Genomic DNA, 59108 nt, shown 5'->3' with positions numbered 1-59108 from the left:
AAATGCTAAAATGAACAAGATAAAATCTATTACTTCCATAACAAAAATAAAAGTATCACAAGAAAATAATTTAAAAATAAAGTGTCACGAAAAAGCCCTCGCAGATCCCTAGTAACTATCGACGACGTACATCGAAAAGAAGTTGGAAGGTAGGGGCAAAATGGTCAAAATCACCGTATTTATGCAATACAACTGCAAAGCTGAGAAAAGTTGAAGAAAAAACGAAAGGGTTGAAACGAAGCAGAGCAGTTGCCGTTATCCACATTCTCTCTCTATATCTTGCGTTCTCTCTCTCCACCCGTTTCTCTGATCAATCTGTTTAGGGGTTTTCAGATTCTTCAACGAGCTGACTTAGCCATGGTTTCCGATTCGATCCCCAACGCCTCCATCGCCACATCGAACCTTAGGGATTTCGCCAAGAAGAAGAGGGTGCGCGTTGCTTTTTATCTGTTTTGATTCGCTAGGGAATGTTTGTACCCGCATTTCTATAGCTGCGTGATTAATTGGATTGGATATTTGGATTTCTGTTTTTTTAATGATTTTTTTGGGGGAAATTCTTTGAATTGTTGTATTTTTTTTTACATTTTATCGTTTCAATTGATTTTTCTCTCGTTTTCAATTTCCGATTAATAATTTTTTAAGGAATCCGGCAGTTTCTAATCTTAATAGACATTGAGCTAGAGATTCTTTTTTCTCAAATTTTAGAAATTTGTGGTGAATATTTGTTTCTGCAATTTCTAAGATCGGCTATTTTGTTGATTGGAAACTGTAGGCAAACCGCTCGGCGAAATTGAAGCAGTGCAAGCTCGATGCTCGCCGTGAGCAGTGGCTTTCTCACGGTTTGTGGATTTTCTATTTATTTGATTTTCTTTTCCTTTTTCCGAATGCACAAAATGGATCTTGTATTTGAGGATGATATTTCTCCACTGTTAAAAAGCTCCTGCTTTTTCATTAATTGTTGCATTTCTTGTGTATTATTTCAATAATTGTAGCTGTAATTGTGATTTGCATTTTCTGTGAATTATTAGCTGCATTTGTACTGGATATATTTGGTGATTTAGGGTTTTTATGGAACCAGTGAAAAATAAGGGTGAAAATAAGGCGGAGGCCAATGGTGGGGTGGCTGCATCCATTGGGGCATCTGTGCATTTGGAAAATCCAAGTAGCCAACCGATGGGGAAGCTAGAGATTAAGATGAGAAGTGAGGAGGGGATGTATGGAGATGGTTCGCCGATGCATCATTACAGTGACTCGGACTCCGTTCAGTCCAACAGCCCGACCAGCCACACCAGTAGTGTTTCGGGCAGCAACGATTCTGGGGCCAATTTCACTGGAAGTAGCGGAAGCAGCAGCAGCAGCAGTAGTACTAATGGTTTCTGTTCAGGGAACATGAGCGATGAAGATGTAGGGGATGCTGGTGATGATGATTGCTTGGAGGATTGGGAGGCCATTGCTGATGCATTGGCTGCCACTGACGACACGCAGAAAGATTCGCTTCCGTCAAAGAATCATGACAATTCTACAGAGTCTGGTTCTCAGGTGGATGCAAGTGACCAGATCCATACAGCCAGTGCTGATCCGGAGAGGGGAAGAACTGCTAATCGTAGGTCCTTGGTAAATTGCTGTGCTTGGAGGCCGGATGATGCTTTTCGTCCCCAGACCTTACCCAATTTGGCCAAGCAGCATAGTTTTCCAATGAAGTCTGAGCGCCATTTAGACCAAGGATCAGTATGGGTCTGTAAAAATGTCGGACCAATCCCCACAGCATGTCCGATATGCTTTGAGGATTTAGACTACACCGATTCAAGCTTTTGCCCCTGTGTGTGTGGTTTCAGGCTCTGCCTTTTCTGTCACAAGAGAATACTTGAGGAGGATTCCCGTTGCCCAGGCTGCAGAAAGCAGTACGAGGTTGAACCTGTTGATGGAGAGGCAACGCTGGACGGAGGCAGCTTAACCTATCGATTGGCTCGTTCTTGTAGCATGGTTGCAAGGTCTTGAAAGTCTATGTTCCTTAAACTTGTATGTCGGGTCTCTCTTTCTGCGTGCGTTCTTACTATTAGACTGTTTTTTTAACAGCCTTTAGATGTTGGTATATAATATCTTTTGAAGCTCAGGGAATTAATCTTTTGATCATGAGTTTTCTTGGTATGTCTTTTAGTTGTACTGTGGTTATGTGATGTAGCACACCTATTATGTGAATAGATAAAAGGGCAGAGAAATGAAATCCATTGAGTTCTTATCTTGGTATCTTGTTCCATTTTGAAATGATTAATCTCTCTTGATTGTGATTATTGAATGTGTACAGCAAGCACTCTAGTTTGAACAAAATTGTCAAGATTGTTGACAATTTTTAGTTTCTTTCTTGTGCAAATATTCTGATGGTTGATTCTTTAAGTTCCAAAACTCCAGTTGGCTTGATTTTGTGAATTTAGAAGGCTTGGTGATCACTGTGATGGCTGTGGTGGTGACTTGGAATTGCAGAAAAGGAACCTATGCTTGAAGAGGACATCTCTGCAATTTATTATTCTGAATCATGCTAAGTTTAAATGCAAAAAAAGCACTTGTCCATTTTGATCGATTCATACAACCAACTTTTGTTGAAGAACAAGACTACTTTATGAATAACATTAATATAGAGCTTTCTTTGATAGTTATAGAGCTTGTTTTTCTAATATCATTCTACAAATTCTACAATAACATGGAGAAGAGAACACGGGATAAAACACATGAGTGCATATGGTTCAACATTATCAAATTTTAGGGCATGTGTTTCTTATAGTTAGAAGATGGTAACAAGGATATAAATTGGTTGGCGTGTTCCTCACAATCACTAATCAAGTACTCCCTCCGTCCCGGGCTACTCGTCCCTTTCCTTTTCGGCACGGAGATTAAGGAATGAGTGTATAGGAAAGTCAAAAATGACGGCTGTAGGTGAAAATTTTTACTAAAAATGGAAAGAGTGCAAGTAGCTTGGGACGCTCAAAAAGGAAATAAGTGCGAGTAGTGCGGGACGGAGGGAGGACTAATTAACTACCTCAGTCACTTTACTTGGCATACACTTAGATTCTATATTGTGTAGCTGACAACTAATGATAGCATTAGGGTAACTACGTGAGGCACGTAGAAAGAAAAAAGTGATGGTTGAGACATTCGTGTCCATGCATATGAAATAGTAATATAGTACTCCCACGGTCCCCTAAATTTTGTCATAATTTGAGCGGGTAAGCTGTGGATCCTACTTTTAAAGTATTAGTTTTATAATAAAATGTGAGTGAGAATAAGTTAGTGGAATGTGAGGTTCATTACCAAAAATAGTAAAAAGTGAAATGTGACAAATTTTATGGGATAGACGGAAATGAAAAATATGACAAAAAGCTTTGGACTCTTTATCCATTGGGTAAATCCGTCTGTATAAATAAAAATTAAAATACACACTTAATTAACACTTACTACGGATACTATGTTAGGCTTTGGGCTCTATTAAGCTATTTATTTTATCTTTATTAATTGCTATGGTTAGGGTTTAGCTATTCTGCAATCTCTCTACGAATAATTTCATTTTCTTGCTTTTGTATGTGTTATTTGTGGGCTAGAATATTTAGGGAACTCTTGAAACTAAAATTGGTTGGGACTTGGGAGTCGATTATAGTTAAATATGATAGTATATAATTATTAATACTCCTTTCATCCCAAAAAAATAGACAATATTTGAAACAATACGAATTTTAATGCATAGTTGGTAAAGTAATACTCCCTCCATCCCACAAAAATATACACTCTTTTCTTTTTAGTCATTCTCACAAGAATATGATCTTTATAATTTTAGAAACTTTTTTCTCTCTAAGGCCATCCACAATAGGAATAGCCCAGCCATAGCCCAGCCACTGCCACATCATCAGCACTAAAAATCCTCCTGCCACATCATAAATAGCCCAGCCATAGCCTAGCCACATCATAAATAGCCCAGCCACATCAATAGTCATATCACTAATAACAATTATATAAAATGACATAATTAACAATCACACAATATACGAAATTTAATTTACGAGACATATACGGGAAAAGTTTAATAATACTATTAAAATTTTAAAAAGTACAATAATTTAAAAAAAGTACATTAATTTAAAAAAAATACATTAATAAAAAAGAGTGACAATTCACTCCTCGTCTCCGTCGTCTCCCCCCCATTGGGGCCCCGGGCATCATCTGCTGCCATGGGTACATGTTGTAGTACCCGGGCACCTGACCCCATCCACTTCCCACAGGGATCGACGGAGTTTGTGACCCGCTACTCCCGGAACTAGGCTCGTTGTTGAGATCCATTTCCCGTTGTTGATCTTGAACAGAAAGAAAGATAGAGAGAGTACTCGTTAAAACAAGTGGTGCGAATGAAAATGACGAGCAAAGCGCGTATATATAGTGTTTCGGAAAAAAAAAATTAATTTTCGCGCTGGGCGGTGCGCTGGGCGATCCGGGAGCTGCAATAGCGCCGAAAGGACCGCCCAGCCGACCGCCCAGCGCCACGCCACCGCCCAGCGCTGCGCGGTTTCTCTCTCCAGTCAGCGGCTGGGCGGCTGCAATAGACCGCCCAGCGAACCGCCCAGCGCCGGCGCTCGGCTGGGCGGTCGCTGGGCGGTTATTGTGGATGGTCTAATGAGGTGTGACTCATTCTTTACTAACAATACTTTATTTACTTTTTCTCTCTACCTCTTTCTTACTTTACAAATTTTGCATTAAAACCGTGCCGATCACAAAGTACATATTCTTTCGGGACGGAGGGAGAAAGAGATAGAATGAAAAAGTGATTGGAGTATTGTTAATGGATAATAGGACTTATCTCATTAGAGAGGGAGAAAAAAAAGTTTACTTCAATAAATATGATCTATTTTTAAGGGACGTCCCAAAATGACAAATATAATCTATTTATAAATGGAGAAAGTATTATTCTCTATCCCTTAAATTTTGTCACATTTCTCCTTTTTTTATCCAACCCATAAAATTTGTTACATTTCACTTTTTTTATCATTTTTTTATAGTGATCTCATATTTCACACTTTTTCAATTCAATTTCCATTATATTAAACTCGTGCTCAATCAATGCGTATTTAAGGGATAGAGGGAGTATTTAATAAGCTTTGATCAATATATTACTAGGCTAGGAAAAACAACCAATAAAAAAACAATTGGACAAAAAAGGGTTAAAATTAAGACATGAGAGTTAAGAGTATCTAGTTTTCGACTGTTTTAACCTTAGCTTACAGACAAGAAAATCACTACACTATAAAGACACTATCAACGGCAGATTTCACATAAAAAGGAAGAAAACAAGAACAATGAAACAAAATACAAATGATTTGCATGTTAAATAGATGGTCCAGAAACAACAATGGCTGTCACCTCCGTTTTTCTAGCTCGACATCATGGCATTATCGATCGACTGGAGCGCTTGGTTCGCGAAGAAACGGACATCGACGTCAGGGTCCTCGGAGAGCTCTACCAAACTGGGACGGATCGTCTTCTCCACCACCTACAAAGCAAGAATGGCGTTTTCAGAGAGATGGGAGAATGTTAAAAATTGAAGCCGTGAAGGGGGTTTGTTTTACTCACGGATTGATCAACAATGGGGATCATCGACTGCAGCACCTTGGCCACGTTGAATTTGATGTTGGGCACCCTGCCAAAGTTACGGGAGGCTCAGATTATCAGAGCTTGTTCAGCTAAGCTTATAAGATGCAACGTCTAGCTTATAAGTTGACAAAGTGTTCAGATAATTGAGTATGTTACCTGTCCTTGGTCGCGTTGACAATGACGGGCAATAATTTAGAGCATGTTATGTCGGAGCCCATGACCGGAGCAAGTAGCGAGATTGCCTGTAGCACGGTCATACGGTACAAATAGTGCGGGTTCGTCACCATTTCCAAGACCTGCATAGGAAACCAGGGAAATGCTCGAGTTTCGACATATACGGCGAAAAAGGGAAAAATGGGAATACGTCGATATCTAAGAAGCAACAGACCTGAGGAACTATATGCTGCATTGCCCATTCGGGACCGAATTCCTCGGCCAGACGCTTCAAATTATTAGCAGCAGCTTCTCGGATCGAGTAAACCTGCAGAAAGTAGTACGCAAACTCTTAGAATATGATTGAGGGAGTCTTGTATAAGAGGGCAGTTGGGAAGAATCACGAACCTTATCCTGCAGCCACTGCATGCAAAGGGCACCGAGCTTGTCGTCGAAAAATCCAACACCCAACTGACTAGCCAACAGAGGAATATACTCTATGATGGCAAGTCTGACTCTCCAATGTCTATCTTCTGCCAGCTCGACAATGGCTGGTAGTAAAGATTGGGAAAGTAGGTCGATTCCTATAACCTGCGCGGGCAGGAAGAAGATATTGAGTATGGTGTGAATAAGGTGAAACAAGAAGAAGAACCGAATCGTGGAGGCACAGACCTGATTGACTTGGTCCAGCTTGCTAATGATATTGAGGCGAACATCAGGGAATTCGTCTTTCAAGAGGGAGAGGAATATGGGAAGAAGTTGTTCGATCGTTGCGTCCTGCATAAATTTGTAGAATAGAACCAAATTTAAAATAAATAAATCAAGACGTTAGAGGAGATATAATTCTTCTGTATCAAGCTGGCAAATTTTACCTTTCCTAAGACTGGAGCCATTCCCATAATGACAGATGCCAAAGCAGATCTTACATGTTGCGACGAATCAGATGACAATTCCTGCAAACGATGATATGGGAAAACGATGATATGGGAAAACGATTAGGGCTGATTCTGTAACAAGTGAATAAGTCGAGCTAGAATTCAGGCCTAGAAGGTTACCTTTACGCAGGGGAGAATGTGCTGGATAGCAAGTTCTGGATCAAGAATCCTACAGAATTTGGTAACTTTTCCAGCAGCTGCTATTCGCACTTCAGCTTCATTATCTCGAAGCAGGCGCACATATGCAGGAACTAAATCCGTCCTGAAACATATGAAAATTACATTTAATCATGAAAACAACTCATTTTCACAAGGGAAAAGCATATCAGTTTAAACAACAGACAAGATATAAACACTTACTTAGTAGGTTCAGGCCCGACGGCCTCACAAAGCTCATACAATTGATTGGCGACCATGTAACGAACACGCCAAGACTTATCCTGATGAGGACAAACGTGTATCAAAAAGGTTTCCGGGAAGGAGAGAGGAAAAAAATGGCAACGTAATCAACAAGGACAAAAGAACTCAAGTATTCGTATTCCCAGAACTTATCATGAGATACGCATACTAAAAAGTATAAAAAGTAGTAGCTTCGAGCTCACCCAAATTCATAATGGTGCAGACAACATAATTAGAACTCAAGCGCAAACAATGTCATCGAGGTTATATATACACTTAAACTACTTATTACCAACATTACCAAGGAAAATCTTCAAGCAAGTCACTATAATAAATTCAAAAGAATGGATATAATGCTGCATAGCAATAGTTCGAATGTACCTGCGAGAAGTTGACAATCACAGGGAGAATGTGGGCAACACAATCTTGAGACTCCAACAACTTCCCAAGAGCAGCGCAGCTCTCAACAGCTAGTAAGCGAACAGAATCTTGATCTGGAAAGAATAATTGAAACGAGTCACTTTCAGTATACCAACAGTAACATCTACAATCTTAACTTCCCATCATCTGTAGCTACTCATGATTTAAGACAACAGAAGTAACAATTCAACCACTTTAACTCTTTCTTGCACTTTTTTTTGCATATGGTATATTCCAAATTCCAATGATATCTCAACAATGATTTCGAAGACTCAAGACTCAATTTACCATCTTGTGTGAGGTCCTCGAACATAGACATGATATCAGTCTTGAGATGAGCAGCTTCGACAGTGGCAGCAAACTTTCCCAAATTTGTTGCAGCCGCTCTTCTCACCATAGGCATATCATCTTGACACAATTGGCTGTACATTGACCTTAATTCTGTCTTTAGCATATCCGGGGCACTTGGATATGCAATATGAAATAGGCCACAAGCAGAGACACGAGCTGTAAACCACTCGCCTGCTGCCAGTCTCTGTATTTTGAAATAGAAACAAGTCGAGTCAAGAAATACACATAACTGATTTGGTGGCTAACTAGCTATCTCAACTCTACAGTAGCATAAGAAATGAAGTAACACGAACAAACCAAATCCAACCTTCACAAGAGGAATAAACGAGTCGACCAAATCACTCTCCCTCATTTGTGATCCAATTCTGCACAGCGACTCCACAGCTTTGTCCCTCACACATGTCTCCTCCACAGTGCACAGTGTTTCTAGCGGCTGGAGCAGCACGTGAGCGTGTTCCGCTCCTCCAACGTATGGAATAAAGACGCCCAACTCTTCAGCCATGGCAAGCAGCACCTCATCATCGTCATCATTGTTCTCGCTCAAGAATGGAATCAACTCCTTCCTAGTCCTCTCCTCCCCAAGTGCGCGTGCAATGGTGGATAGTCTACGAATGGAGTTCAATCGTAGCTGAATGTCTTCGTTCTTCAACTCATCTATCAGGACTGCTATTGGATACAGTGGCTCATCCACCATCGACATTGTGGCACAAAACAACGGTATAACAATCTGTAACGCCACGAATAATAACAAATCAATAACAACATTAGCATACCAAACACACAGAGACAACCGAACCTTGATTTACACAACCAACCAGAAAAATGAAACTCAATTCGTTCGAAAATTACTCTGAAACAAAATCAAAGCCACATGAAAACTTCTCAAAACTTCATTACCCAATCAATTTAGACAAATCAAAGAGCTGCAAAACAGATCAGAATTTTCATATGAAAGAAGAATGTATGAGAACTATAATCTAACCACGAGATCCGATTACTAATCATGCCAAAATCACTAACTCGAATGAAAAGGGCTAAGCTCAGGTCAAAAACAAGAAAGAAAGGCACGAAAACATTATCCTCTCTCACTTAAAATAGGGGAAGCGAATTGAAATTACAGAAAAAAGGAAGATCAAAATCAATGGGGAGAAATCCAAGATCTGGGCTTTGAATCCCCAACCAATTAGGGCAGATGGAGAAAATCGCAGCTCGATAGATGCATAGAACTATAGTGTAAATTAAAATCACGGAAATAGAAAGAAGGGGAAGAGATTTACCTAGGGCACCGGCTCCCTCAGATTCGAGGCGTTTTGGGAGAGAGATTCAGAGAGGGGTAGAGAAAGGGAGATATTTAAGAATTTTGTATTTGTGTTTTCAGACCGATGATTTTCATGTAAATTATACAAGAAGAAATGCTACCAAAATACAGTCTCATCCAAAAGAAGAGATAAAAATTGGATCTTTTTTTACTCTAATCAACAAGGCTGTGTGAAGACTAGGTTGAGTATAAAGAGAGACATCGGAAAAAAGGATTAAATTCGCTAACCTTTCGAAATTTGGCATTCAATTCGCAGACCTTTCGAAATATGGAATCGAGGCATGTGAATTTTTCAAAATAAGGGATTTTTGCTTTTTTATTTCCTTTCTCTTCTTTATTTTTATTATTCATCTCCCAACATTTATAAATGACTATATTATCCTCTCAAAACTAAACCCAAATTTTGAAAAACAGACTAGACAATTCGATTGAAATTTCTTTGACTTCGCTGTTGCAGTAGATCCACCAGAAAATGAAGTAAACTATATTCAATTGTTCAAGCTAATCATATTCACAAAATAAAGTATACAGTATATGTTGACGTAGAACGATTTCTTATTTGAAATTGGAATTGCACTGTAGTAGTCATGGTATGTTTTCCGGGGCAAGATTGATGATTTTGCAACATGCTTGCATATAAAGAATTGTAATGGGAAGATCATACAAGTAATGGGATCTGCAAAAGGTTTATATACTTCGTGAATAACATTAGCAGAACCATTCTCTGGTGGATAATTTGGTCAATTGATAAAAGTTTGGGGATGGATAATAAGAGAAAAAGATAAAAAAAAGCAAAAATCTTTTATTCTGAAAAATTCGCATGCCTCGATCCCATATTTCGAAAGGTTTGCGAATTGAATGTCAAATTTCAAAAGGTCAGCAAAATTAATCCATTTTTCTGAAATCTCTCGAGTATAAATTATTTCATTTGATAAAAATCTATTTATCGAATAAAAATTTTAATCAAATAAAATCTCCTTATCCAATAAAAACATTTTCAAATTTTTTTGGGTGATAAAAGCGGCTTTAACAAACCAAACCAACGGGAATATGAAATATCTAATCTATCATGAAGCAACCAACTATTAAAATCTAAAGGTAGTGTCACGAGAACATAAATTCCTCTCCGAAAACTAAAAAAATCTTTAGTTAGACAATTACTAAATTTTTGAAAGTGAAATTGACCCAATTTGATTTTGGCCTAGAAATTAGAAATTGGTATTTATAAGAGAAATAGACACATAAATTTCTAATTTTCTCTTGCCTGTCTAAGATCATTAAGCATGTTGTTTAATGTTTATTAAGTAAAAAGAGTTGATGCATGTTTAAAAGGTAGGACTAATCACAATATAACTGTATTTCCATAAGTTAAAAATACCATAAAATTGGGTTTATATTGTAACAAGACAAATGCACATCTTTGTGGCAACCCAAAAACAATAGAAGCTATACTGACTGAAATATGTTGTTCTTGAAATTTAATTATTCAAATATCATCATAATTTTATTTACTTCAGAAGCCCAACTCCCACACAACTGATTGTTTAAAGATCAAACCAAACTTTTGCAGCCAAAATGAACAAAGAAATCACCTCTTCAATCTCACCTCTTCACTAACCTTTTTCTTGAATTTTATTGATTCATTTTAAAACATAAGTACATCATATTTCAGAAAGCCCAACTCCCATACAACAATTGACTGATTAAAGATCAAATCTTTGAAACCTTTTGCAGCCAAACTATACAATAAAAATCACTTCTTAAACCTTAAACTCCTCACTAGCCTTGTCCAAAGGCCTCCACATTCTGTTAGAACAACAATATCAGGATCTATAAACCCTGCCTCCTCACTAAGCTCCTCAAAGCAGTCCACCACAATCTGCAGCCTCGCCACAAACTCAATCAGGAGGGAGGCAAACGTGGCAAGTGACAAGGCGCTCGCACTCTCATAAGTCTTGGCCTCGTCGTCCCTCACCAACACCCCATCACTTTCCACCAGACAGAATGAGGATGGCCATGGCACAAGCCTCCTCACATTCTCCTTAGGTGGGAAATCTTTGTCTGGCAGCCGCGTTAGAGGCTTTTGCACGTAAATGGAAGTCTCACTCAAACACTTTAGCCCAAGATGTTGCAGTGGTGGGTCATCTAGTTCTTCTAGATCCTTCCTGCGGCTGCCAACCTCCCAGCTCTCGGAGTTCACAAGGAGGAATGATCTATGGTCTATCTTCTTCTGCAGCTGCTCAGCCGCCTCGTGCACTTGCTCTAGAATGTTCTTGAATCGTCCCAGCTGCTCCATCTTGTCTATCTTGCTTCCCAACTCGCGCAGAACCCTTGCTCCCTCAGCGCTCACCTGCTGGAGCTCTTCACGGAACACCCTCCTTTTCTCTGGTGGCGCCTGAGATCTTGATAAGTTAAACCCGAGTTCTCGGGCTAACAATATTTAAGCATGACAAAAACAAAAAAGGTACCTGAATTTCAGACATAATGCATCCATGAAGTGCCATCACAGTGTAAGCACAGTGCCTAACAGCGTTGCTCGCCTTCACATACGTCCTCCACGGATAATGAAGCTTTCTGTAGCGCCCGTGAGGCGGCTCCCATAGCGCAAAGCCTAACTGCATACGGTTTAGAGTTATGGTACCATCTTGAGACACTAATTCATGAAGAAAGTTCATTTTTTTGTTAAATTTTACCAAGGTTTGCTCTCTGCTTGCAGATTCTATGACTGATTTGTAGCCAAGATACATCTGATCGCTGGATGCTGGATCCATGAACCGGCTGCTCATTCTTTCGTAGTTAGCACTCATCAAGTAGCCATTGACACAGCCTGATCAAGAGTTGAAGAAACAAAAAGGTGAACTTTTTGGGAAAGAATTTGCATTTGTTGTGTTTTTTGTATGAACTAGATTTAGACCTTCCAAAGATGTAGCAAGCTCTTTGAAATTATTCACAACGAGGCGGTGCAGATCGTCTCCGGACCAGATAGGGTACACACATATGTTGACGATGAAGCAGGTGCAAGCACCAAGAGCAATCAGCACAAGTCTAGTAAGAATTGCCAATACATAGCCCCCATTTCTGTTCCCAGCCACCATTAGTATGCAGAATGTGAGCACAAAAACACGAAATCCGTAGTCGTATGGCGCCATTGTCGGGTATAGCCTCAAGTACGATGCACAATAGCCTACAAACCATGATAAAACAGAGTAAAAATATGTCTCATAAAACTATTCAACTTAATTTAGCAGACAAAATGAAATCTTGACTAGTCCTATTTCTTGAAACTTATTAAAAACCAGCCACAGAAGTTTATTCAACTTCACTAAGCAGAAAAAACTGAAATCTTGATTAATCCCATTTCTTGAAATCGATTAAAAACCAGTCTCATAAACCTATTCAGCTTCATTTCGCTGAAACTGAAAAAAAAAAGATAACTTGATCACTCCCATTTCTTGAAACAGAGTAAAAACCAGACACATAAATTTATTCAACTTCATTTAGCAGATAAAATGAAATCTTGATTAGTCTCATTTCTTGATACTGAGTGAAGATCAGTTACACAAGTTATTTTCCGCTTCACTTCGTAGAAAAAAAAACTGAAATCATGTAATATCCCATTTCTTGAAATAGAGTAAAAATCAGTCTCATAAACCTATTCGACTTCATTTAACAAAAAAACAGAAAAAAGAAATACTACTATTGATTAGTCCCATTTCTTGAAACAGAATAAAAACCAGTCACAAAAACTTATTCAACTTCATTTACCAGAAAAAACTGAAATCTTGATTTACCCCATTTCAAGATACAAAGTAAAAAAGCAGTCTCATAAACCTATTCAACTTCATTTAGCAGAAAAAATTGAAATCTTGATTAGTCCCATTCCTTGAAAAATAGTTCAAACCAGTCACATCAACTTCATTTACCAGAAAAAAATGGAATCTTGATTAGTCCCATTTATTGAAACAGTGTAAAACCAGTCACACAAACCTATTCAACTTTATTTACCTGGAAAAAAACTGAAATCTTGATTAATCCCATTTCTTTAAGAATAGTAAAAACAGTCACATAAACCTACTCAACTTCATTTTGCATAAAGAAAAAATGAAATCTTGATTAGTCCCATTTCTAGAAACATACCAGTGATGAAGAAACTTATAACAATCACAATCTTCTCCCATGGTCCGGCCAAGATCGATAGCCCTGCAAATAAAAAGGCCAGTATTCCAGCCGAAAAGGTGCCTAAGCCACGGTTGAACCCCTTGATGAACGTCGCCCCTACACAAGATCACACAATTAGTCCTCTCTCTTCCAAGCAAGAAACACGCTGTGATCAACGCCCACGCCTACCTATACTGAACTCGAACATCACAATGACAGTAAGGATAGCCCAGATCGAATACTGGGACGCATCTTCAATAGGCATTTCCCATAATATGAGCAGTGAAACAAGGGCTAATGCAAAGCCCATTTTGAGTGCATACACCACTTTTCTCGGATCCTTTCGCCCCATCTCCAACGCCTTTCTCGCGAAATCACAAGAGTCGCGCCACCGCTGCTTGAATCCGTTGCACGCTGAGGCCAGACACGAGCAGCTGCTCGTGTCTTCCTCAATGCTTCCCATGCTACCCAGAGAAAGCAAGCTAGTTTTGCTCATTTTTTCTCTTTGCTTTGGATCATTATTGTGATTGATCAAAACATATATAGGGAGTTAGCTAGACATCACATGTGAATGATTTATTTCACAGTTAGTTACAAGTTCCAGCTTACCAATTGTAGTAAAATAATTGTTGAGTCAAAATCAATCACAAATGCTGACGGTTTTAATTGGACCTTCCTCAAACTTAGCTGTCACTAGATTTTCCAAATCTTAATTCTTTTGTTTAATATGTGCAGGAACGTGCCCAAAGACTTGAACTTTATGCATTATTTTTCCCCTAAAACTGATTATGGTGTCACAATTTGCTTAAATCCGAAAAACCAAAAGTTCGTGTTGGCATAGCGGTAAAGTAGTAAACACTTAGAACCTTCACTACTCGAGGCCAAAGGTCTTGGGTCTCGAGTTTCGTATTAGAATTGACTCTATAAAGGCCAAAAGTTGTTGATGGTTCATTCAAGAAGACATAACATCATGAATGATGATGGAAGTGATGAAATTAATTATTAGACCTTGTCTGGAAAAAATCAACTAATCAACACAGGTGTAAGAGTTTTCATTGGCTCTCTCAACTGTGAATCGAACATCAGTCTCTTGAAAAATTATTAAATGATAAATTGTCGCATTCCACTTTTAATTACAGGTATTTTCAAGTCATCCAATTAGGTGCTTTCACGTATGGTGCTATTATTGAATATAATTCATTTTCATGAATTATTCACATATGGTGCTATTATTACAATTTTCTTGTAGCTTTCCATTGATGAGGAAAAAGATAACGTTTTTTATTCAGCACTTTTGTCATTTCCTTACAAATGAGTAAATCACACGTGTCTTTAACAAAATCATTCAATTTCTAATTACATAAACTATTACTCTCGGTATATAAACTTATACATTAGTCGTTTGTTGGGAACGCGACTAATTAACACGTTTACGTCGGTTTCTTCTTTTTCTAGACTTATGCCTATGTAGAGCTACAGACATACGGTGTGTTGTGTCGAATTATTATGCAAGTTAATAATTAAATGATTTTTTTTACGATTTTATATATGGATGCAGTCGTGTGTAATTTAGTGATTTGTGGTGCATGATTTTTTTGACTTTTTGGACTCTGCTGCAGATTTTCATCTGACAACCTCCATTATATTTATTTGATGACCTTACCTACAATTGGGGATGTCAATCGGGCCGGCCCATCAAGTTTTGGACCAGCCCTACTTGGGTTGCGGGTCAGTTGGGTCGGGTTGTGAATTCTTTCGTGTCGTAAAAGTTCAATTCTAACCCTAAAAGCTCGGGTTTCGGGCTAGCCTAACGGGTTAATCGGGTTACTACCGATAAAAATTAGTTATATTCATTAAACGTAAAATATTTAATTATGATAAATTTGAGATATATGGTCAAACTCAATCATAAACATGATCAAATACTAATATTTGAGATATATTTCGTGAAATTATAATGCATGTTTTAGAAATTTAAATATTTTTAAGTGAATTTGAAGTTTTTAATTTATTTATCAATTATTATATTAATAAAAAATCAATATAAATTTTGTATATTTAATATAAATTTGAAATTTATTTTTTTAGTTATCTATATTATAAAATTAATCAATGAAGTGTCGAATTAGGAGTAAAAAATAGAATAATAGAAATTTTATCGGGTTTTCGGGCCAGCCCATCGGGTTTTCGGGTCTAGCCCTAACGGGTCGCGGGTTAATCGGGTGCGGGCTAATCGGGTTTTAATTTTATCGGGCTAGAAATTTCCAGCTCTAACCATATAAATTTGGCGGGTTATTCGGGCCCGCCCATGGGTTGTGGGCTACATTGACATCCCTAACTGCAGTTAATAAATTAACCAATTTTAATTATTAATTAGCCAATGATTAAAATCTGGCCTTTCCGCAAAAGACGTTTGAAATCTTGATAACGCACTCAAAGTTTTTCAAAATAAATTAAAGATAAAATTGTTGGAAAAAAAACATTTGTCAAATTCACCTTCGTCTCCCAATTTAATAAACCAGACATAAAACCTACGAATTTTAATATTTTGATGACGAAATATTTTGGATTCATATTTGTTCAAATTCATTATTTGTATCAACTATTCAAAGTTATGGAGACCTAGTCAAAATATAATCAATATTATGTGAGGTACCACGATTTAACAAAAAAAATAGTCTACTACTATGATTTTTCTTAGTACTCCTACAATTTATCTTTAAAATCTCAAGTATCTTATTGGTGTGGCCCTAATTCAATCACAAATCTTATTGAAAGCCAAATTAAGTTTGAGGCCTTCCCTCTTTTCAAGATTCATACACAATTCTCTCATTTTCTTTTGACAAATAAACATAAATTTAAAAGTCGCGTAACAGTAAACTCAAACCTTGTCAGTACAACCAAGCATAAAAGGGAGTATGTTTGAGATGAGATTGATTAAATAATTAAAGATCAAATCTTTGAAACTTTTTGCATCCAAACTATACAATATAAAATCACTTCTTAAACCTCAAACTCCTCACTAGCCTTGTCCAAATCCCTCCACGTTTTGTTAGAACAACAACATCAGGATCTATAAACTCTGCCTCCTCACTGAGCTCCTCAAAGCAGTCCACCACAATCTGCAGCCTCGCCACGAACTCAATCAAGAGCGAGGCGAACGTGGCAAGTGACAAGGAGCTCGCGCTCTCATAAGTCTTGGCCTCGTCTTCTCTCACCAACACTCCATCACTTTCCACCAAACAAAATGAGGAAGGCCATGGCACAAGCCTCCTCAGGTTCTGCATGGGCGGGAAATCTTCGTCTGGCAGCTGCGTTTGAGTCTTATGCGCGTAAATAGAGGTTTCACTCAAACACTTAAGGCCAAGATGCTGCTGTGGAGGATCATCTAGCTCTTCTACATCCTTCCTGGGGCTCCCAACTTCCCAGCTCTCTGAGTTCACAAGGAGGAATGATTTGTGGTCTATCTTCTTCTGCAGGTGCTCAGCCGCAACGTGCACTTGGCCTAGAATGTTCTTGAATCCTCCCAGCTTCTCCATCTTGTCTATCTTGCTTCCCAGCTCGCGCAGAACCCTTGCTCCCTCACTGCTCACCTCCTGAAGCTCTTCATAGAACACCCTCCGTTTCTCTGGTGGCGCCTGAGATCTTGAAAAGTTAAACCCGAGTCATCGAGCTAACAACGTTGAAACATGACAGAAACTAAAAGGTTTTAAGTGTCACACCTGAATTTCAGACATAATGCATCCATGGAGTGCCATCACAGTGTAAGCACAGTGCCTAACAGCGTTGCTCGCCTTCACATATGTCTTCCACGGATAGTGAAGCTTTCTGTAGCGGCCGTGAGGCGGCTCCCATAGAGCGAAACCTAACTGTACATGGTTTAGAGTTATGTTACAATCTTGAGGAACTAATTCATGAACAAAGTTCAATTTTTTCTTTTACCAAGGTTTGCTCTTTGCTTGCAGATTCTATGACTGATTTGTAGCCGAGATACATCTGATCACTCGATGCTTGAGTCATGAACCGGCTGCTCGTTCTTTCGTAGTTAACACTTTCCAAGTAGCCATTGACACAACCTGATCAACAGTTCAAGAAACCAAAAAAAAAGTGAACTTTTTGGAAGGAACATGCATGTGTTTTTTGGTATGAATCAGATTTAGACCTTCCAAAGATGTAGCAAGCTCTTTGAAATTATTCACGACGAGGCAGTGCAGATCGTCTCCGGACCAGATAGGGTACACACAGATGTTGATGACGAAGCACATGCAAGCACCAAGAGCAATCAGCACCAATCTAGTAAGAATTGCCAATACATATCCCCCATTTCTGTTCCCAGCCACCATTAATATGCAGAATGTGAGCACAAAAACACGGAATCCATAGTCGTATGGCGCCATTGTCGGGTAAAGCCTCAAGTACGAGGCACAATAGCCTGCAAACCATGATAAAACAGAGTAAAAACCTGTCTCATAAACCTATTTAACTTCATTTAGCAGAAAAAAATGAAATCTTGATTAGTCCAGTCCCATTTATTGCAACAGAGTGAAAACCAGTCACATAAAAATTATTCAACTTCACTTAGCAGAAAAAAATGAAATCATGATCAATCCCTTTTCTTGAAAATATTAACAAAACCAATCTCATAAACCTATAACACAAAAAGAATAAACTTTGATTAGTCCCATTTCTTGAAATAGTGTAAAAACCAGTCACATAACTAGTTCTACTTCATTAGCTGAAAAAAATGAAATCTTGATTAGTCGCATTTCATGAAACAAAGTAAAAAACAGTCACATGAACTTATTCAACTTCATTTACCAGCAAAAAAATGAAATCTTGATTAGTCCCATTTGAAACAAAATAAGAAACAGTCACATAAACTTATTCCACTTCATTCAGCAGAAAAACTGAAATCTTGATTAGTCCCATTTCTTGAAACAAAGTAAAAACCAGTCTCATAAACCTATCCAACTTCAATTAGCAGAAGAAAAAAAGGAAATCTTGATTAGTCCCATTTCTATTAACAGACCAGTGATGAAGAAACTTATAACAATCACAATCTTATCCCATGGTCCAGCCAATATAGACAGCCCTGCAAACAAAAAAGCCAGTATTCCAGCCGAAAAGGTGCCTAATCCGCGGTTGAATCCCTTGATGAACATCGCCCCTACACAATATCACACAAAAACACAATTACTGCTCTATCATTCAAGCAAGAAATGCAGTATGATCAACGGCCCGTGCCTACCTATACTGAACTCAAACATCACAATGACAGTCAGGATAGCCCAGATTGAATACTGGGACACATCTTCAATAGGCATGTCCCAGAATATGAGCAGTGAAACAAGGGCTAATGCAAAGCCCATTTTGAGTGCATACACCGCCTTTCTTGGATCCTTCCGCCCCATCTCCAACGCCTTTCTCGCGAAATCACAAGAGTCGCACCACAGCTGCTTTAACCCGTTGCGCTCTGAGGCCAGACACGAGGCGTCTTCCTCAATGCTTTCCTTGCTAGCTACAGAGAGCAAGCTATTTTTACTCATTTTTTTCTTTGCTTTCGAGATTGATTGATTGATTGAATGAAGGAAGGAATGAATGCAGAGCTCTTCAGTTAGTTAACTGAAGCTATTGCAGCATTATTGTGAGTGATCATAATTAAATAGGGATTTAGACACCACTTCTAATTGACTTCTTACACAGTTAGTTACAACCTACTCATTGTAGTAAGTATTTACTTGAGTCAAAATCATATACAAATGCTGACAATTTTGGTTTTATAGCTTCATTACCAAACCTTAATTCATTTTTAATATATACAATCAAGAACGTGTTGAAAAAAGACTTGAACTTTATAGTACATTATTTTTTCACTACAACTGATTTCAAACGTGTTAATTAATTGTGTCATGATCTACTTAATTTCGAAAAAGAAAAAAGCTCTAGTGTATTCGCATAGCGGTAAAGTAATGTATATGTCTGAAGCTAAAGGTCTCGTATTCGACTTTCTATCTTTAAATTTAATGCTTAAATTGGAAAAAGGGAAAAAGGAAATGTTGTTAATTGGTTTATGAAAAGAAGACAAAAAAAACACCATGACTAATGCTGGTACATCATGGCAGTGATAAAATGAAATAATTAATACTCCTATAATACTAGAATATTGTCTGAAATAATTAATCAACTATGAACACAGGTGTAAGAATTTCCATTGGCTCTCTCAGCTGTGAATAATATCACTTTTTTTTTAATAATTAATAAATGATAAAACTGTCGCATTCAACATTCTGCTTATCTATATTTCATGCCATGCCACCCAATTAAGAGCTTTCACGCTTGAAGATATTTTTGAATAATTCATTTTCATGAACTATTCACATGGCCATTCAGCTCAGAAATGAAAACTTTTATCAAATATCTCAATTTTATTGTAGCTTTCCATTGATGTGGAAAGGGATAATGCTCTTTTTTCAGCACTTTTGGTTGTTTTCATTACAAATAAGTAAATTGCACATGGCAATAACCATATATTTCTATCTATCATATACCATATTATCCATATATCAAGTTATTTATCTATAAAAAGCATAAACCACAACTTTTCTCCACACAATCACTTTTGTAAGTTTGTTAATAAGCAACACTGAAATATGGGATGGGGAGAAAATACAGTGAGAAAGAGAGTAATCGATAGATAGATAGAGAGAGTTTAAGAAAATAATATACTATGAAATATATTCAAAAAATATCCAGAAGTAAGCAAAATAAATAATATAAATAAATCAAAATTTTAACAACCATAGAAATAAATCATAAAGATAATGCAAAATAATAGTAATATACTCCCTTTGTTCCCTCATAGTTTAGTCATTTTTCCATTTCGTGAAATTTCCTTATAGTTGAGTCATTTCCATATATAGTAACTTTTTTCTCTTTCTTACTTTATTCTCTCTTAATTTTGTATATATTTATTTAACACACTCAACATTTCTTTATTAAACTATGTGCCGAAACGTTTTGCTTCAACTATGAGGGAACGAAGGGAGGACAAATTATCAACTAAATTCACGCATAAGCATATAAAGATATATGTATAAGTCGTTGTCAAGAAAAAAGTGTTTCTTCACTCGTAAATTACAATACACTAACCAATTTAGGAACGAAGAACGTATATACTTTATCCATCACAAAAAAATATTTTATTTTGGTTAGTCTCTCAAAATTGGTTTGCCTTTTTTTTCAAAAAAAAAATCACCACACATCACACTACTAATTTGGTGAATCTACTGACTTTTATGTGTCTTATTATCCACTAATAGTACTTTAACTAATTTTCTCGTTCTCTCATATTTTATCAATTTCGTACTAAAACTGATATCGTCGCCGTAAACATATTTTCAATGAATTTTGTTCTCTTTCGAAACTCCTAGAGCCATTCGTCTGTTGGGAACGCGACTAACATGTAAACGTCGAGACTTCTACTTTTGAAGATATTTCATTGTCAAATCATTATGCAAGATATTTATTAATATAAACATGCTTTGTTTTATGATTTTATTTATTTATGGTGTCAGTCGTTTGTAAGTTAGTGATTAATTATGCATAATTATTGTTGACTAGTTTGATTCTCTAGATTTTCGCGTGACATCCTCCAATAGTATGTAACTATTAAGTTGATGGCTTACACTATTAAGTTGATGGCTTACTATTTGCTTAGTCAATGTTTAATCTATTTTTTCTATTGAACCAGTCAAGTAGAATATAACCCGTTCATCCTTAATCAAATGGTAGTCAATGTTTAATCTATTTTTTCTATTGAACCAGTCAAGTAGAATATAACCCGTTCATCCTTAATCAAATGACCAGAGGTTCGACTCCTACCTTTGTTATGGAGTTATTTTAAATATATGTCACATCTTTCGATGTACCTATAATTGAGAACAAAGCCGTCTTAAATCCATGGCATGTTGTCACATTCTTCGAAATATCTATAAATCAGCATGACAACATGTGAAATAGTCATTGGATCCGCCGATGCAATACCCATGATCTTTTAAATTCTATTAATATGATCAAAAAAATTTAGATAAGAAAACCAAGCCCATTTTTCAGTTGTGGGCTTAAATCGATCCTTAGTTTTATTAAAAGCCCAATTAAGAGGCCCATGGCCCCTCCCTTCTCTTCTAGATTGGTTACCTTATCACCATCAATCCTCTCTATCTCTCCTTCTCCTCTCCTCTCTCCATTTTGGGAAAAGCAGAAGATGTTATCCATGTTAGTGCAACCAAGCATAAAGGGCCCTATTACAAGCCGCCCTTCCTCTGTTTTCAAGAACATCTCCTCCCCACCCTCAAAAACCTCATTTTCTGTGAACCCAAGAGTTCCCCAATTGCGCTCTACTCACCTCAAATTCAAGCCCGCCGCGGCCGCCGCCACCGAAGTAGCTCCGGCAGAAACAGCCGTCGAAGTCGTCCCACAACCTCAGGTTCACCTACACTGCTCAATTAGCTTTTCACCATCTCCTGCATAAAAAAAGATTTAATTTTTATAAGCATTGCTCTATCACAATTTATATACTGTTATACATTACCAATCATGAAATGCACATAGTGAGTGTGTGTTTTCGATATATTATTACCAGTCAGCTGTGAAGCAGCCTGTGGGGCGGCCGCGGCTGGTGCTGAAGTTCATATGGATGGAGAAGAACATCGGTCTCGGGCTGGATCAGAGCATACCGGGGCATGGCTCCGTGCCGCTGAGCCCTTACTTCTTCTGGCCGAGGAAGGATGCATGGGAAGAGCTCAAGGCGACTCTCGAGAGCAAGCCGTGGATCTCGCAGAAGAAGATGATCATTCTTCTCAATCAGGCCACAGACATCATCAATCTCTGGCAACAGAGTGGTGGCAATCTGTCTTGAATTCGACACTTCATTTTGTAATATTTTGACTTTGTGATGTAATTTTACCTGCTTGACTCTCAATAGAAAGGGCCCTTTTCATTGCAAACTTATCAAGATATAACACACATTCAAGAATGAAGTTTTAGAATCCGTTAAATAATCAAAGCATTAGTAACAAATCTAGTATACAAGGCTATGTCTCTTTGCCGGTGTCTAAACAGAGGCAATAGGCGACTAGGCCGACTACTGGGACGAATCTGAGAAGATTAACCGAAGCAACTTTGTCTTGTCGGATGTTTTGGAGGTTGTCGCCAATCAGCCATGGCTGGAAAACTAGGTACAGGCAGATATCCCAGATGAAGGCATAGGCGAGTCTCTCAGATCCGAGATAGCTTTGCAGAAACTCGAGTCTTTCTCCCAAATCACCAAAATTACCATCTCCTCGACCGTAAAAGGCCCAAACTATTGACAGCACGCTTACAAGCCCACCAGTGAGTCCAACAATGGCTGCTCCGTTTGTCATGACTGAACCAAGTTGAGAAGTCTTTCTTGGAGTGTCGTCCTCTTGAGCTACATTCAGACGTATTGCCATGTAAGGAATCAAGAACGCTGCAGCCAATAAAAGTAACAATTGAGGACACAATCTGAATCATTAAAACTATAGAATTTGCAAATGAGATGAGCATGTAAAGGGTAATACATCAAAGCAATATCAAATGACTGTGTGTGTGTGGGGCAAGCACAAACAAGTTGAGAAGCATACTGTTTGTGAGAAACATCTGAAAGCCCCATAATACATCAATTGATCCCTTGAATCTGTCTCTCAGTTTATCAGTGTAAAGCAGAGGAGCAAACATCAACGTCCACGCAATAACAAGGTTGAATAATCCTTCAGACATCTAAGCAAAACAAGATACCAGTATACAAAATCAGCCTAAAACAGAACGAGGCTCTAAAAGTTTGCTATACCTGTAAAACTTACTGGATGGAGAACTGGTGCCTCGATGAGATGAATACCGACTGCTCTGCCAAAGTACAATCTCACACATGATCAAGATACTTGCAATAAGGCATAAAACAGCAGCACACTGATAACACGTAGCATTAAATTCGAGAGTAAGTAGCATATCCGTATAAAATACGACGATGCAACTGGAAGAAAGCACAAGCATTACCTAAGTTTGTCAAAGGCAGAATAAAGAAGAAATTGAGTGAAAGGCCTATCAGAGAACTGATTGTGTCTGAACTAATGGCCCAGACAGGATCCCCCTACAAGCAAATATGAAACAAATAAATCAGCAGTAAAATTCTAATTCATTTCGAAGTTGCATTATGATTTATGCCTAAAGAGCAACAGCTGCAATCACACTCTCCTCAGAATCTCAAACATTAATGAAATTTCACAGATACAATCAAACTGAACTATGAATGAATTGATCCATAAACAGAGGCAATGCGGAAATAAAAATAGTAGTAATACCTAAAAAAGAAGAGAAAAATAGAAATCAAGCTAAATTATCGATTAAATAAAGGAGCTATACTTACAGGAGCATAGGGAAGTAAGAAGAGCCAAACGATATAAACAGCCTCAGCTATCCACAGAATAACCTGCAGTAGTTTCCTAGCGCCGTCGTTCAGCTCCGAAACGGAACCACCGCCGCCGCCGCCAGCTGCGGCAGTGGTACTAGAAATGAAATTTCGATTCAAACGCAACCGCCGCGCGCATCTACTAGAAATAGACAGACTACGTCGTTTACTCCGGTCATCGCCGATAAAATCGACACTAGAAATCAAAGCAGGAGTTCTAAAATTGACGATTCTCAACGGTCTGAATGAAGCGCAATTTATCGCCAGAGGAGAAACGGCGGTGCATAATGTCACCGTGGAGGATTGCATCTCCGAATGTCTTTACTCCGCCGGTTTTTCTATTCGACGCCGGAAAATAACGATTTCACGAGCTAAGAGTGGGCGGAAACAGCACTGGGCTTGTTTACAGAATAATGCCGAGGTGGAATGATACTAGTCATTAAAGATTTATTTTGCCTCCAGTTACTTACCCCCGCTGTTCGTGCAATTTCAACTGAAATTGATGTATCACATTTCATATACTCTCTCTTCCGTCCACGAAAAATAGAACGCATTATGAATGTTACATGCTTTAATGTGGAATTGATAAAGTAAAATAGAAGGGAAAAAAAAGTAAGAGAGAAGTAGTGTTAGTGGAATGTATGATCCATATTATTAATAAGAGAGTAGGAAAAAAAGTAAGAGAGAAGTTGTTAAAAACTTTCCTTTATTAAATATGCTCTATTTTTTTATGGACAATTAAAAATGGCAAATATATTCTATTTTTTATGGACAGAGGGAGTATATTCGAACTGAAAAACACAAAAAAATAGTAGTATCATTTTTTTGTATATCGAAAGATTTTAAAGTTTCATACAATAACAATATGCATTTGTGTATAGCAATATTTCATAACATTAGAGTCCCAATATACTGAAAATTGATACTCCTTCCGTCCTATCTCAAGTGATTGCCTGTTTTTCGGCCCGATTTTTAAAAAAATAATAATAATAAATAGTTAATGTGGAGATAAAGTAAAGTAAGTAAGAGAATAATATAAATACGATTCTTTTCTATATTATTCTCTCACTTACTTTACTTTCTCTGCACTTTAACAATGTATTATCATACTCACAAAACAACGGCAAAAAAAATTAATCACTTGAGCTGGGACGGAGAGAGTACACTATAAATGTACTATATATCGGATTTCAACATACCCAAAAATCAGTTCGGTAACAATATGAAAAATTGGCATACCACAAATTTAGCATTTTCCAAAAAAATCGTTAAAATTAAATGTATGGCATTTGCTCATACTGACATTTTCGTTAAAGCGTACAATATGGTGTGCTACTTTTCCGTAAAAATTCGATCAAAATCATTTCTAGTGTTCTGTAATAATCATTCGAATAGTTAGTTTGTTTAATTTTTTCAATACCAGAAATCGTCGTCAACTTGTTCAATCCCTTGACAAATTCAAGGCATTTCTATAGTTGGATTACTTTCCATTTTCGGTCCGGCTATTACAACAACATTCAATTCTTATTTCTAAAGGAGGAACTCGGTCCAGAATCTGATGAGGATCGGCAGCTTGCAGTCGTTCAACGACACGGGGCAGGGCAGAAGCAAGGCAATCCAGACGCAAATAAGCAATTTAGACGAGAAATTCAACAGTTTGTACATGGTGTGTATGTGTAATTGCTCTAAATTATGATAGCAAAAGTATTATTGTAACAATTTCTAATGAGGAAAATAGAAGAAATAAATATGCGCGCTTTATTGGGCAAAGCAAAGGGACTGTAAATTAAAAAGAACAAAGCTGAGAACTCTGCCAAATACCATCTCACACAATTTGCATATCAAAAAAATCACTTACCATTCAAGAAAGCCTAATGAAGGTGACCCAGGGTTTGTCAATCAAAAAAATGGAAACGAACTGGGCAGTCATTTGAATCAAAATCGAATAAATAGATGGACATGATGCCAAGGACGTCTTAGCATCAGAAACCTGATTAGCAGCAAAAAAAGAAAGAGACCGAAAACAATAGGCAACACATACATAATCACTTACCACTGTGAAGGGATGCTCAACCTACAAACACAACAGATGCCGGTCATGATTTAGTTTTGGAACAACTTAATGAGTGGTACATTACCAAAACAACCTCCTCCCAACAACAGAGAAAGATAAAGATGAAAGGAAAAATGGAATAGAAATATCAAAAGCGAAACTTACATGAGTTATTTCATACTCCAGAGCAGCATCCAAACATCTTCAGGGTATACAGTCCTCCAGAACAACCAAACCATGGATCAGATATATGTCAACATCAATGTACGTAATATGAAAGTTCTAAGGCAGAAGCAAGAAAACAAAACCCATGCGAAGGCACATATGGTGCAACAAAAAGCACAGTAGACCAACAATGAATTTACTAGCAAGTATTCATTCGAACATTCATATGCTAATAGACGAGTCACAGAGAAGGGCAAATATTGCTGTCAAATTTACCATTCATGAGCTTGACTATCCAAACCAATGTGAACAATAAAAATCATTAGAATAATTCGCGTTCAAATTGGTTAGGTCTTAAAGGTACCACATAAACTCCTAAAAGACAAACTAAGGTACCTTCTCCAGAATGCCTTTAATCATCTAAACCATTGAACAGTTTCCTCATAGCATATGAAGGGTCCTGAATGAAAGATTAGATTAGACTCTCCAGAACCAAATGTCCTACAATAGAGTATAGGAATAAATTCCCGAAAAAGAACCAGATTAAAAAAGCATGTCTTGTATACATATATATATATATAGATGGAGGCAATGTTATTCAGATCTCTATGCTGAGGAAACTAGAGCCACCAATGTAACTATTAATACCAGATAGAGAGTAGAAGTAAACCCGAATGACTGAAAAACAATGATTTCTAAAGCACTCTTGATTGTCATCATTAAGAATTAGTACAAGCAAAGGAAACGCCTTCAGTGAGTTTCTTACAATAGAAACAGAAAACAATCCATGGATAGAACTCCATAACTGCCTTCCCCAAGATCATCTCAAAGAACTCCAACCATGCCCCATTCAATGTCCCCTGAATTCTCGCTCCCAGACAGAAGACAAAGACAGATAAATGTCCAATTAGATAATTCAGTATTGAGACGAGACCAAATGCATGAGTATCTAATGCAACAGCAGTTCTGTAGTCAGAAATCATCATCATGGTTCACTTGCCCGTGATGAAAGGATGGCCCAAGGCCTGTGATACATTCATCCTCTTATCTGGATCCAAGACAAATATCTTTTCCATAAGATCTCTAAAATTAGCAACCATTTTTGGATCCTCGCCCGGAGATCCTGAAATTAATGTGCTAAAGTCTTTTGGCTTGATATTCACAATCAACCTCCTTATTAGCTGCCAAAACAGAGTGAAAATTCAACAAAAGCAAAGATCCACTATAACTGACATGAAAGTGGAGTATCATCTATAGTGATAGCTAAGCAATCTAAACGTAGCATACCAACCTTTTTGGAGACTGGATCCTCATCTGTTGCAAGAAAATTCAGATCCTGGTCAAAGTGCTGATCAGTAAATGCTCCCTGAACAAAGTAGCAAGTACCCATGACCATCAAATAACAAAACAAACAAAATAGGGGCATAATGCCCAGCACAAACAACAGAACTTCATACTTACCTTACGCAGCATCTTTTTTGGGAAAGGACCTTTCAGTTCCATGTGAAGACGAAGCATGTCATTGTTAGTAGCACCAGGAAATAGGACCTTCCCGGTGTAAAGCTCAAACAAACAGCAACCAACTGACCAAATATCCATAGGATGGTCATATGATAGTCCTAGAACTGAAGACAGAAATAAACCCAATTAATCATGAGACAAAAGGATTAAAAAGAAAGCAATATTAAATAGCAAATAATGTCACACTTACTTATCTCAGGGGCACGATAAAAACGGCTAACAAGATATGGTGTGATTTCATTTTTACCAGCAAACATGGCATTACCGAAGTCGCAAAGCTTCAACACATTTTTTGCATCATTCACCTAGAGAAAGAAATCAAACTTATCAATTCAAAATGGTATACAGGAAAGCTAAAACATGATTAGAAAATAAAAGAAGAGGAAGCTGCCGGCATACCAGCATATTATCTGGTTTGATATCACAATGAAGAACACCACAATTTTTCAGGTGTTTCAATGCTATGAATAGTTGCTTAGCATATGCCCTCACAGCTGTAAGCTTCAGACCAATATTACGACCAAATTTCTTCAGAACTTCACGTAAATTCATATGAAGAGATTCAAAAACTAAACATAGATGATTCCTGTACTTGAAGGTAGAAAGAAAACGAACACAGTGGCGCTTTCTCTCAGAGTCAGCACCGACTAACTTCTTTAAAATGACCAACTCTTCCATACCAGCCTTATACCTGTATTTGAAGACAAAACACGAACATTAAGATGGTCAGCACAGGGCTTCCAATGATCACAACCATTTAAAGCTAAATAGAAGGAAAAAGAAAGGTAGTCACATTGTTTCATTGTTACGTATGATTTTGATTGCTACTTCTTCAGCGTCATCAGATTTTGCCTTTAGATCCTTTGCTCGAACAACAGTTGAAAATACACCCTTTCCGTGGGCAGCTATTATCTCATAACGGCCATCAAGTACTTCCCCAAAACGGTAGCCTGGTTGTCGAAAACATAATAAGACTACAATTAGACCCAACAGAAAATTTACATTTTCAGAAATAGTGCAGATACACGAATACAAATAGGCACATAGATCTTGGGGGTTTGGCAATAATCCAAATCATTTTGAAAATGAGACTTCACCAAGCCCAACTCCACCAGAAACTCCAATTTTTACCAAGTGTGATATGTTTTGAGTTATAAAAGAAACATCTTTTACCAGGAAATAGGAATTTAACCAAGCCAAAAGCATCACAAAGATGATATCAGGATCATTATAAAAACAGGTATACAGACATAATGAACCAGAGATATTAATGGTCAGGCACATACCATAGTAACCTTCAGCGTCATCCCAATTATCATTAAGTCCACTCTTTTCAGCAGCTAAACCATCCCCTTTACCCTGAAGAAGTGTATGATTCAAATAAGAAGAGAAGCAGCAAATGGCTCCTAAAAGAGCACATAAAAGAACTACAACATGGGAAAGATTCAACAGACTCCGTGGGCTAATAATAATCAACATGACTTCAATTAAAAATTTAGTTTAGTAAAAAAGAACCAAGACTAACCGTTTTACGAACTCCAGCAGGTGATTCCCCAAAAATATCATCACAGAACATATCATTGGATCTCTCGCTCTGCAACAATTCCACAAGGAAACACATCATTCTTTGACAATTGACATGATATTACAATATAAAGATCACACATACAACCAACAAAAGGTGTCATTCATGATTGCTGATAATACACAAAATATTTTAAATCAAGGGCAACAACAATACCTTGGGGGTACCCTCTCCTAGCCCACCAGTTCCAGTGGCCATTTCAACAGTTGAAAGATCATTTTGTGAAGGTGATTTCCCCACCGCAAAGGATGGTTCAGGAACATAATCATCTGCTCCTTCAGCCTGATTGTCAGAGTTTTCCGGTAGAACTTCAGCAGATATCACTTGTGCTGAAGATTCTCCCACTGTATCCACTACTGACACGTAAGATGCAAGAATTAACGAAACATAAAAATACCATAAGAAAAAAGCAAACATTAGACAATATATTAACATCCAATATCCATATAGGAGAAGTGACTATGTTGTCATAAAATCAGGTAAAATTTCAAATTTTAAAGAGAAAATAATTTAGGATAGTTCAATTATAATCCAGCATAGACATCCTGTTATTTCACAAATCCATCTCTATCTTGAATGCAAAAATACGACGAACTTGTGAATACCAGGTAACTTAATAAAATGCCATAAAATTGCACATAAAAGTAACATAATATTGAGAAAGTGTTGCTCCCAGTGAAGCTCAAGCTTAACTATTTGCCAAACAGCTAGAGAAACACTCATGTTAGCAAATACCAAAGAGTTAGCGCATATTATCTTTTCTGATACCTTGTAAACGGGTTTCAGGTTTTTGCTGTTTGTTTTTGTACTTTTCAAGGATAGCTTGCCTTCGCCTCCTACTTTCCTCCTTGATTTTCTCAAGATCATCCTCTTCCTGTTCAGCAAGTTGCACTGCAATCTTTTCTTGATAGTCCTCTTGCCTATCATCTTCTCTGTGACCACCAAAAGCACGAAATGAACAATTTAAGGTGGGTGATGGAGAAAAAAAAACATAAATCAAGTAATTTCTTTAAAATAAATATATACCTCTCCAACTTCTCATTACCCAGTTTATCTTTAGACCTCTCATTTTCAAAATCACTTCTCCTAGTATTCTCTGTATGGTAATCTTCATAGTGTCTTCTGTGCCTGGATTCATTAACCCTATCTCTATCAGCATCTTCACACTTGTCATATTTCTGGCGTCTGCTTAATCGATCGATATCATTATCCCTGCTTCTAGCTCTTCTGCCATCTCTAACCCCTTGTCGGTCTCTCTCCCGATCCCTGGTCTGATCTTCTCTTACTCGATCCCTCTCCCTGTCTCTGTCTCTCTCCCTTTCCCTGTCTCTGACCCTCTCCCTCTCCCTATCTCTGCCTCTCTCCCTTTCCCAGTCATTCTCCCGCATATCTTGCTCCCTCTCTCCTAGATATCTATCTTGAAGTCTGTTTCTTTCTCTTTCCCTTCTAATATCCTCTTCCTTCCTTTCGTTGTCTCTAATTCTATCTCTATCCCTCTCCCTGCTGCCCTCCCTGTATGTGTCCCGAGCCTCCCTGCTATAATGTCTTTCTACTCTCTCCGTATATCTGCTGCTAGAACTACGCTCCCGTTCTTTGTCACTGATGTCCCTACTGCTGTGTCTGTATGCTTTGGCATCTCTAGCAGTCCGTTCATCATTAGATCCACTCCGACGTTTCTTCTCCCTACGATAGGGGTCCTCCACGGAAGCTTCACGTACAATACTTCGGGACCGGGACCTTCCCCTAGACAAATCAGGTGACCTCAATAGGTTACTATATGATCTCTCTTTCTCGGAAGATGAGGATTTCCTCAAACTTGTTCGGTCAACTTCATCAACAGAATTTCGAGTTTTCTTATCATCTCTGGAGAGATGCGTGCTATCCACTTCCTGATATTTATGATCATCACCCCCATTTGCAAGACCAACGGAATTAGATATTCTCTCCTGATCTATCTCACCACTTTCTTTGCTGTCCGTTTTGTCCTTCCCCGGTTTCTGAAATCTTTTACCAACTGTTTTGGGACTATCTTCATTAACTCCCTGAAAAGAAAAAATATGACAGAAACATTACTCAACAAGCCAAAAATATACATAACTAACTGTGCTTGCAAATTAAGTTCCGAACACGTAACCAAGTCTTACAATCAATTCAAGGCCATCATTTCAGTCTTCTGGAAAGTGGAAACACCTAAAGGAACTTTGCCTGACACCAGATTGTAAATACGGGGTGCAAGGCTCTCTTTTCATAAAATTTTCCGGATCCATGTAATGCAGCAAGAATATTTGCATGAAAGCATAACATATTCCTATCACTACAAATATGATCAGAAACTCGACGCAATAAACATAAAAGGAAGTCATGGGAGCTCATGATATCCGGGTCCCAAAGAACTGACTTTGGGTCACTTTGCCAGTTGCAACACGTCATATACAGACTGGGAGACAACATCGTTATAAGAAAACACAAAAACCAAGTCCATGAAACAAACTCCAGTGAAAAAACTTAAGCTATAGACATTCAAAGAACCTATAAAACACCACGAAGCAATGAATACCAAACTGGGTGAAAAAAATGTAGATATAAGCAAGGGGATCTGAACACACCATGTTAAAATCAACACATCCGTTTGTCTTAATTTCCCCAAATTCAACATCAGATTGCGAATTCTTCTTATTTCCCTCAAATTCAACATCCGATTGAGAATTCTTCTTAATTCCCCCAAACTCAGCATCCGATTGCGAATTCTTCTGCAACTTATCAGAATCCTTGTTAACCAAATCAGCTAAACCATCATCCTCCACTATCTCTCCTTCCTCCATCTCATAATCCAATCCGGCGAGATCAGATTTATGCTTCACCAAAGAAGCTCCACCGTCCTCCGCAGTACTTTCTAATTTGATTTCTTCAACCTCAGCATCATCGATTCTATCACCTTCCAACGATTGCAGCTCTGTCGTTTCTTCCTTCTCTTTGCTGCTCCGATGGCGGTGGTGATGGCGATGCCGGTGGTGGTGGCGATGTTTGCGGCGCTTCGATAGCTCCTCCGCGCCGTCGGTGGAGGATCGGTGGTGCTTGCGGCGCGTCGCTTCAATCGAATCGCCGGCCATATTAGCTGGAATTAGGGTTGAGGTAAAACGATTGCAGATTTAGGGTGAAGGCTTAAGGGTAAAAGTTCGCCGAATCTAATTGAATCAAATTTCGCAAACAAATAGCCAAAGAATTTGTGATTTTTAGAGATCGAGTGATAATATAATGAGGGAGAATGTGGGATTTCCAATTTGCCCCTAAATGTTTGAATAGTTTGCATTTGAACCCTTATTAATGTGCATTTTGATCCTCAAGAAACTGATATTACTTTTTCATGCACCAATTACTCATTAATTGTTAATCTTTGCATCTAATAACGGCTGCATTTTTGTGCAGATGTATGCGTTGCGTTGCTCTTTCTTTCAAAATCTTCGATATGATGTGGTTTTAAATATTCTTTTGGCATATGTTTTCATTTCTGCTAACAATTCAAACTAATTGAAATATTGAAATCTTTTTATCGTCGATGAGAAATAATGTATTTTTGCATGTGTTAATGGTCACATTCTTGTGTGATCTAGGTGATGATGCTCTTTCTTTGAAAATCTTCGATATAATATGGTCTCTAAGATTTAGTTGGTTGTTTCGGAATATTAAATTTCCTTATGGAAGTATTCAATTTCGATCATTTTATTCACGATAGGCCTATTGGGAAACTATGTAAATATTAAATTTCGTCCAAGCAAAAAGTATTTATTTTCATGTAGTACAAAAATAAATTACACGGTCATTTATCTTTATATTTAAAAAAAAACACTAATAAACTGGTTGTGCTAGTACAGGAGGCATTTGTTCTATATGTCCATTAACATTGTTACCAAGTTCTTCAATTTCAAGAATCTCAACTCTTCGGTTCATCTTCTTCCTTATCTTTATGGCTAGATCGGCGGGGACGAATCTTCCACTCACTGTCACCTTGTTATGTTGCTTCTCTATCAAATGCGTCTCGATTTCTATCCAAAAAACATGTTTTATTATTATGTTACATTTCGTATATGACTATTGTTACTATAGTACGGGCGATACCTTTCATCCGAAGGAGAATTCGCCTCATTTTCCGGCAACAAGCATTGCAATCGAGGTTTATCCTCATCACCATGCAATGAACCTATGCTTAACAAGAAAAAATTATTGAAATTATTTGTAAAAATAGTTAAAAACAAAAACACAAACGCATAGGGAAAATACTTGCCTCTGCTAGCATAGAACTTTGATGAGATCCCAGTTTTAATGGGTGTTGAATTGCCCTAAAAAGTTGTGGAGAAAAGGAGAGGGGAATTTGGTACTACTTTTTCTTTGTTGAAAAATCATGAATCTTTACATGTCTTGTTATTTTTCGATGGCAATATATATATATGTTTGTTTCTTTGAACAAGGAATCTAATTCTGTGTGTCCAAGTTTTGGAAACCTTAGTTAACGTAGATTTCATTATTCCTTTCCTAGTGAATAACATGATGCTGTCGTGTTCTTGGCTTATTATCATTTCTTGAATTCTTGTTTCTCCTCCACAAAGGGGAACCTCAAAAAAGTAGTTTATGGATACGGTATCATTATTTAATATATATACATTCAATAAGTCGAGAATTCGAGTCATCACAATTAGTAAATGGGGAACAACTATTACCTTTTTCCCTACGAAGTAATTGGGGGAATCATAATATAATACCTTTTCTTCTTCTCTCATGGTCTCATTTATTGTGTCACATATGTTCATCCGAACAACATTCGTAAAACTCAATCTTGTGTAATAAACAGTGTACTAAAAGCCTAAAAGGATAGAAGCTATTGAAATCATGTTTCATCGATCATGGTAGTCATCAATGTTCCAAACATTATTTAACTATAACGGTAATTATATACACATCTACAAATTGGTAATAATACGTGTACGTGTAAATGTTTAATATGCATCATATTCTTTTTTCCTTTTCTGATCTCTTTTTTGTGACGTCAAATGTTCTCAGTTTAAGATTTAATTACAAGAATAGCGAAAGACACGCAAAAATAGAGAAGTCTTGCTCCATGAACTCCGGTGAGCAAGTTGTCGGCCAGCCGGCTTTTCATCGGTCGGAAACGAATATGTCAGCGTCACCTTCTTCTCCAAAACACTAACCACCACGGATTGAGTCTCCCCTGCACAACCAAAACGAGCACTAAAAATTCTGTAGCTTCTCCACCAAAACTCACTTGATAAAATGTTTTCCTCATACACTTTGCAAGGGGCCACCCATGTAATTATTAATACTGGTAATATCTAATTTAGTTAATTACTCAATAAAACAAAAAATATATATAACTCTCTCTATCCGCCATTAATTGTCCCAGTTTGATAGTATTTTTTTCATATGTGAATAATTGTCTCATTTGTTTTTATTAATGTTGATAATAGAGTCCATCTTTGACTAACCTTTTCTATTACATTTTTTAAAATCCGAGTTAGTCAAAACTAAGTTTATTATTGCCGAACGGAGGGAGTATAATTTTATCAGAAAAGAAAATTGGGACTATGTAAAGCCCTATCCAAAAAATAAAGAACAAAAGAAATTTACACTGACTAGAAAGGGCCACCATTATCATGAAAAATAGTATCCTATGATGACATCCACAAGCTACGCCCCAAATCAAGGTTGTCATGAAAGCCACCCCCAATGGACCACCACCTCCGCTGGCGCCTGCGGCGGCGCCGCCGCAACAAGCAAAAAAGAAGCATTAGAATTGAATTGCGTTACATACCATTTATTTTGGCCATAATCTGAGCCACTCTCCGCTGGCATTTCGGGCACCGGAAGTCAGCCAAGAACACGACCTCCTGCACCCGAGGCAAGGCCAGCGATTCCACGGCCGCGAGGCTTTTGCCGCCGTGGAAACCCGCCACAGAGGTCTCCTCCCTCTTCCATCTCCCCAAAGACATACCTTTGCACCTTTTCACTAGTGCTAATTCTTTGGAAAATAAATAAATAAATAAATAAAAAGATGATCACGAAAAAAGGGGAGTGGAAATGGTCATTTTCATGTTGGTGGAAAAAGTGGTCGAAAAGATTTATGTTGGTGGTCGGAAAATGATTTTGCAACACTAACTACAACGATGCTATGTATGTAGGCAAAGAAATGAGGCAACTTTTCACATAAAAAACACACAAACACACACTGAGATATATAGGTATATGTGCGTGTGAAGAGGTGAAAGTGATATATAGATTGAATTCTTGACACATAATCATAGGGGTAAGGTTGGTTTAAAGACTTTACAATCTTAATTACTACTCATTATTAGTTGTAATAAACCAATCAGCTCCAATTTGGATTAGGTAATAAATACGATCTCCGTCCGCGAGTAAGAGTTCATTTTAGTCCTCGGCGATTAGGAGTCTCGGTATTTTTTTTACTATAAATGATAATAGGGTCTCATATCCTACTAACTCATCTACTCACATTCCATTTAAAACAAGTGGGAACCCTTATTCTACAACTTTTTTCACCCTTTTTCTTAACATTTCTTAAAATACGTACCGGAATAAAGTGAGACTCCTAATAGCGGACGGAATGAGTAATATTCTACCATGTCCACCTATAAAAGTCTCATTTTATTTGTCCACCAATATAAGTCTTCTATTATAAATAGTAGGTAGGTCTTATATTACATTAACTCATTTCATAATAAGGTATTTCACATTTCAATAACTTTAAGTACTATTTATATTTCTTTTATGTTTCTTATAACTTGTATCGGAAAAAGTAAAGACTCTTATCATGTTCGCCTTTCTTCTACTTGTATCGAAAATAAGTACGGGTCTTATCTTAATATTCATCACATTTTTTCAAACCCGTGCCGTAGAGAGTAAAAACTCTTAAAACAATCCCCGAAAAAAAGGTTAGGCTCTTATTAGTGGACGGAGGGAGTATTAAGGGTAACAAGATTATAAGTATTTGGGTGGACGGTCTTGTGTTGGCTTAAGTTTGGTACTTACAGTACAAATAGATTATCATTTTATGGATAAATGAAGCCTCTGTCTGAATTGACTTATTTTGGCTTAAGTTTGGTAGTTACAATACAAATAGATTGTCATTGTTTGGATTAAGACTGTCTGAATTCACTTATTTTGGCTTAAGTATGGTGGTTACAATACAAATAGATTATCAGATTCATTAACTGTGGAACAACCCATCTAATGACTGTGAAGACTTATTTTGGCATAAGTTTGGTAATTACAATACATTCTTGAAATAGAAAGACTTGGAAAACACAAGGAGCTTTTGACTTGGACAACCCATCTAATGCCAAAGGTCGTGTCTTTTTTTATATCTAAAATTGGGTTCACCAAAAAATGATCAGCACATACAAATTTGGGCTCCCACAAAAAAGAATAGCTAATGATTCATTAGAAGCTAAAGTGAACAAACCTAGATTTGAAAAGAATAATTACAGTCTACAAAAGGATTTCCAGTAGAAATCAAGATCCTACTTCCTATCACTGATCAGCTACACCTTTCTTGCTATATCAAAACTGCCTGGGACCAACATGGCACACCCAGGCCACCTAATTTATACAAGGGGCGAGCTCGTCACCCATCGCAATTTGTTAGCCATCTCTCTAAACAAACTACAACACCAGCTACAAATGTACACCACAACCTATGAGGAGCAGCATCACCTTGACATAACCAGGTTTGACATAGGTGACACTACTGACGAACTGAAGCGAGAATCTCTCAAAGATTTGCAGTGGTCCGGATCTAACTTCACGGATGAGTTAACAAAGACGCCCTTGAATGTAGACAGCCCTGCCTCAGAGCAGGACTTGACAGGGCTCCAACCGCGACTTCTTTTCCCTGATGATCGCCATCGCAACTTAGCAAGCAGATAATCTTTTGTCAGGTCTCTGACCGCTGGTGGCTCAACTACCATTTTTTCGTCTCGGGCTGGTGTCTTGATCATCTTTTGATTCAAAGCATCATTGTCCAAGGATACAGCAAGTTTTATTTTAACCGAGGAAGGTGGCTCATATTTCTTGGTTTCAGATATTTTCTCACTGCCACTGAGTTTTGAGACAATATCAGGCTTTGGCTTGATATTCTGCCACCCATTGTCGAACCATTCCTTCGAATACCTCAAATCACCAGCACTGAAAGTATGTTCTTGCTTTTCATCTGGTTAGAAAATGGTGACGGTATTAGTATTAGCATATACAGTTATATCAGATAAAACTATAAACAAAGTTAAAGAGTCAACAACAAGGAAGCTAATAACAAGCACCTGGAAAGTACACATTAAACCGATCATCAGATTCTTTCTTCACAACAATCCCTTCCCACCATCCATCATGCATCCAAGCATCAACAACAGTGCCGACAGTTGCTGTACAAGATACGTTTTCCTTTTCCGATGACAGGCTTGGTCTGACAGTGGTCCTTCCAGACAAACGAATACTAGATGTATCTTGTCTAGCTAGTCGAGAGGCCAATATCCATTCCTGCAGAGTTGAAGAGCAAATTAGTAACTCCATCAACAAGGAATCCTACTTTTTGATTAACTACCAAAGCACAAAAACTAACATCATTCTTACCTCCAGATTTTTTGAATCGTCAACTGCATCCTTGAGATCCTTGTACTGCACTTTGACCTTATCTTTGTGTTTCTTGATGATCAAAGCCCTGAACCAGCAACCCCTGAGGCCACTATCTTGAGAGAGCACCTCAATTTGGGAGCCAACAGCCAAATATTGCTCAGACTTGCATGTTGCAGCATTATCTCGACGAGGTAAAGATACAGAGGAGCCATGTTCCTTCCTACTACCTTTCTTCAACCTTCCTTTACAGTCTAGATGAGCGTCACTGCTGACTTGCGAACTGGTCACAGCAGACTCTCCATTGTCAGGGGACTTCGAATATAGCTCACTCTCTTTAGACCAGTGAATCCTCTTGTTGGGCCTTAATCCAACAGACTCGCCTACAGTTTTGTTTGACTTCCTGAATATTTCCTGCTTCCAATAACCTTTAACTCGGGTAATGTCAAAAGGCTTGACATCATCGTTATCAAAGAGTTTACAGCACACAAAAGGCATCAACGTTGTATTTGCTGCTTCACTTATGTATTTCTCATAATGCTCCGGACTGAGAATAGTTGCTAGTCCATCAATGCATTCTATGCTGAGATCTTGAAGACACAGAGAAAAGAAAATCTCTCTGTCATTATAATCATGAGGTAAAATAAAACCAACCTCATCAATTTTGTGAAACCATCGTACCACAACCATCTTGTTGCCTCTGGTATCTTCATACATATCATCTAAGTAAGCAACAAGTCTTTTGCCTTCTTCAGCCAATACATACACAAATTCTTGAGCCTGAAAGTCAAAGGGACGTTTTTAAGAAAAAATCATAAGATGAGTTAACAACTTAAAAAGCAACAAATCGGGAAATTAAGCTTACAGATATCACAGCTCCATTGCGACAGAATGACTGGTAATGTGTGCGACTTTTCCGGCAGGTCCAGGAAGAACCTACCCATGTAGATTTAGTCTCACACGGACCCAACTTCTGTTTCATGACATCCTAGAAAGATCAAGCAAAGAGGAGACAATGAGATGGATGAATTAATCACTGACGATAAATGGTTCAACCATAAGACACAAACAAAAACAATGTCATTAACTAACCTCAATTACGTCATCATCTAATTTCCTATCCATCCCACCTCCAAATTGTCTAGATCCATTAAGATGCTTACCTGAAACATCAGTACAAGAAACAATAAGTACAACAGTAAAAAAACAAATGATATAAGTTTCACCAAATTCAACAAACTAGCATGTTAATTTACAGTATAGGCTCAATTAAAAAATGGACTAAAGCAAAAATAAAACCGTTAAAAATACACATTGATATTATAGATATATCTATCTTCAACGTCCAAATTATGGCCAACATAACCCAAATGGGAAAAAGAAGGCAAACAAGTAACAAAACAATACTGGCCGTGAGAGAACATTCAGATGTTAACCTAGACAGAGAATTTGAATTCCTGAGTATCTCGACCAGCTTTTAGAAATTAGCTTAATATTCCAGCACCCCAGATAAGTGTCAGTATTTGCAAGCCTCAAGGAAGCCAAGGCGATAAATTCAAGATGAACAAGAGAAAGGTGAAACGGGGAAATCTAATAAGAATGATTTCTCATAAACAGTGCAACACATCCTACCATATGCAACATATTTTTAAGCACTACAAAGAAAAGGCTATAATTATAGGGGGGAAGCAATATCCATCATCAAATCTGAGAAGCCGGGCTACACTAAATGATATGGCAAAGAAACTCATTTTGCTGGTCAAGTATATTTGGCTTATGCTCAACACAAAGGATGGAGCAATAAAAAAATTATTTTCATTTCTCACAGCAATATTATCAAGGATCGGCTAAAAGATGAAAATTGCACGTAGGACAAAAAGGTGAATGCCCAAAATGAAATTGAATTCCTAAAAATAGCATTTTAACCTAAAACATGAATCTGCCGTATACGACTTAATTGGACGCCTCGGCAATACAGTTCCATCCGTTACATCCATCGATACAGCAATTTTAGGATTAAACATAAAAAAGACTTCATTTTTTTCCTTTTTTCTCGCAGATCCAGCTGAAAAAAGAGGGAGGTGAGAAATTGATTCTTTCCCTTGAATAGCATACCGAGAAAAAAAGAGAGGAAAACCTTATAAGCTCAAATATTCAAACAGACAACAGCTAAGGGCGATGATCTATATCCACATAACACAAAACAAAAAAAAACAAAAAAAAACAAAAAAAAAACGAAACTCAATTCGGTAAACATATCAAAAAAGGGAAAAGGAGGAATTTTTCTATAGAAGTAGAAACTAGGTTAAAAATTTGTGAGGCCAATACCTCAAATTTAAGAGAGAAAATCAAATCACCCAATACTCAACAAAGGAGGAAACGAACATCACCTGAAATTATCGATTCCAGCCAGTCAACAACCTCTCTTCTCGACCTCAGCTTCACCCTCGAAGCGCAGCTCAAAATCGAGGGCAACAATTTGCCATCTCCAATCCTGTAACGATACGACATATGCCTAGCGGTCTTCTCCTTCCCCACAACCACCAGATCTCTTCCGCCGCCGCCGCAGCGTCTGAGGTAATAGTGCACCTCCCGCCGCCCCTTCTCCGTCGACACCGCCACCTCCTCCCAAGCAGCATACGTCGCCGTTGAATTGCCCGTCGCCCTTGCACCCATCAATCGAATTAATCTCGGAATTATTGGATAAAGTTTTAGGGGAGAGGATGGGAATCGAGAGGAGGATGAATTGGTTTCCGAATTTTCGATATTTTTTTTTAATTGTGGATTTCAAAGTTGAATTTGTTTTGAAATTTGTTTATATAGTTGGCGGCCTAGGGTTACGCGATTGAAATGGACGGCTGAGATTGAGATTGAGATTGAGATTGAGATTGAGATTGAGATTGAGATTGAGATTGAGATTGTACAGAGGAAACTCGCACGAAGCTACGTGCGTTATTTTTCGGTTGCAGAAAGGTCCCTGAGCTATTTCTTATTTCCTAATGTAGCATTTTCCAAATTTTCCTTCGTTTTTGTTTCTCTTTTTTATTTTTTTCGAATAAGCATAATTTTTAGTTTAAAATATATGCGAAGCAATCGAAAATAATTAAAACTCATAAAAAATAGTTTCATAGCATAAATTTTCTTAAATAATAAATCACAAAGAAATAAAGTAATGATGTTCATATAACTAAAATCCCACACACAAAAAAAAAAATCAATAATATATAATCAATTGAGCGTGACCCAATATTTAGAGTTTATGGGAATGAGGGGATACGCAAAAACTGCTGCACTTTGTTGGACATATAGGTGTTGTGTTATGGCATGGTTAAATTAAAATAAGCTTATTATAGCCATCAACTATTTAATTCTATAGACAAATGTTGAGTATCATCTGTTAGCCTCGGTTCATTTGATCTATGTTGGTATTAAATAAGAATGAAAATATTAAAAAAAAAGTAGAGAAAAGGAAATGGGGCTGCGTTTCATGCCTATATTTGTGCGTTTTGTCCACAGCACCATATGTTGTGCTTTCATGGACAACAGGGGATACTCCCCAGGAAAATATGCAATATAAATCTTAATTATATTATATATTAATGAATCAAATTACCAAAATCCATGTTATACCATAATTACGCATGAATAAATATTCAAACCAAATATATCACGTTTTAATTATTTTTCATTCTGCATCAAACAAGTTTATTAAGAGGATTTAGGAGTATTAATAGTAATTTACAAGCATAAAAAAATTGTTGAATATAAGGCCCAGCCTCAACAAAATGTTGGGACGATAATGTAAATATACAAAAATAGAGTGACTAGTAAGAAATAAAGGCGTAGATTCCAATAGAGGGATTGTATAAAGAGATGTATGGATAAAGAATACAAAAAATAAAAATAAAAAAATAATAAGTAGAATATTAAAAGGTTCGAAACTTCGAATAAAGGCAAAATAGCTGTCGTAAGTCAAAAGGTTACAACCAGATGACAGCTAAGCTGTTTCTTTCTAAACTTCTCATTTTCTGTTCAAATTATTATACTATTGCTCAAAATTAAAATATTTAAATTTAAAAAAATTGATTATGATTTAAAATTGTTTCAGATTAATTTTGATAAAAGAAAATACCAATAATCATAAGTTATAATTAATACTACTATGTAACATTATCTGATACGTATTAAATACGAGATTGTATTTACAAATCAAATACTAGTGTTCATATGACTCACTTTCATTCAAAATTCATTAAATTGACTTAATGGTAAAACATAGTATTCATAATTCGAATAAATGAATAAAAGTATACAAAAATGTTAAATTAGATATTATTTCTAAAAGTTATACTATAAAATATTATTATACTCATGAAAATTTAGAATATTTAAAAATTTTCCACTCATTTCAAAGTATGTTATCTTTTGCTTTGAATTCTCACATACACTTCGGATAGTAACACACAATTTGAATTTTTGGAGCCTTCATTAAACAAGAATTCGATCATAAATCTGAATATTCATCCTTACTCTCTTCGTCCGTCATTAGGAATCTCATTTATTAGTTTTAAGAAATGTTAACAAAAGTGGATGAAAAAAAATTAGTGAAATAGGGTCACATTTGTATATTTGGAATATTAATTTTAGATAAAATGTGAGTATAATGAGTTACTGGAAATGTCCATGGTATGATGTGGCATGGTTGACTACCTGGCACGTGGCCACGTCTTAATTTTACAATGTTAGCAATTGGTAGCGGTTATCCATTAAAAATTTTGCTATTGTTATTTTATTTATGTCTTTGGTGGGATGGAAAAGTTCCTTGCCAAAATATTTCTATGCTCCAACATTTGTCAACCAAGTTTAAGTAGTGATTATGTCGTTTTTGCCCTTTGATGTTTATAAATTATAATGATTGGGTGAATGATGTCTTAGGTGGTGTGATACTTTTTATAAGTGAGAAGATAGGTTGAAGAATATTATGTATTCATCACTGAAATAAGTTAGTAGTGTTGTCACACATTAGTTACATTTCAAGAATATATGTATTCATCTATTTAAAAAACACTGGATTATATTTAACACCAACTTGGACCAACATTGACTACGCAATTAATGTAGCTTGAGCAACTTGTCTATTGATATTTTTGGTGACTTCCAAATGCAATTCGAAAAAAAATAAAACAATTACAAAATGAAGATTAAATAAAAGGGACATCATCATTTTGTCTATACATGCAAAATTTTGAATTTGTAATTCAATCGAAGAAAGATATTTACGGATAATGAAATCTTGAGTATTTAATTGGAAGGAAATTTGTGTTTGGGATAAATAATTGGTGGGGTTGGCTTGAAATGAATGGGACGTGAAGACCATGTGACAAGTTGGAATGGTCCACATAAATCAACTCAACATTTTTTGGGGGTCAGACTGTAATTAGAAATTTTTCTATTTGAATAGTGTTAAGAGTAAATACAACATACTTTTAATACAAAAATTAATAATAAAATAAAAGAAAATAATAGAAAAAAATAACTTCATTGCGTCTCACTCAAGATGACCACATTCTTGAATGTCACGGGATTTTAGAAAATATTGTTATGTGTAATAAAGTAGAGATGAAAAAAATAGTTGAATATTTTAAAAGAAAATAATAGAAAAAAATAACTTCATTGCGTCTCACTCAAGATGACCACATTCTTGAATGTCACGGGATTTTAGAAAATATTGTTATGTGTAATAAAGTAGAGATGAAAAAAATAGTTGAATATTTTAATGAGAAGAGAAAGGAGATTATTTCCAAAATTGAAAAGTGATCATCTTGATTGGGACAAAAAAAAGGAAAAGAGGGTCGTCTTGAATGGGATAGATGGAGTACTATCTTATTTTGCTATCTATTTAAACATTATTTATCTTATTTCCCAGTTATCATGCGTATAAAGCAGGTAAACTTTATTTTTTATTAACTCATTCTACTCGCATTTTATTAAATTTCATTATTTGATTTGACAATATGTCTCATTTTGTAATATTTAGAAGTTATAAATATATTATTAAATTGATAATAAATTTAAATTCATCTTACATATATTTTTCCCTACATACTTATTTGAAAGTTAGTTGGGTCTAATTTGCTATGTCAGATGAGGAGAAAAATTCCCTAGGTAAGGAATACGTGACAATCGTATTTGGTATGTCACACTAATATATATATTTCCATATGTCAAAAACTTATCAGTGTGACATACCAAATAAGATTGCCACCTTGGTATTCCTTGACTGGGGAATTTTTTCTCGTTAGATGAGCTAGTTTGACCCAATCTACCATATATATATATAGTTCTCCATATAATGCATCCACACACTACACTCTTATGCCTGCTTTTAAGATCAAAATTACTTGGAAGAAAAGAGGCTAAAATCTTCCATCAAGAAGTGAGAAAGGATATGGTGCTGGTTTCTGTCTATCCATCTCAAGATCATCAAAATAACTCCAACTAACTCCATCACCACCATCACACCCTCCACCACCATTCCTCGGCGGAGCAGGCACCCCACCCCCACCCCCACCCCCACCCCCACCTCCACGCCCACCAACGCCACCGGAAGAGCCATCAGTTGATGAACTAGAAAGATTTCCATAACCGCGATATTCCTGCCTGATCACAGACACACCAAACCTATCATCCTCTGATTTTCCCTCAAGATCCTCTTCACTCTTGGCCGATGAACTAGGCAACGCCACTCCCGAAGAACAAGAGCTCGATGAACACTCCATAATCCTACCCTTCTTGCTGCTGCTATCATGTGTTAAGTTCCTCACATTTCCTCTATTGAGCATCATTTCAGGCAGAATTTGAGGATCTTCAACAACTTTGCTCAAGAAAGTCATCATCTGCTTGGGCCTCCTCTCCGTTGCCTGCAGCCTCCGGCTCATGCTCGCGAGCTCTTCATCTAGACTCTCTTGCTCGCGCCTTAGCTTCCCAATCTCCATTACCAATTCATCACCACCAGGTCCACCACCACCATTATCATCATCATCATCACCATCACATTCTTCCTCTTCTTCGTGTTTGATCACGAATGGAGTGTGGCCTCTGTTCACGTGCTTCTTCCTCACAATCTTGCTCAATAGCTGCGTCTGTCCACGCAAGAACCACTCGTTTGCAAACTCCCATCTGTCCGGATCGACCTTTCTGAAGCCCTAATGCAGATAAAACAACAAATAAAATAACAAATTACACCACAAATGTTAAAGCTAAGAACAAAAAGTATCATAGCCTCTGCAACAACAATTTTTTTTATTTTCCTATAAGCAGCAAACTCCAGTATTTGCCAAATATCAAATGAACAAATTCAATCACATCTCAGTAACAAAATCCCCAATGTAGCAGCTACATCAATTTTATCCTCTTAATTCAGTATTTTTACACAAAACGCCACAATCACACAGATTTTTTCCTTCAAAACAAACGCAATCACTTCTGCAATTACACACTGGATCGAATAATCGGCAGCGAGTTTTTCAGTTAGGTCAATATCTCATAAAAACTCAAAAATTGCGAAGTTAAAAGACCTAAAACAAGGAAAAATTTCAAAATTATCAACAAGCCACACTTCATCTCCGCAAATTAACACAAATCACATTCAATTCAAAGCTGACCGATCTCCGATCACCGAAAACTACACCTAAAAGGCTGAAAATCAGAGCTACTCACATAGGTATTGAGCTGGCGCACGAAGCTGGAGAAGTTGTTGTGCTTGAAATAAAGCGGCAAAATCCTCTGCGAAAAATCCAAAGGCTCCAGCACGATGAAACTGTTGTTAGCCCCGCCCCATGCGATGATCCGATTCGCGGTCGGATCGCTCAGGATTTGGTAGGTTTTGATCACAAACGGTGCTATCATGTCGCCGTCGATCTGCATTTCATGCATAAACTGCGAATTCAATTCTTCAAAATCTCGAGCTCAGCTTAACTATATTTATAATACAAAAAAACGTTAGTGGCAAATGCGACTGTGTGTGAGAGAGTGTTCGGAGTCTATGTTCATAGTGTATGGCCATATGAATTGAATCTAAAAAAGAATAAATTTATTTTTGTAAATAAAATAAAAAATAAATCAAGTGATAGTGCAAATATGGGGAAAAGGTTTTATGGATGCTGTCACGTGTCGAAGGGATGCTGTCACGTGTCGAAACACAGATGGAGGATGCCAAAAGAGGTAAGATGGTACAGCTAAGCGAATCGTGTTCGGGTGCTGTAATAATAAAGTTTATTTTATTTTAATTTATTAAAGACATAATGGAATGGAATGGAATGGAATGGAATGGAATGAGATATTTTATATTGTAATACTAATATATATTCTACCATTTAAATTTGAATTTTGGATTACAATTTCACTTCTTTTTAATTGCTTTATAACGAAATTTTCATGCTAAATGCGATTAGGAAATGTTGCATATGTATATTGATTTTGTTGACTGTGGATTTTATCTATGCGTTCCCCTCTATACTTAAAAAGTCTACGCAATGCATGATATCAACCGTGGAGCTCCTACACGTACGACAGCCTTGCCCCCTCCGCCATCGTCTTTCGCATCTTATGTGGCCTGCCGAGAGAAGATGGATGAAGATTTTTCTATTAGTTTTCTTTTTTTTTTTCGTTTAGTGTCATTCGGTTTACAACTCTAGTGACCTAATGTCCTAGTCATTCTTTGCATCATCCAAGCTTCACGTTGGTTGGAAAACTTCTTTGTGGACAGTGGACAATTAAGAAGAAATAGAACTTAACTATGGGTGTTTCCAGATAATTAACTTGGATCACAATCCTCATCAAAATTAGAAAAATAATTATATTTCCAGTGGTTGTAAACTTTAATATCGGTATGTTTAATATACTAGTCATGCATGCTGTTTTTAAATAAGTATATAGGTCGTATTTTATTTGGTCAATGTATACAATTTTCGATTGTGTGGACTTCTAAATAGTGCATCTGAATTAAGTTTGATTACTCATAAAGGCCCATTAAATTTCATAAGAAAGGTCTCCATGTATCATCATTACGACCCCAACCCAAAAATGCGGCCCATAACCCTTACATGACTAATGTTAATTCATTGAACATTAGGGCATCAATAACCCCGTCCTCATTTCGGGCCCCAAGTCCCCTCTACATCATTATTCCTCTACAGTTGCGGCCCAGGCCCCAACTGCTGTAACCCTGCAGGCCGCAACTCGGACAAATAAATGACACTATTCACAATTTCAATCTATTTAACTCGAAAATGCAATTCGTTGAACAATTGAAACCGGAAAAATGCATTGTTCATTCTAAAAAAGAAATTACAAATCCTATAAAAAAATACAAATGCAAAAAAACTAAAAATTATAACTTACAAAATGCAAAAAATGCAAAAAAAAACTAAATGGATCCGCCACCCCTCTTCTTCATCTTCCTCCACCCCTCCAAAATGCAAAAAATAAAATAAAAATGCATTCGAAAATGCAAAATGAAAAAATACAAATGGATCGACAGCCCCTCTTCTTCATCTTCCTCCCTCTTCTTCCTCCCCCCCTCTTCTTCTCTTCCAATTTTTGGCAAAAAATGCAGCCCTTCCGTCACGGCCCCGAAGCTGCAACGCAGTCCCAGGCCGGGCCGCGGGACGGGCACCAGGCCGGGATCGCGGCACGGGGACCGGCCCAGGCCGTGCCGCCTCCTCCTCCAACGCGCGGGACGGGCCGGGACTCGCGATTTGCGGCCCGACCCTCCGCGTTATTCATGCTCTTAGTACTCTTACAGACCATTTTTTTGGATAATAAAAGGTGGGGAATACACCAAACAAAGCTTAAAGAATATAAGAAATACCTAATCTATCATGACGAATTTAACTATAACTACTTGGCAGGGTTATTTCTAGATATTTTCAAACATTAGCAGCAAATCTATACTTCTACCAAAAGTCCATCTTGAATCTCCTTTTAAAGAGATATCTGTGTTGAGCTTTAAAGTATCTTTCGAAAGTGGTCACCAACCAACTAAAATAGACGATTGAGAAATGCCAAGAGCTATATCATCCAAACCTCCGCTATCCGTTTGGCTATATTAAAGATATGCATCATAATAACTTGTGATCTTCTCCTAATTTTCTTGAAAATAAAGTCATATCTATTCTTCCATATGTACCAATATCCTATTCCAAAAATCAAATTTCATTTAAAATCATTACTAGTCAATCTCTTAGTACTAATATTCTGAATCAACCAAACTTTCAGACTCTCAAGGAAGCTTTTCTCCCCACCATAGCTCAAAATGCCTTTTCAAGTACTCGTAACACGTGTAAATCATATTCAGTCTCAGGCCATCCACAACGCTGTTCCTATACCGTTCCTAAACCGTTCCTTAAACTACTATTTGCGGGCCCCACTGTACTTTTTTACTCCATTCCTTAACTAAGGAACGGAACCTGCAACCCTCCGTTCCTTAACTGTTCCTTAACCGTTCCTTAAATTACTATTCATTCAATTTCATTTTTTATTTTTATTTCCAACTCAATTCAATTAAAACAAACACACTTTAATAAAATTAAAATAACATTACAACTTAAAATTCAAAAAAATAGAAAAAGACATAATTAAAATCCTAAAAAAATAAAAATTGACATAATTTAAAATACAATTTTATAGAGACAACCAAAAATAAGTTTGTCCCACATCGAAAGTGGAACATAAAACATTCAAGGATGTCTCTATAAAATAGAGACAACCAAGAATGAGTTTGTCCCACATCGAAAGTGGAACATAAAACATTCAAGGTTGTCTCTATAAAATAGAGATAACCAAGAATGAGTTTGTCCCACATCGAAAGTGGAACATGAAACATTCAAGGATGTCTCTATAAAAGAGAGACATGTCTCTATAAAATAGAGATAATCAAGAATGAGTTTGTCCCACATCGAAAGTGGATGAGTTTGTCCCACATCGAAAGTGAAACAAAAAACATTCAAGGATGTCTCTATAAAATAGAGATAACCAAGAATGAGTTTGTCCCACATCGAAAGTGGAACATGAAACATTCAAGGATGTCTCTATAAAAGAGAGACAACCAAGAATGAGTTTTTCCCACATCGAAAGTGGAACATAAAATATTCAAGGATGTCTCTATAAAATAGAGATAATCAAGAATGAGTTTGTCCCACATCGAAAGTGGAACATAAAATATTCAAGGATGTCTCTATAAAATAGAGACAACCAAGATGAGTTCCCACATCGAAAGTGGAACATAAAACATTCAAGGATGTCTCTATAAAATAGAGATAATCAAGAATGAGTTTGTCCCACATCGAAAGTGGAACATAAAATATTCAAGGATGTCTCTATAAAATAGAGACAACCAAGATGAGTTTGTCCCACATCGAAAGTGAAACAAAAAACATTCAAGGATGTCTCTATAAAAGAGAGACAACCAAGAATGAGTTTTTCCCACATCGAAAGTGGAACATAAAACATTCATGGATGTCTCTATAAAATAGAGATAATCAAGAATGAGTTTGTCCCACATCGAAAGTGGAATATAAAATATTCAAGGATGTCTCTATAAAATAGAGACAACCAAGATGAGTTTGTCCCACATCGAAAGTGGAACAAAAAACATTCAAGGATGTCTCTATAAAAGAGAGACAACCAAGAATGGGTTTCATAAATTCGCAAGCCCATCAAATATATATGGGCTAATACGAATTTCTAGTATTCATTTATTTGTAAAAATTGTTTTTAAATATAAAAAACAATTTCTATAAATAAAAATATTTTTTTTATTAAATTCGATTTTTTTTAAAAAAAATCGAATTATTGCGTCACCGTGACGACGCCCACTCGCGGGGCAGCGAGTGGGCGTCACGCGTCGAGTGGGAGGCCGCCACGTCGCCTCGGCGCGTGGCGGAACGTGTCGTGCCGCGTCTCGCGGGAACGGCACCCGGCACGGCACCGGCACGGAATGGCGACGACACGGGCGGCTGCAACGCGTGCCGCCGCGGTTCCGTTCCTCCAGAACGAAATAAGGCACCGCAACGGCACGCGTTGCGGATGCTCTCACACCCACACATGTTGCAAGAATATGTATCTGATAGACAACTCCTATATAATAATTTCAATAATTATAATTAAGCAAGAGATAGATAAAGAGGAAAAAAAATAAATTATTGTCAGCGAAATTGACTATTACCAATTATAAAAGGTGATTAATTTTTATAAACAAAGAAAATGAAAAAATAAAGACAATTAATTATACATTTTTTTATGAAAATGAAACCAATTTTGTCACCTAGAGTGTGTGAAATTCACACACAGGTGGCACTTGGCAGTTGTGATGTGAGGCGATCTTCTCAACCAAATTTCCCCCTCGTCTTCTCCGCCCCTTTTTTCGCTACTTCATCACTCCCACTCCTTCTCCTACGCCGCCACCGCTAACATACGCCGCAATCGCAAATGGCTTCCCTCTCCTTCTCCTTCTCCGTCTCTTCCTCCACCCCCTTCGTCCGCCCCTCCGCACTCCTCCTCCGCCCCCGCTCCTCCCTCCCTGTCATCCGCGCCAAGATCCGCGAGATCTTCATGCCCGCCCTCAGCTCCACCATGACCGAGGGCAAAATCGTCTCCTGGGTCAAATCCGAGGGCGACCTCCTCTCCAAGGGCGAATCCGTCGTCGTCGTCGAGTCCGACAAGGCAGACATGGACGTCGAGACCTTCTACGACGGCATCCTCGCCGCAATCGTCGTCAGCGAGGGCGAGACCGCCCCCGTCGGCGCCGCGATCGGCATTTTAGCCGAGACCGAGGCTGAAATTGAAGAAGCTAAAGCAAAAGCCGCCTCGAAATCGCCGTCGTCGTCGCTTCCTCCGCCGGCTCCTGCTGCTTCGATAGCTGAATCTCCGGCTCCTGCTGCTCCGATTGCTGCTGCTTCGGCGCCGGGGAAGGTGGTGGCGACGCCGTTTGCGAAGAAATTGGCGAAGCAGCATAAGGTGGATGTCGGTAAATTGGCGGGGACGGGGCCGTACGGTAGGGTTACGCCGGAGGATGTGGAGAAAGCTGCTGGAATCGCTCCTGCACCGAAGGTGAGTGTGGCAGCTGCGGTGGCGCCGTCTCCGCCGGTGCCTGCAGCTCCGGCAAAGTCTGCGGTGAGTTACCCTGAGATTGGGGGGGCGAAAATTGTGCCGTTTACCACAATGCAGGCGGCGGTGTCGAGGAATATGATCGAGAGCCTATCGGTGCCGACTTTCAGAGTTGGTTATCCGATTGCGACGGATGCGCTTGATGCTCTGTATAAGAAGGTACATTTGCTCAATTTGATCTCAATTTCCCCAATTTGATTGAATATTCTAGGTTTCGGTAGTTAATAGATAATGCATGAATTTCATGTTCAATTGATGAATTTGGCAGATTTTTAATGATAAGTAATGTGATTTAATTTTAATCCATCGATGTTCTGTATGTGAACGAGCATTTCCCCAATTTAATTGAAAATATTAGGTTTTCCGTAGTTAGAAGTTAAGTGTGGTATGATTAGATGATTTTGGCAGATTATCACTAAAAAGTAATGTGATTTAATCAACGGATCGTTTGCTTAAAAGGTCGGTATGAATTGATGTTATTTGGCCGGTATGAATTGATGTTATTTGGCCGATTTATAACAGTAATATGTAATGTGAAGTATTCGATTGATAATAGGTGAAGGCGAAGGGTGTTACCATGACTGCCTTGCTAGCAAAAGCTGCAGCAATGGCACTGGTTCAGCATCCAGTGGTGAATTCATCTTGTAAGGATGGAAAAAGTTTTACTTACAACAGCAGCGTAAATATCGCTGTGGCTGTTGCAATGGATGATGGATTGATCACGCCCGTGCTTCAAGATGCTGATAAGGTGCAATGCGAGAATTCAATACTTGATTTCTTGTTGTTTGGCAACTGTAAATGTTTAACAGTTGCAAGATCATAACTTGGTTGTGTGCTGTTGTTCTAGTTGGATTTGTATCTCTTGTCGAAGAAGTGGAAGGAACTAGTCGAAAAGGCACGAGCGAAGCAACTTCAGCCCCAAGAATACAACTCAGGTACTCATAGGGTAGGATTTGTATCGATTTCCGAAACACATATGGTTGCATTGCAACTAAATTACATAATTTATATGTAGGGACTTTCACATTATCTAATTTGGGCATGTTTGGAGTCGATAGATTCGATGCTATACTTCCTCCAGGACAGGTAATGATTTAACCATAACATGATATATATATTGTAAAATGTTAGTATGATTATTTACTAAGCTATGTGTTTAGGGAGCTATAATGGCCGTGGGAGCATCAAAGCCTACCGTTGTAGCGGACAAAGAAGGATTCTTCACCGTTAAAAACCAGATGCTGGTAACTCCACTATACTTCGTCTAAATTTGTATTTCATGAATCATGAATCAGCTTTTTAATACCAACTGGTTTATAAAACATGTTTGGTTAGCACGAGTCTCGTAATTAAGGGGTACTACTTACCCTTTGATGGGTGAGTTTATATTCGAGAGATTTCCTTTGGATTTACCAAAAGACCCATCTAACTGTATGGCTTAAAACATACCCAATAAGGAAGAAATAACATATACCGATTTGTTATCCCGAAAGAATATTTGAGATAATTTCATGGTACAACGATTCTATCTACCAAGACCATAGTAGCAAAAATAATACTAGTAGTTTTTTCTAGCTTAACATGGAAGCTTATTCAAGAAAATGATAGATTAGTAGCTTTTTATGAGGTCATAGGATATCGAAAGCCTAGAGGCTTAGCATTTATTAGCATATTGTTGTATTTATGAATAAGATTAACTACTTCAAATCTAGCTTCTAGTACATTAGAGTCATTGTTTAATGTGGAACTATTCAAATTCCTCGGCTTGCTAGCAATATAATGACACTCGAAAAACTTCTTGTTCAGGTGAACGTTACAGCTGACCACCGAGTCATCTATGGTGCCGACTTGGCTGCATTCCTTCAAACATTCATGAAAATCATCCAGAACCCAGAAAGCTTGACAATGTAGACGGCTAACATCGAATAAGATGCAGCAGGCAGTCGAAGAGTCTAGTATTTGATTCTTTTCCTCTGATATTATAGTTTTGCAATTAAAAATAATGGAATGCATTTTTGAATTTTGTCTATGTGAGCAGGATGATCATCATATTTCCATATTTGTTTTTTTATAATGAAATTGGTGCTGAGTTATTATTATTTTATGATTTGGTTCCTGTAATTTAGCATAACTTGATGTTGTTATAATGGTATATAATTGCATATATATACACACATACCATTTGGTCACTAGTAAATGGACATCTCAACTGTTAGTTCTATACACATAATATCTCTGATCTATAAGCAGAAATTTGCCCGTGTGAGATCCGGGCGACGAACCTCCACAGCCTCACCAATCCAAGCTGATATTTATGTGTGAATAAATAGACAATAAAATCAAAAGATTTGCAATAGTAAGATGATAATAGATAATTATATTATACTCTTTATCCATGAAGGAATATGCTCCAATAACTACACAATTAAAGTGGAATCTTGTGCTCTATGAAAATTTTGCTTCAATTAAGGCTTACAAACCCAACAATAATAATAAATTATCACAAAGCTTGAATATAACTAGACTATTATCAATTCTTATTTAATTACTTTACATTTTATAATCAAGTCATATATATTAAGCTTTAGTAATACAAAATTAAAATTTAGTGCTCAATATACGATTAAATTTAGGTTTTATTCTGGGCCATTTGGCCTGTTTTCAACTAACGGGTCTTAGTTTTGTGAGCATATATTGGGCTTGGGTTCCTTCTATGACTTTTTTTGTTCAATTCATTCAAAGATCAATTAAATACAATTCTGTAATGTATCTATTATTATATTAGTAAAACAATGGCAAAAAAAAATCAATCAGTTAAGTGAGAATAAATAAAGTAGGAGTATAATAACATTATAATAAAATGCGAATGAAATTAGTTAATGAAACGAAATCAATCACTTACTTAAGCGAGAACAAATAAAGTATAATAACATTATAATAAAATGTGAATAGATGATGGAACGAAGGTATTGTCTAACAGATAAAAAAAGAAAAATTAAAATATTTATTAATAGATGGTGAAAAGTGAAAACAACCCATTCTATTTTTTTCCTCTATTATGGAGAGTACTTAATTAACCTTTCATTTCAAAATATTATACACATTTTTCTTAATCTCCATCCTCCACTATTATAAACAAATTAATTAATCATTTGGTAACTTCATAATTTCGTTATCTCCATAGATACATCCGTCAAATTAGAGAACATTCTCTTAACAATCTTTTCTAGATCAATATGTTTATATTTTGTCACACTTTTTTCTAGTATAAAAACTGATTAAACTAATAAAATAAAATAAATTGATATATTAACAATATTCTTCGCCTAACACCAACACCAGCATAAGGTGGGAACAAAAACCCCTCACCCTTACTGCGCCGGCAACGTCTCGGATCTCCACACAACATCACCCGACCCGAATCCTACATCTGAATAGTCAAACAACCCGTCCAACGCCACGTATTCACCGCTACCACTCTCCCCTCCCCCAAACCCGAACCCGAACTCATCAACCTCCCAAAACTCTCCTCCGAACTCAGACGAGTCCGACTCGACCGTTACAAGCTCCTTCCTCGCCGGAGACGCCGCCGGAGGAGGAATCCCTAGATCGTAGTCCGACGCCTCGAGTAGATAGCCTAGATCCGGCCGGGATTCGCCGGAATCCGACGCCGAGTCGACGATTCCTTCCCCAGCGGCTCCGGATCCGTGACCGGCAGCGGGAGAGGCGGTGATTTCCTCTTCGAAGCTCTTCATGAACAAGTCGAGGTCATGGATCGAGTTGCAGAGATCGGAATCCTCGTCGATTCCGTCCAGCAGATCCTCCCTAAGCCGCTTCACCTCCGGCGAGTCAATCTCCTCCGTCTCCGTTTCTGTTTCCGTTTCGTCTCTGACTCGTTTCTTAATTACTTCTTCCATTCAATGAAAATTGAACTTCCTAGCTCGAATGAGCAGTGTGCAGTGGTGAACTTGAACGTGAGATTGGGAATTGTAGAGAGAGAAAAAAGCGAATTGTGAGATGAGGAAGGAGAGAGAGGGATCGGGTTTTTATAGGTGGGAGGGGGAATAAGATGGGGCCCACGTCACGGACGTGTCGTCAATAATAAATTAAACATCTTTTGCTTTGACGTGTGTGCTCGATATTTCTGGTGTGGAATTTAGTATTGCGTGATAAACTGGATTTGAATTTGGGTTTGGAGTCCGTCAGTATGGAAGTAGGGACCACGGGTCAATCACTTGCCGATTTTTCTTTCATTTATTGTTATTTCTATTTTTCTAATTAAGGATCTCATGATTATGGGATAGGTAAAAGAAGATATGAGTATTAATGATAATTTACTTTTTTAACAACTGAAGTGTGATATTTTTATTGCGAATGGCCAGAAAATAAAGTATGGTATTAATAATTATTTACTTTTTTCAAAAAAGATATTTTTATTGCGACGGAAATAAAGTATTATCTGTCTAAAGGTAGTTGGGGTGTTTTTTTTTCGACACAAAATTTTAAAAATTGATATGTGAAAGTTAAAAAAATAAAGTAATAAGTGAAATAAAATAAGAGAGACGTAGAAAGAGTAACTATAAAAGTTAGGAGTAATAAGTTTTTCTAAAAATAAAATGATTCAACTATTTTTAGATAATTTTAAAAAAATACGAATCAAATATCCTGGAAATTGAAATAGCAAGAATATGACATATTCATTGGGATAAAAGAGTATGTTCACCTTCTTAATGGTTGAAATGACTAATTTGTAACTATCAATGAAATAAACTGAATAAATATAAAAGCAAAAAAGAATTTAGTATGAAATAAAATCATGAAATTTTGTTTATTTTGGTTAGTCGCTAGAAGATTGAAAATAAAATACTTAAATCATAGAATTTCAATTGTTATTAATTGTTTCAGTCTTCGACGTTTTTGGTGATGGTCAAAGCATTGTTGTTTAACTATAATAAGAAAACAAATTTGAAGAAAATATAAAGTTGTTTTAACGAAATAGCGTCATTTTTATAATTAGAAAATACGATGTTTTATATACTAATGGCCACTAGAGAAAAATTAAAATTTTATAATTTAATATTCTGATTTGAAATTTCAATCAAAATTTAATCAAACTTCATGATATATTTAACTATTAGATCATCTCCAACTATTTATGCCATACTCAACCATTTTTACAAAGTAGTTGTACTCCCACGATTTACATCAAATTTAAATTTCACACCATTTTTTGAGTTTTTATCTAACAAAAATTTGGCAATAACACCATATTTAGTGATGTTTCATATAAAAACCCAAAAATAGATTTGAGTTTGATGTATATTTGGAGAAGTTTTCTTTACTAAAATTCATTTTTAGAGTATGGTTAGCAATGGTCGTATCGCACTCTTAGCGTTTTATCATTTGCTTTGTACGCATTTTTTCCTACCATAAAAAATTACCTTATAGCTAGTAAGAAAGATTTTGTGGGTTGCTATCTAATTTTTTAGTTGGTATCTTATTTTTCTTTAACCCTAAATTAGTTGGTATGAGATTTTTCTTAAACCTGAATTTAGTTGGTATCTGAATTTTCTTGAATCTAGAAACAATTACAATCATATTGGCGGCCTAAAAATGAGGATTATGTGTGTTGGCGTGGGATTTGGACTTCGACTTAGAAAATGATTTTTTTTTGTGTCCGTAGAATTGATATATCAAAATCACTATTGAGATTAAAATAGGGTTGATGATAAATCATACCCATTCCTATATAGGGATAGTTCAATTTGCAAAATTATATCTTATGATTAAATACAAAATATATTTATTTTATGAGATTGAATCTCACAAATTAATCATAGATGGATAATTTATATACTACTAATAATTAGTCATAATTAGTCATAGTCATTTCTCTCTAATTAAAATAATCTCATAACTTAATACAAGATAGATTATCATATGATAATTAGTGATGATAACCGCATGGCCTATTATTAAACTAAAACCTATAAATATACATTGTTTTATGTAAATAGAACACAATTCGTTCATAATCAATATGAGTAAAACCTATTATTAAACTAAAACCTAAAAAATTGAAGAAGCAATTTTACTTGCATGTCACAAAATTAAGTGATAATATTTAAGGTCAAATTATATTTAGAAAATTAGTAAAAAATATATTGTAAAGATATTTATAAAAAAATATGAGTATATGATAAATTTATTAAAAATATATACATTTTAAGGCATTGAGGGTATTTTCGTCTAAAAAAAACTTGGAAATGGTAAAAAGTACTTCAAATGATATTAATCTATAGTTGGTAGACCTCAAAGGATATTTTCAAAATTCACGGATCTAAAATGATACTTTGGTAAAGTTCGTGGACCAAAAAAGATGTTCCCTCTCTATTTAATGGTCGCAAAAGCAAACTCCTTAATTATCTCTATATATTTCGTGCAGGAAACTGGCTCCCATTCAAAGCATACATAATAAAAACAAACTTTTGCCTTCTTATTTTATGCTTAGTACTTTATTATAACCCAAATATCATACAGTCGAACTCATTACGGAAAAAAATTCGTGCCCCTTTGCTTTGTCACTGAATTATCTATTTATATTATTCATTCATGATATTTATTCATAAAATAACGTGGACAAATAAAAGCCAGTTCTTATTAGATCTTATTGGATGCATGTTCGATTTAATAGAATATTCAAAATCTTGTTCGATTGTATAGATAATTTGATATTAATTATGAATGATAAATTTTTTTATATTTTTCCACAGTAAAATTAATATAAAATAAATTCAAGTAAATTCAATCTTAAATAATACTATTAAGATAATATTTTCAAATATCTATATTGTTGTTCGATTATATATATACTCTAATAGCATTAACAATGAATGATGGATTTTTATATTTTGACCATAATAAAACTAATCTTAAATAAAATTAAAGTAAATTCCATGTCAAATATTATTAAGATAATATTTTTAAGTAATAGAACACTCTAGTAGGTGGGTCGACTCCAACCTTAATTTATAAGTAAGCAATTTGTTTATTCAATAAGAAAGAATAATAAAGAATGCAATTTGCAAAGCGGTTAGTCCAATAATTCAACCGTACATGGTACAACAATGGCGTGCCTTAATAATGGTCCAAATAGTACTCCCTCCGTTCCTTGTTAATAGAGGCATTTCTTTTCGGCACGGAGTTTAAGAATAGTGTGTTAGATGGATGGTGAAAAAGTAAGAAAAAATAAAGTAAGAGAGATGAAGAGAGAATAAAGTAAAAGGGAGAATTACTTTTTGCCAAAAATAGAAATGACTCAATTAACTTGGAACTTCCCGAAATAGAAAAATGACTCTATTAACATGGAGCGGAGGGAGTACAACTCTTAAAGCATCTAGATTGCTCTATTGTATTTAATTTTATAAATATTAAATTCATTCAACGTTACGGCAAGAAATTGTCCAATTTAACAATGCGTCACGTCTAACGAATTTTGTATCGTACAAATGGCAAAAACTTTAATTATCGTAGTTATATTTTTTCTTTAAATATGGCCCACATTAAGAAAAATCCAAACTTTAAAATCACTAATTTGTATGATTAATCGAGTCATATCATATCATCCTATTCTATTTTTATATGATTCAAACTTTTTCATGCTTCTTCAGAAAAAAAACAGTGCTCCGTATTTGAGTGAAATTATGGGATGAAAGTTTTTATAAAATTAAAGACTAAAATGTGTAATTTTGAATTTCTACAACCGATATTACTCATATTAGTAAAACTTAGTATGATTGATGGACCAACTACTATTTGAGCTGGAATTGGAATAATTGCGAATTATCAACTTTTGTTAAATAACTAAATAAAAATTAGTAGGATGCGTGTTACATCCCGCTGCCATATTAAATCACGCTCACATTAAATTAATAAATTATTTAATGCACATCTATCTAATAATGGATATAGATGGTGAGGTTAGGAAATCATAAATTATTTATTACTACTATTTATTATTATAAAAAAGCATCATTATATAAATTTTGGTACATCACAAAATTTTACGTAGTAGTAGTAGTAATACTATTTTTTTCTAGTACTTTAAATTA

General features: G+C 36.7%; 13 protein-coding genes across 20 annotated transcripts; 3 read left to right on the top strand and 10 right to left on the bottom strand.

Annotated features, from left to right (window-relative positions):
- The first annotated feature begins 221 nt into the window (after nucleotides 1-221).
- On the top strand, nucleotides 222-2247 carry LOC121782815. The gene is made up of 3 exons (XM_042180774.1): nucleotides 222-429; nucleotides 773-839; nucleotides 1079-2247. Exons 1-3 carry the CDS (start codon nucleotides 358-360, stop codon nucleotides 1996-1998), a joined length of 1059 nt encoding a protein of 352 aa, XP_042036708.1. The 5' UTR covers nucleotides 222-357; the 3' UTR covers nucleotides 1999-2247.
- Nucleotides 2248-5186: 2939 nt separating this feature from the next.
- Nucleotides 5187-9327, bottom strand: LOC121783054 (serine/threonine-protein phosphatase 2A 65 kDa regulatory subunit A beta isoform-like). The gene is made up of 13 exons (XM_042181098.1): nucleotides 9167-9327; nucleotides 8197-8616; nucleotides 7827-8073; nucleotides 7500-7612; nucleotides 7080-7159; nucleotides 6840-6981; nucleotides 6657-6737; nucleotides 6457-6561; nucleotides 6193-6375; nucleotides 6020-6112; nucleotides 5788-5927; nucleotides 5611-5677; nucleotides 5187-5530 (listed from the first exon to the last, which is right to left on the bottom strand). The coding sequence occupies exons 2-13, from the start codon at nucleotides 8587-8589 to the stop codon at nucleotides 5411-5413; spliced, it is 1764 nt and encodes a 587-aa protein (XP_042037032.1). The 5' UTR covers nucleotides 8590-8616; nucleotides 9167-9327; the 3' UTR covers nucleotides 5187-5410.
- Nucleotides 9328-10816: 1489 nt separating this feature from the next.
- Nucleotides 10817-13925, bottom strand: LOC121782360 (aluminum-activated malate transporter 9-like). The gene is made up of 6 exons (XM_042180152.1): nucleotides 13555-13925; nucleotides 13345-13482; nucleotides 12122-12391; nucleotides 11901-12034; nucleotides 11676-11822; nucleotides 10817-11602 (listed from the first exon to the last, which is right to left on the bottom strand). The coding sequence occupies exons 1-6, from the start codon at nucleotides 13859-13861 to the stop codon at nucleotides 10961-10963; spliced, it is 1638 nt and encodes a 545-aa protein (XP_042036086.1). The 5' UTR covers nucleotides 13862-13925; the 3' UTR covers nucleotides 10817-10960.
- A 2347-nt stretch (nucleotides 13926-16272) lies between these two features.
- On the bottom strand, nucleotides 16273-19043 carry LOC121782361 (aluminum-activated malate transporter 9-like). Its single transcript, XM_042180153.1, has 6 exons — nucleotides 18614-19043; nucleotides 18395-18532; nucleotides 17528-17797; nucleotides 17308-17441; nucleotides 17088-17234; nucleotides 16273-17003 (listed from the first exon to the last, which is right to left on the bottom strand). The coding sequence occupies exons 1-6, from the start codon at nucleotides 18909-18911 to the stop codon at nucleotides 16362-16364; spliced, it is 1629 nt and encodes a 542-aa protein (XP_042036087.1). The 5' UTR covers nucleotides 18912-19043; the 3' UTR covers nucleotides 16273-16361.
- A 2471-nt stretch (nucleotides 19044-21514) lies between these two features.
- LOC121782922 (30S ribosomal protein 3-1, chloroplastic-like) lies at nucleotides 21515-22370 on the top strand. Its single transcript, XM_042180925.1, has 2 exons — nucleotides 21515-21850; nucleotides 22007-22370. Exons 1-2 carry the CDS (start codon nucleotides 21530-21532, stop codon nucleotides 22280-22282), a joined length of 597 nt encoding a protein of 198 aa, XP_042036859.1. The 5' UTR covers nucleotides 21515-21529; the 3' UTR covers nucleotides 22283-22370.
- A 56-nt stretch (nucleotides 22371-22426) lies between these two features.
- On the bottom strand, nucleotides 22427-24839 carry LOC121782920. Its single transcript, XM_042180924.1, has 5 exons — nucleotides 23810-24839; nucleotides 23440-23533; nucleotides 23247-23284; nucleotides 23028-23163; nucleotides 22427-22873 (listed from the first exon to the last, which is right to left on the bottom strand). The coding sequence occupies exons 1-5, from the start codon at nucleotides 24158-24160 to the stop codon at nucleotides 22458-22460; spliced, it is 1035 nt and encodes a 344-aa protein (XP_042036858.1). The 5' UTR covers nucleotides 24161-24839; the 3' UTR covers nucleotides 22427-22457.
- A 395-nt stretch (nucleotides 24840-25234) lies between these two features.
- Nucleotides 25235-32382, bottom strand: LOC121782919 (serine/threonine-protein kinase prpf4B-like). Of its 8 annotated transcripts, XR_006046479.1 has the most exons (15): nucleotides 31782-32382; nucleotides 30202-31217; nucleotides 29944-30107; nucleotides 29332-29528; nucleotides 29116-29184; nucleotides 28877-28949; nucleotides 28384-28540; nucleotides 27990-28281; nucleotides 27781-27895; nucleotides 27531-27694; nucleotides 27361-27435; nucleotides 26836-27250; nucleotides 26466-26529; nucleotides 26070-26123; nucleotides 25235-25925 (listed from the first exon to the last, which is right to left on the bottom strand). XR_006046479.1 is itself a non-coding variant. In XM_042180923.1 (12 exons), exons 1-12 carry the CDS (start codon nucleotides 32283-32285, stop codon nucleotides 27062-27064), a joined length of 3015 nt encoding a protein of 1004 aa, XP_042036857.1. In that variant the 5' UTR covers nucleotides 32286-32382; the 3' UTR covers nucleotides 26745-27061. The 8 variants fall into 8 exon arrangements, 1 of the variants encoding a protein (XP_042036857.1); XR_006046477.1 differs by having other exon boundaries at nucleotides 26070-26529; XR_006046478.1 differs by having other exon boundaries at nucleotides 25235-26123.
- Nucleotides 32383-32974: 592 nt separating this feature from the next.
- On the bottom strand, nucleotides 32975-33574 carry LOC121782139 (heavy metal-associated isoprenylated plant protein 6-like). Its single transcript, XM_042179863.1, has 3 exons — nucleotides 33458-33574; nucleotides 33292-33373; nucleotides 32975-33218 (listed from the first exon to the last, which is right to left on the bottom strand). Exons 1-3 carry the CDS (start codon nucleotides 33467-33469, stop codon nucleotides 33022-33024), a joined length of 291 nt encoding a protein of 96 aa, XP_042035797.1. The 5' UTR covers nucleotides 33470-33574; the 3' UTR covers nucleotides 32975-33021.
- A 544-nt stretch (nucleotides 33575-34118) lies between these two features.
- Nucleotides 34119-35403, bottom strand: LOC121781907. The gene is made up of 2 exons (XM_042179615.1): nucleotides 35000-35403; nucleotides 34119-34399 (listed from the first exon to the last, which is right to left on the bottom strand). Exons 1-2 carry the CDS (start codon nucleotides 35175-35177, stop codon nucleotides 34239-34241), a joined length of 339 nt encoding a protein of 112 aa, XP_042035549.1. The 5' UTR covers nucleotides 35178-35403; the 3' UTR covers nucleotides 34119-34238.
- A 1220-nt stretch (nucleotides 35404-36623) lies between these two features.
- Nucleotides 36624-40608, bottom strand: LOC121783038. Its single transcript, XM_042181075.1, has 6 exons — nucleotides 40221-40608; nucleotides 38923-38993; nucleotides 38696-38818; nucleotides 37831-38610; nucleotides 37521-37737; nucleotides 36624-37414 (listed from the first exon to the last, which is right to left on the bottom strand). Exons 1-6 carry the CDS (start codon nucleotides 40504-40506, stop codon nucleotides 36915-36917), a joined length of 1977 nt encoding a protein of 658 aa, XP_042037009.1. The 5' UTR covers nucleotides 40507-40608; the 3' UTR covers nucleotides 36624-36914.
- Nucleotides 40609-44246: 3638 nt separating this feature from the next.
- On the bottom strand, nucleotides 44247-45927 carry LOC121781747 (heat stress transcription factor C-1b-like). The gene is made up of 2 exons (XM_042179439.1): nucleotides 45550-45927; nucleotides 44247-45035 (listed from the first exon to the last, which is right to left on the bottom strand). Exons 1-2 carry the CDS (start codon nucleotides 45763-45765, stop codon nucleotides 44247-44249), a joined length of 1005 nt encoding a protein of 334 aa, XP_042035373.1. The 5' UTR covers nucleotides 45766-45927.
- A 4249-nt stretch (nucleotides 45928-50176) lies between these two features.
- LOC121782772 (dihydrolipoyllysine-residue acetyltransferase component 4 of pyruvate dehydrogenase complex, chloroplastic-like) lies at nucleotides 50177-53096 on the top strand. Its single transcript, XM_042180719.1, has 6 exons — nucleotides 50177-51156; nucleotides 51554-51745; nucleotides 51845-51932; nucleotides 52013-52083; nucleotides 52158-52241; nucleotides 52804-53096. Exons 1-6 carry the CDS (start codon nucleotides 50320-50322, stop codon nucleotides 52906-52908), a joined length of 1377 nt encoding a protein of 458 aa, XP_042036653.1. The 5' UTR covers nucleotides 50177-50319; the 3' UTR covers nucleotides 52909-53096.
- Nucleotides 53097-54137: 1041 nt separating this feature from the next.
- Nucleotides 54138-55024, bottom strand: LOC121783031. The gene has a single exon (XM_042181067.1). It carries the CDS (start codon nucleotides 54912-54914, stop codon nucleotides 54369-54371), a length of 546 nt encoding a protein of 181 aa, XP_042037001.1. The 5' UTR covers nucleotides 54915-55024; the 3' UTR covers nucleotides 54138-54368.
- Between the last annotated feature and the right edge of the window lie 4084 nt (nucleotides 55025-59108).

This window comes from Salvia splendens, chromosome 20 (assembly GCF_004379255.2).
Source record: "Salvia splendens isolate huo1 chromosome 20, SspV2, whole genome shotgun sequence".
In the NCBI taxonomy this organism is placed as follows: domain Eukaryota; kingdom Viridiplantae; phylum Streptophyta; class Magnoliopsida; order Lamiales; family Lamiaceae; genus Salvia; species Salvia splendens.
This window is presented reverse-complemented; position numbering and strand designations above follow the sequence as displayed.

What these genes read in the sequence shown, in the direction of transcription:
- LOC121782772 (XM_042180719.1), top strand. Translation starts at nt 50,320, where the DNA reads ATGGCTTCCCTCTCCTTCTCCTTCTCCGTCTCTTCCTCCACCCCCTTC. An exon ending in TGCTTCAAGATGCTGATAAG is followed by an intron (nt 51,746 to 51,844) that starts GTGCAATGCGAG and finishes CTGTTGTTCTAG; the next exon opens with TTGGATTTGTATCTCTTGTC. An exon ending in CTATACTTCCTCCAGGACAG is followed by an intron (nt 52,084 to 52,157) that starts GTAATGATTTAA and finishes CTATGTGTTTAG; the next exon opens with GGAGCTATAATGGCCGTGGG.
- LOC121782919 (XM_042180923.1), bottom strand. Translation starts at nt 32,285, where the DNA reads ATGGCCGGCGATTCGATTGAAGCGACGCGCCGCAAGCACCACCGATCC. An exon ending in CTGCTGGAGTTCGTAAAACG is followed by an intron (nt 28,950 to 29,115) that starts GTTAGTCTTGGT and finishes ACACTTCTTCAG; the next exon opens with GGTAAAGGGGATGGTTTAGC. An exon ending in AGGATCCAGTCTCCAAAAAG is followed by an intron (nt 27,251 to 27,360) that starts GTTGGTATGCTA and finishes CTGTTTTGGCAG; the next exon opens with CTAATAAGGAGGTTGATTGT.
- LOC121783031 (XM_042181067.1), bottom strand. Translation starts at nt 54,914, where the DNA reads ATGGAAGAAGTAATTAAGAAACGAGTCAGAGACGAAACGGAAACAGAA.
- LOC121782815 (XM_042180774.1), top strand. Translation starts at nt 358, where the DNA reads ATGGTTTCCGATTCGATCCCCAACGCCTCCATCGCCACATCGAACCTT. An exon ending in ATTTCGCCAAGAAGAAGAGG is followed by an intron (nt 430 to 772) that starts GTGCGCGTTGCT and finishes TGGAAACTGTAG; the next exon opens with GCAAACCGCTCGGCGAAATT. An exon ending in TGAGCAGTGGCTTTCTCACG is followed by an intron (nt 840 to 1,078) that starts GTTTGTGGATTT and finishes TTATGGAACCAG; the next exon opens with TGAAAAATAAGGGTGAAAAT.
- LOC121783038 (XM_042181075.1), bottom strand. Translation starts at nt 40,506, where the DNA reads ATGGGTGCAAGGGCGACGGGCAATTCAACGGCGACGTATGCTGCTTGG. An exon ending in GCTGGAATCGATAATTTCAG is followed by an intron (nt 38,994 to 40,220) that starts GTGATGTTCGTT and finishes CTGATGTTTCAG; the next exon opens with GTAAGCATCTTAATGGATCT. An exon ending in GTTTAATGTGTACTTTCCAG is followed by an intron (nt 37,415 to 37,520) that starts GTGCTTGTTATT and finishes TTTTCTAACCAG; the next exon opens with ATGAAAAGCAAGAACATACT.
- LOC121781907 (XM_042179615.1), bottom strand. Translation starts at nt 35,177, where the DNA reads ATGTCTTTGGGGAGATGGAAGAGGGAGGAGACCTCTGTGGCGGGTTTC. An exon ending in GATTATGGCCAAAATAAATG is followed by an intron (nt 34,400 to 34,999) that starts GTATGTAACGCA and finishes TTGGTTGTGCAG; the next exon opens with GGGAGACTCAATCCGTGGTG.
- LOC121782361 (XM_042180153.1), bottom strand. Translation starts at nt 18,911, where the DNA reads ATGAGTAAAAATAGCTTGCTCTCTGTAGCTAGCAAGGAAAGCATTGAG. An exon ending in GCTTGCTACATCTTTGGAAG is followed by an intron (nt 17,442 to 17,527) that starts GTCTAAATCTGA and finishes ACTGTTGATCAG; the next exon opens with GTTGTGTCAATGGCTACTTG. An exon ending in GCATTATGTCTGAAATTCAG is followed by an intron (nt 17,004 to 17,087) that starts GTGTGACACTTA and finishes TCAAGATCTCAG; the next exon opens with GCGCCACCAGAGAAACGGAG.
- LOC121782360 (XM_042180152.1), bottom strand. Translation starts at nt 13,861, where the DNA reads ATGAGCAAAACTAGCTTGCTTTCTCTGGGTAGCATGGGAAGCATTGAG. An exon ending in GCTTGCTACATCTTTGGAAG is followed by an intron (nt 12,035 to 12,121) that starts GTCTAAATCTAG and finishes ACTCTTGATCAG; the next exon opens with GCTGTGTCAATGGCTACTTG. An exon ending in CAAGCAGAGAGCAAACCTTG is followed by an intron (nt 11,823 to 11,900) that starts GTAAAATTTAAC and finishes AACCGTATGCAG; the next exon opens with TTAGGCTTTGCGCTATGGGA.
- LOC121783054 (XM_042181098.1), bottom strand. Translation starts at nt 8,589, where the DNA reads ATGTCGATGGTGGATGAGCCACTGTATCCAATAGCAGTCCTGATAGAT. An exon ending in GTCGGGCCTGAACCTACTAA is followed by an intron (nt 6,982 to 7,079) that starts GTAAGTGTTTAT and finishes CATATGTTTCAG; the next exon opens with GACGGATTTAGTTCCTGCAT. An exon ending in TGGCTCCAGTCTTAGGAAAG is followed by an intron (nt 6,562 to 6,656) that starts GTAAAATTTGCC and finishes AAATTTATGCAG; the next exon opens with GACGCAACGATCGAACAACT.
- LOC121782920 (XM_042180924.1), bottom strand. Translation starts at nt 24,160, where the DNA reads ATGCAATCCTCCACGGTGACATTATGCACCGCCGTTTCTCCTCTGGCG. An exon ending in TCTTACTTCCCTATGCTCCT is followed by an intron (nt 23,534 to 23,809) that starts GTAAGTATAGCT and finishes ATTTGCTTGTAG; the next exon opens with GGGGATCCTGTCTGGGCCAT. An exon ending in AGGCACCAGTTCTCCATCCA is followed by an intron (nt 23,164 to 23,246) that starts GTAAGTTTTACA and finishes TGTTTTGCTTAG; the next exon opens with ATGTCTGAAGGATTATTCAA.
- LOC121782922 (XM_042180925.1), top strand. Translation starts at nt 21,530, where the DNA reads ATGGCCCCTCCCTTCTCTTCTAGATTGGTTACCTTATCACCATCAATC. An exon ending in AAGTCGTCCCACAACCTCAG is followed by an intron (nt 21,851 to 22,006) that starts GTTCACCTACAC and finishes TATTATTACCAG; the next exon opens with TCAGCTGTGAAGCAGCCTGT.
- LOC121781747 (XM_042179439.1), bottom strand. Translation starts at nt 45,765, where the DNA reads ATGCATGAAATGCAGATCGACGGCGACATGATAGCACCGTTTGTGATC. An exon ending in TGCGCCAGCTCAATACCTAT is followed by an intron (nt 45,036 to 45,549) that starts GTGAGTAGCTCT and finishes TATCTGCATTAG; the next exon opens with GGCTTCAGAAAGGTCGATCC.
- LOC121782139 (XM_042179863.1), bottom strand. An exon ending in AATTCTCCTTCGGATGAAAG is followed by an intron (nt 33,219 to 33,291) that starts GTATCGCCCGTA and finishes TTTTTTGGATAG; the next exon opens with AAATCGAGACGCATTTGATA.